This window comes from Argopecten irradians, chromosome 4, assembly GCF_041381155.1.
Source record: "Argopecten irradians isolate NY chromosome 4, Ai_NY, whole genome shotgun sequence".
NCBI classification, from domain to species: domain Eukaryota; kingdom Metazoa; phylum Mollusca; class Bivalvia; order Pectinida; family Pectinidae; genus Argopecten; species Argopecten irradians.
The window spans coordinates 3,614,797-3,675,744 of NC_091137.1; the positions used below are offsets into that span (position 1 = coordinate 3,614,797).

The 60,948-nt window shown below is 37.2% G+C and overlaps 3 protein-coding genes across 6 annotated transcripts; 2 read left to right on the forward strand and 1 right to left on the reverse strand.

The window, feature by feature from the left end:
* Positions 1-14,068: 14,068 nt before the first annotated feature.
* On the reverse strand, positions 14,069-31,672 carry LOC138320393 (geranylgeranyl transferase type-2 subunit beta-like). Of its 3 annotated transcripts, none has more exons than XM_069263331.1 (10): positions 31,523-31,672; positions 29,702-29,809; positions 29,119-29,316; positions 27,038-27,143; positions 26,566-26,618; positions 26,034-26,256; positions 25,700-25,788; positions 23,192-23,266; positions 22,647-22,757; positions 14,069-18,611 (listed from the first exon to the last, which is right to left on the reverse strand). In XM_069263331.1, exons 1-10 carry the CDS (start codon positions 31,523-31,525, stop codon positions 18,570-18,572), a joined length of 1,008 nt encoding a protein of 335 aa, XP_069119432.1. In that variant the 5' UTR covers positions 31,526-31,672; the 3' UTR covers positions 14,069-18,569. The 3 variants fall into 3 exon arrangements, with proteins under 3 accessions (XP_069119432.1, XP_069119431.1, XP_069119433.1); XM_069263330.1 differs by having other exon boundaries at positions 14,069-22,537; XM_069263332.1 differs by having other exon boundaries at positions 14,069-22,757.
* Positions 31,673-31,681: 9 nt separating this feature from the next.
* On the forward strand, positions 31,682-47,958 carry LOC138320392 (monocarboxylate transporter 12-like). Its single transcript, XM_069263329.1, has 7 exons — positions 31,682-31,935; positions 33,728-34,050; positions 35,260-35,376; positions 40,691-40,834; positions 42,243-42,510; positions 42,840-43,519; positions 43,862-47,958. The coding sequence occupies exons 2-7, from the start codon at positions 33,795-33,797 to the stop codon at positions 43,987-43,989; spliced, it is 1,593 nt and encodes a 530-aa protein (XP_069119430.1). The 5' UTR covers positions 31,682-31,935; positions 33,728-33,794; the 3' UTR covers positions 43,990-47,958.
* A 3,759-nt stretch (positions 47,959-51,717) lies between these two features.
* On the forward strand, positions 51,718-57,447 carry LOC138322376 (monocarboxylate transporter 13-like). 2 transcript variants are annotated; one of them, XM_069266414.1, is made up of 7 exons: positions 51,718-51,806; positions 52,398-52,776; positions 53,252-53,368; positions 54,051-54,194; positions 54,482-54,749; positions 55,131-55,735; positions 56,088-57,447. In XM_069266414.1, the coding sequence occupies exons 2-7, from the start codon at positions 52,404-52,406 to the stop codon at positions 56,216-56,218; spliced, it is 1,638 nt and encodes a 545-aa protein (XP_069122515.1). In that variant the 5' UTR covers positions 51,718-51,806; positions 52,398-52,403; the 3' UTR covers positions 56,219-57,447. The 2 variants fall into 2 exon arrangements, with proteins under 2 accessions (XP_069122515.1, XP_069122516.1); XM_069266415.1 differs by having other exon boundaries at positions 51,718-52,776.
* Positions 57,448-60,948: the final 3,501 nt, after the last annotated feature.

Here is a 60,948-nt window from a genome sequence, read left to right on the forward strand (position 1 = left end):
ATAGATGATGTGATTGATATAAGAGGAAGGAGGACAATGAGGATGATAGATGATGTGATTGATAAGGAAGGAAGAGTGGAGGATACATGATGTGGGATAAGAGGAAGGAGAGGATGACCAGGATGAAGATGATGTGATTGATAAGAGGGAAGGAGGACAATGAGGATATGATAGATGATGTGATTGATGAAGAGGAAGGAGGAGGACAATTGAGGATGATATTAGATGATGTGATTGATAAGAGGAAGGAAGATGACAGTGAGGATGATAGATGATGTGATTGGATAAGAGAAGGAAGAGGACAATGATGGGATGATAGATGATGTGATTGATAAGAGGAAGGAAGATGACAATGAGGATGAATAGATGATGCGATTGAATAAGAGGAAGGAGAGAATTGGACAATGAGAGATGATAGATGATGTGATTGGAGTAAAGAGGAAGGAAGATGACAGTGAGGATGATGAGATGATGTGATTGATAAGAGGAGAGAAGAGGACAGGATGAGGATGTGATAGATGATTGTGATTGATAAAGAGGAAGGAGAATGACAGTGAGGATGATAGTTGATGTGGATTGATAAGAGGAAGGGGAGGACAAATGATAGATGATGATAGATGATGAGGAGGACAATGATATGATAGATGAGGATTGGATAAGAGGAGGAGTGACAATGAGGATTGATGAATGAGTGATGATGATGATGGGATAAGAGGAAGGAGATGACAATGAGGATGATAGATGATGTGATTGATAAGAGGAAGGAGGAGGACAATGAGGGATGATAGATGATGTGATTGATAAGAGGTAAGAGGAAGGAGGACATGAGGATGATAGATGATGTGATTGATAAGAGAAGAAGGAGGACATTTGAGGATGATAGATGATGTGATTGATAAGAGGAGGAAGAGGAGGACAATGAGGATGATAGATGATGTGATTGATAAGAGGAAGGAGGATGACAATGAGGATGATAGATGATGTGATTGATAAGAGGAAGGAGGAGGGACAATGAGGAGTGATAGATGATGTGATTGATAAGAGGAAGGAGGACAATGAGGATGATAGATGATGTGATTGATAAGTGGGTAAGGGGAGGGGACAATGAGGATGATAGATGATGTGATTGATAAGAGGAAGGAGGACAATGAGGATGATAGATGATGTGATTGATAAGAGGAAGGAGGGACAATGAGGATGATAGATGATGTGATTGATAAGAGGAAGGAGGAGGACAATGAGGATGATAGATGATGTGATTGATAAGAGGAAGGAGAATGGGACATGTAATGAGGATGATAGATGATGTGATTGATAAGAGGAAGGAGGAGGACAATGAGGATGATAGATGATGTGATTGATAAGAGGAAGAGATGACAGTGAGGATGATAGATGATGTGATTGATAAGAGGAAGGAGGACAATGAGGATGATAGATGATGTGATTGATAAGAGGAAGGAAGAGGACAGTGAGGATGATAGATGATGTGATTGATAAGAGGAAGGAGGACAATGAGGATGAAGATGATGTGATTTGATAAAGAGAAGGAGGAGGACAATGAGGATATAGATGATGTGATTGATAAGAGGAAGGAGGACAATGAGGATGATAGATGATGTGATTGATAAGAAGAAGGAGGAGGACAATGAGGATGATAGATGATGTGATTGATAAGAGGAAGGAGGACAATGAGGAGATAGATGATGTGATTGATAAGAGGAAGGAGGAGACAATGAGGATGATAGATGATGTGATTGATAAGAGGAAGGAGGACAATGAGGATGATAGATGATGTGATTGATAAGAGGAAGGAAGAGGACAATGAGATGATAGATGATGTGATTGATAAGAGGAAGGAGGTGGACAATGAGGATGATAGATGATGTTGATTGATAAGAGGAAGGAGGATGGACAATGAGGATGATAGATGATGTGATTGATAAGAGGAAGGAGGACGTTGTGATTGATAAATGAAGGAGGATGATCGAGATGATGTGATTGATAAGAGGAAGGAGGACACAATGAGGATGATAGATGATGTGATTGATAAGAGGAAGGAGGACAATGAGGATGATAGATGATGTGATTGATAAGAGGAAGGAAGATGACAATGAGGATGATAGATGATGTGATTGATAAGAGGAAGGAGGAGGACAATGAGGATGATAGATGATGTGATTGATAAGAGGAAGAAGGAGGACAATGAGGATGATAGATGATGTGATTGATAAGAGGAAGGAGGAGACAATGAGGATGATAGATGATGTGATTGATAAGAGGAAGTGAGGATGGGGAGACAATGAGATGATAGATGATGTGATGATAAGAGGAAGGAGGGACAATGAGGATGATAGATGATGTGATTGATAAGAGGAAGGGAGGACAATGAGGATGATAGATGATGTGATTGATAAGAGGAAGGAGGACAATGAGGATGATAGATGATGTGATTGATAAGAGGAAAGAGAATGACAGTGAGGATGATAGATGATGTGATTGATAGAGGAATGAGAATGACAGTGGGATGATAGATGATGTGATTGATAAGAGGAAGGAGGACAATGAGGATGATAGATGATGTGATTGATAAGAGGAAGGAGTACACAGTGAGGATGATAGATGATGTGATTGATAAGAGGAAGGAAGGACAATGAGGATGATAGATGATGTGATTGATAAGGAGGAAGGAGGATGAGGATGACAGATGAGGATGATGAGATAGATGATGTGATGATGATAAGAGGAAAGGAGGAGGACAATGAGGATGATAGATGATGTGATTGATAGAGGAAAGGAGGAACAAGTGAGGATGATAGATGATGTGATTGATAAGAGGAAGGAGGACAATGAATGATAGATGATGTGATTGTATAAGAGGAAATTTGAATGACAGTGAGGATGGATGATGTGATGATAAAGAGGAAGGAGGACAATGAGGATGATAGATGATGTGATTGATATGAGGAAGGAGATGACATGAGGATGATAGATGATGTGATTGATAAGAGGAAGGAGATGACAGTGAGGATGATAGATGATGTGATTGATAAGAGGAAAGGAGGAGGACAATGAGGATGATAGATGATGTGATTGATAAGAGGAAGGAGGACAATGAGGATGATAGATGATGTGATTGATAAGAGGAAAGGAGGACAATGAGGATGATAGATGATGTGATTGATAAATGGAGGATGATTAGATGATGTGAATTGATGAGGATGATGATAGATGAATGTGATTGATAAGAGGAAGGAGGCCAGATGAGGATGATAGATGATGTGATTGATAGAGGAAGGAGGACAATGAGGATGATAGATGATGTGATTGATAAGAGGAAGGAGGAGGACAATGAGGATGATAGATGATGTGATTGATAAGAGGAAGGAGGACAATGAGGATGATAGATGATGTGATTGATAAGAGGAAGGAGGACAATGAGGATGATAGATGATGGTGATTGATAAGGAGGAAGGAGGACAATGAGGATGATAGATGATTGTGATTGGATAAGAGGAAGGAGGACAATGGACAATGAGGATGATAGATGATGTGATTGATAAGAGGAGGAAGGAGGACAATGAGGATGATAGATGATGTGATTGATAAGAGGAAGGAGGACAATGAGATGATAGATGATGTGATTGATAAGAGGAAGGAGGACAATGAGGATGATAGATGATGTGATGATAAGAGGAAGGAGGAGGACAATGAGGATGATAGATGATGTGATTGATAAGAGGAAGGAGATGACAATGAGGATGATAGATGATGTGATTGATAAGAGGGAGGAGGAGGACAATGATGGATGATTGGATGATGATGATTGATGATAAGAGGAAGGAGGAGGACAATGAGGATGATAGATGATGTGATTGATAAGAGGAAGGAGGAGGACAATGAGGATGATAGATGATGTGATTGATAAGAGGAAGGAAGAGGACAATGAGGATGATAGATGATGTGATTGATAAGAGAAGGGAGGAGGACAATGAGGATGATAGATGATGTGATTGATAAGTGGAAGGGAGAAGAGGACAATGAGGATGATAGATGATGTGATTGATAAAGGAGGAAGGATGAGGATGATAGATGATGGATGATAAGAGGAAGGAGGAGGACAATGAGGATGATAGATGATGTGATTGATAAGAGGAAGGAGGATGACAATGAGGATGATAGATGATGTGATTGATAAGAGGAAGGAAGATGACAGTGAGGATGATAGATGATGTGATTGATAAGAGGAAGGAGGAGGACAATGAGGATGATAGATGATGTGATTGATAAGAGGAAGGAAGATGACATGAGGATGATAGATGATGTGATTGATAAGAGGAAGGAGGAGGACAATGAGGATGATAGATGATGTGATTGATAAGAGGAAGGAAGATGACAGTGAGGATGATAGATGATGTGATTGATAAGAGGAAGGAGATGACAGTGAGGATGATAGATGATGTGATTGATAAGAGGAAGAGGAGGACAGTGATGAGGTGATAGATGATGGATGGAGGCATGGGATGATAGATGATGGATTGGAAGGAGGAGGACAATGAGGATGATAGATGATGTGATTGATAAGAGGAAGGAGGATGGATGAGGATGATAGATGATGTGATTGATAAGAGGAAGGAGGATGACAGTGAGGATGATAGATGATGTGATTGATAAGAGGAAGGAGGATGACAATGAGGATGATAGATGATGTGATTGATAAGAGGAAGGAGGAGGACAGTGAGGATGATAGTGATGATGTGATTGATAAGAGGAAGATAAGGTGGAGGGACAATGAGGATGATAGATGATGTGATTGATAAGAGGAAGGAGGACAATGAGGGATGATAGATGATGTGATTGATAAGAGGAAGGAGGAGGACAATGAGGATGATAGATGATGTGATTGATAAGAGGATAGGATGTGATTGATGAAGAGAAGGAGGATGAGGATGATAGATGATGTGATTGATAAGAGGAAGGAGGAGGACAATGAGGATGATAGATGATGTGATTGATAAGAGGAAGGAAGGAGGACATTGAGGATGATAGATGATGTGATTGATAAGAGGAAGGAGATGGACAATGAGGATGATAGATGATGTGATTGATAAGAGGAAGGAGGACAATGAGGATGATAGATGATGTGATTGATAAGAGGAAAGGAGGACAATGAGGATGATAGATGATGTGATTGATAAGAGGAAAGAGAATGACATGAGGATGATAGATGATGAGGATTGATAAGAGGAAGGAGGACAATGAGGATGATAGATGATGTGATTGATAAGAGGAAGGAAGGAGGACAATGAGGATGATAGATGATGTGATTGATAAGAGGAAGGAGATGACAGTGAGGATGATAGATGATGTGATTGATAAGAGGAAGGAGGAGGACAATGAGGATGATAGATGATGTGATTGATAAGAGGAAGGAGATGACAATGAGGATGATAGATGATGTGATTGATAAGAGAAGGAGGAGGACAATGAGGATGATAGATGATGTGATTGATAAGAGGAAGGAGGAAGGACAATGAGGATGATGGATGATGTGATTGATAATGAGATGATGAGGATGATAGATGATGTGATTGATAAGAGGAAGGAGGAGGACAATGAGGATGATAGATGATGTGATTGATAAGAGGAAGGAGGATGACAATGAGGATGATAGATGATGTGATTGATAAGAGGAAGGAGGAGGACAATGAGGATGATAGATGATGTGATTGATAAGAGGAAGGAGGACAATGAGGATGATAGATGATGTGATTGATAAGAGGAAGGAGAGACAATGAGGATGATAGATGATGTGATTGATAAGAGGAAGGAGGAGGACAATGAGGATGATAGATGATGTGATTGATAAGAGGAAGGACAATGACAGTGAGGATGATAGATGATGTGATTGATAAGAGGAAGGAGGAGGACAATGAGGATGATAGATGATGTGATTGATAAGAGGAAGGAGGACAATGAGGATGATAGATGATGTGATTGATAAGAGGAAGGAGAGGACATGAGGATGATAGATGATGTGATTGATAAGAGGAAGGAGGACAATGAGGATGATAGATGATGTGATTGATAAGAGGAAGGAGGACAATGAGGATGATAGATGATGTGATTGATAAGAGAAGGAGGAGACAATGAGGATGATAGATGATGTGATTGATAAGAGGAAGGAGGACAATGAGGATGATAGATGATGTGATTGATAAGAGAGAAGGAGGACAATGAGGATGATAGATGATGTGATTGATAAGAGGAAGGAGGACAATGAGGATGATAGATGATGTGATTGATAAGAGGAAGGAGGACAATGAGAGGATGATAGATGATGTGATTGATAGAGGATAGAGGAAGGAGGACAATGAGGATGATAGATGATGTGATTGATAAGAGGAAGGAGGACAATGAGGATGATAGATGATGTGATTGATAAGAGGAAGGAGGAGGACAATGAGGATGATAGATGATGTGATTGATAAGAGGAAGGAGAGACAATGAGGATGATAGATGATGTGATTGATAAGAGGAAGGAGGACAATGAGGATGATAGATGATGTGATTGATAAGAGGAAGGAGGAGGACAATGAGGATGATAGATGATGTGATTGATAAGAGGAAGGAGGGACAATGAGGATGATAGATGATGTGATTGATAAGAGGAAGGAGGACAATGAGGATGATAGATGATGTGATTGATAAGAGGAAAGGAGGACAATGAGGATGATAGATGATGTGATTGATAAGAGGAAGAGGAGGACAATGAGGATGATAGATGATGTGATTGATAAGAGGAAGAAGATGACAGTGAGGATGATAGATGATGTGATTGATAGAGGAAGGAGGAGGACAATGAGGATGATAGATGATGTGATTGATAAGAGGAAGGAGGACAATGAGGATGATAGATGATGTGATTGATAAGAGGAAGGAGGAGGACAATGAGGATGATAGATGATGTGATTGATAAGAGGAAGGAGGAGGACAATGAGGATGATAGATGATGTGATTGATAAGAGGAAGGAGGAGGACAATGAGGATGATAGATGATGTGATTGATAAGAGGAAGGAGGACATGAGGATGATAGATGATGTGATTGATAAGAGAAGGAGGAGGACAATGAGGATGATAGATGATGTGATTGATAAGAGGAAGGAGGACAATGAGGATGATAGATGATGTGATTGATAAGAGGAAGGAAGGACAATGAGGATGATAGATGATGTGATTGATAAGAGGAAGGAGGAGACAATGAGGATGATAGATGATGTGATTGATAAGAGGAAGGAGGACAATGAGGATGATAGATGATGTGATTGATAAGAGGAAGGAGGACAATGAGGATGATAGATGATGTGATTGATAAGAGGAAAGAGAATGACATGAGGATGATAGATGATGTGATTGATAAGAGGAAAGGAGGAGATGACAATGATGATGATGAGGATGATGTGATTGATAAGAGGAAGGAGGACAATGAGGATGATAGATGATGTGATTGATAAGAGGAAGGAGGACAATGAGGATGATAGATGATGTGATTGATAAGAGGAAGGAGGAGGACAATGAGGATGATAGATGATGTGATTGATAAGAGGAAGGAGGGACAATGAGGATGATAGATGATGTGATTGATAAGAGGAAGGAGGAGGACAATGAGGATGATAGATGATGTGATTGATAAGAGGAAGGAGGACAATGAGGATGATAGATGATGTGATTGATAAGAGAAGGAGGAGGACAATGAGGATGATAGATGATGTGATTGATAAGAGGAAGGAGGACAATGAGGATGATAGATGATGTGATTGATAAGAGGAAGGAGGAGGACAATGAGGATGATAGATGATGTGATTGATAAGAGGAAGGAGGACAATGAGGATGATAGATGATGTGATTGATAAGAGGAAGGAGGAGGACAATGAGGATGATAGATGATGTGATTGATAAGAGGAAAGGAGATGATAGATGACAATGAGGATGATAGATGATGTGATTGATAAGAGGAAGGAGGAGGACAATGAGGATGATAGATGATGTGATTGATAAGAGAGGAAGGAGGACAATGAGGATGATAGATGATGTGATTGATAAGAGGAAGGAGGAGGACAATGAGGATGATAGATGATGTGATTGATAAGAGGAAGGAGGAGGACAATGAGGATGATAGATGATGTGATTGATAAGAGGAAGGAGGACAGTGAGGATGATAGATGATGTGATTGATAAGAGGAAGGAGGAGGACAATGAGGATGATAGATGATGTGATTGATAAGAGGAAGGAGGAGGACAATGAGGATGATAGATGATGTGATTGATAAGAGGAAGGAAGGAGGACAATGAGGATGATAGATGATGTGATTGATAAGAGGAAGGAAGGACAATGAGGATGATAGATGATGTGATTGATAAGAGGAAGGAGATGACAGTGAGGATGATAGATGATGTGATTGATAGAGAGGAGGAAGGACAGTGAGGATGATAGATGATGTGATTGATAAGAGGAAGGAAGATGACAGTGAGGATGATAGATGATGTGATTGATAAGAGGAAGGAAGGGGAGGACAATGAGGATGATAGATGATGTGATTGATAAGAGGAAGGAGGACACAGTGAGGATGATAGATGATGTGATTGATAAGAGGAAGGAAGAGGACAAGTGAGGATGATAGATGATGTGATTGATAAGAGGAAGGAGGACAATGAGGATGATAGATGATGTGATTGATAAGAGGAAGGAAGATGACAGTGATGATGATAGATGATGTGATGATAAGAGGAAGGAGGAGGACAGTGAGGATGATAGATGATGTGATTGATAAGAGGAAGGAGGACAGTGAGGATGATAGATGATGTGATTGATAAGAGGAAGGAAGATGACAGTGAGGATGATAGATGATGTGATTGATAAGAGGAAGGAGATGACAATGAGGATGATAGATGATGTGATTGATAAGAGGAAGGAGGGACAATGAGGATGATAGATGATGTGATTGATAAGAGGAAGGAGGACAATGAGGATGATAGATGATGTGATTGATAAGAGGGAAGGAGGACAATGAGGATGATAGATGATGTGATTGATAAGAGGAAGGAGGAGGACAGTGAGGATGATAGATGATGTGATTGATAAGAGGAAGGAAGATGACAGTGAGGATGATAGATGATGTGATTGATAAGAGGAAGGAGGAGGACAATGAGGATGATAGATGATGTGATTGATAAGAGGAAGGAAGATGACAGTGAGGATGATAGATGATGTGATTGATAAGAGGAAGGAGGAGGACAATGAGGATGATAGATGATGTGATTGATAAGAGGAAGGAAGATGACAGTGAGGATGATAGATGATGTGATTGATAAGAGGAAGGAGGACAATGAGGATGATAGATGATGTGATTGATAAGAGGGAAAGAGGAATGACAGTGAGGATGATGGATGATGTGATTGATAAGAGGAAGGAGGACAATGAGGATGATAGATGATGTGATTGATAAGAGGAAGGAGGACAATGAGGATGATAGATGATGTGATTGATAAGAGGAAGGAGGACAATGAGGATGATAGATGATGTGATTGATAAGAGGAAGGAGGACAATGAGGATGATAGATGATGTGATTGATAAGAGGAAGGAGGAGGACAATGAGGATGATAGATGATGTGATTGATAAGAGGAAGAGAGGACAATGAGGATGATAGATGATGTGATTGATAAGAGGAAGGAAGATGACAGTGAGGATGATAGATGATGTGATTGATAAGAGGAAGGAGGAGGACAATGAGGATGATAGATGATGTGATTGATAAGAGGAAGGAGGACAATGAGGATGATAGATGATGTGATTGATAAGAGGAAGGAGGACAATGAGGATGATAGATGATGTGATTGATAAGAGGAAGGAGGAGGACAATGAGGATGATAGATGATGTGATTGATAAGAGGAAGGAGGACAATGAGGATGATAGATGATGTGATTGATAAGAGGAAGGAAGATGACATGAGGATGATAGATGATGTGATTGATAAGAGGAAGGAGGACAATGAGGATGATAGATGATGTGATTGATAAGAGGAAGGAGGACAATGAGGATGATAGATGATGTGATTGATAAGAGGAAGGAGGAGGACAATGAGGATGATAGATGATGTGATTGATAAGAGGAAGGAGGAGGACAATGAGGATGATAGATGATGTGATTGATAAGAGGAAGGAAGAGGACAGTGAGGATGATAGATGATGTGATTGATAAGAGGAAGGGGAGATGAGAGATAGTGAGGATGATGAGATGATAGATGATGTGATTGATAAGAGGAAGGAAGATGACAGTGAGGATGATAGATGATGTGATTGATAAGAGGAAGGAAGATGACAGTGAGGATGATAGATGATGTGATTGATAAGAGGAAGGAAGATGACAGTGAGGATGATAGATGATGTGATTGATAAGAGGAAGGAGGACAATGAGGATGATAGATGATGTGATTGATAAGAGGAAGGAAGATGACAGTGAGGATGATAGATGATGTGATTGATAAGAGGAAGGAGGGGACAATGAGGATGATAGATGATGTGATTGATAAGAGGAAGGAGGAGGACAATGAGGATGATAGATGATGTGATTGATAAGAGGAAGGAAGATGACAGTGAGGATGATAGATGATGTGATTGATAAGAGGAAGGAGGACAATGAGGATGATAGATGATGTGATTGATAAGAGGAAGGAGGAGGACAATGAGGATGATAGATGATGTGATTGATAAGAGGAAGGAAGATGACAGTGAGGATGATAGATGATGTGATTGATAAGAGGAAGGAAGATGACAGTGAGGATGATAGATGATGTGATTGATAAGGAGGAGACATGAGGAGATGATGATGTGATTGATAAGAGAGGATGATGAGGATGATGATGATGATTGATAAGAGGAAGGAGGAGGACAATGAGGATGATAGATGATGTGATTGATAAGAGGAAGGAGGAGGACAATGAGGATGATAGATGATGTGATTGATAAGAGGAAGGAGGAGGACAATGAGGATGATAGATGATGTGATTGATAAGAGGAAGGAAGATGACAGTGAGGATGATAGATGATGTGATTGATTAGATAAGAGGAAGAAGGAGGACAATGAGGATGATAGATGATGTGATTGATAAGAGGAAGGAGATGACAGTGAGGATGATAGATGATGTGATTGATAAGAGGAAGGAAGATGACAGTGAGGATGATAGATGATGTGATTGATAAGAGGAAGAAGGAGGACATTGAGGATGATAGATGATGTGATTGATAAGAGGAAGGAGGACAATGAGGATGATAGATGATGTGATTGATAAGAGGAAGGAGGAGGACAATGAGGATGATAGATGATGTGATTGATAAGAGGAAGAAGGATGACAATGAGGATGATAGATGATGTGATTGATAAGAGGAAGGAGGACAATGAGGATGATAGATGATGTGATTGATAAGAGGAAGGAGGAGGACAATGAGGATGATAGATGATGTGATTGATAAGAGGAAGAAGGAGGACAATGAGGATGATAGATGATGTGATTGATAAGAGGAAGAAGGAGGACATTGAGGATGATAGATGATGTGATTGATAAGAGGAAGGAGGAGGACAATGAGGATGATAGATGATGTGATTGATAAGAGGAAGGAGGAGGACAATGAGGATGATAGATGATGTGATTGATAAGAGGAAGGAAGATGACAGTGAGGATGATAGATGATGTGATTGATAAGAGGAAGAAGGAGGACATTGAGGATGATAGATGATGTGATTGATAAGAGGAAGGAGGACAATGAGGATGATAGATGATGTGATTGATAAGAGGAAGGAGGAGGACAATGAGGATGATAGATGATGTGATTGATAAGAGGAAGGAGGATGACATTGAGGATGATAGATGATGTGATTGATAAGAGGAAGGAGGACAATGAGGATGATAGATGATGTGATTGATAAGAGGAAGAAGGAGGACATTGAGGATGATAGATGATGCGATTGATAAGAGGAAGGAGGACAATGAGGATGATAGATGATGCGATTGATAAGAGGAAGGAGGACATTGAGGATGATAGATGATGTGATTGATAAGAGGAAGGAAGATGACAGTGAGGATGATAGATGATGTGATTGATAAGAGGAAGGAGGACAATGAGGATGATAGATGATGTGATTGATAAGAGGAAGAAGGAGGACATTGAGGATGATAGATGATGTGATTGATAAGAGGAAGGAGGACAATGAGGATGATAGATGATGCGATTGATAAGAGGAAGGAGGAGGACAATGAGGATGATAGATGATGTGATTGATAAGAGGAAGAAGGAGGACATTGAGGATGATAGATGATGCGATTGATAAGAGGAAGGAGGACAATGAGGATGATAGATGATGTGATTGATAAGAGGAAGGAGGAGGACAATGAGGATGATAGATGATGTGATTGATAAGAGGAAGGAGGAGGACAATGAGGATGATAGATGATGTGATTGATAAGAGGAAGGAGGAGGACAATGAGGATGATAGATGATGTGATTGATAAGAGGAAGGAGGACAATGAGGATGATAGATGATGTGATTGATAATAGGAAGGAGGACAATGAGGATGATAGATGATGTGATTGATAAGAGGAAGAAGGAGGACATTGAGGATGATAGATGATGTGATTGATAAGAGGAAGGAGGACAATGAGGATGATAGATGATGTGATTGATAAGAGGAAGGAGGAGGACAATGAGGATGATAGATGATGTGATTGATAATAGGAAGGAGGACAATGAGGATGATAGATGATGTGATTGATAAGAGGAAGGAGGAGGACAATGAGGATGATAGATGATGTGATTGATAAGAGGAAGGAGGACAATGAGGATGATAGATGATGTGATTGATAAGAGGAAGGAGGACAATGAGGATGATAGATGATGTGATTGATAAGAGGAAGGAGGACAATGAGGATGATAGATGATGTGATTGATAAGAGGAAGGAGGAGGACATTGAGGATGATAGATGATGTGATTGATAAGAGGAAGGAGGAGATGACAGTGAGGATGATAGATGATGTGATTGATAAGAGGAAGGAGGACAATGAGGATGATAGATGATGTGATTGATAAGAGGAAGGAAGATGACAGTGAGGATGATAGATGATGTGATTGATAAGAGGAAGGGGGGAGACAATACATAATATTGTTTCTTTATATTTTGATGATGTTGCTATTGAAATAATAATCAACAGTTATAAATTCTAATAATGTGTGTGTTTAATCTGCATCTGCTGTACAGTGGACGGGTCGATTGATGAGACTGAATTCCTCACTGTCTGGCATGACAAGAACCTGGGCACACAGGAGAGTGGTATGACACTATTCCACCACGCCGATACAGACCGTAATGACGTACTTTCTCTCACACCAGACATGAGCAGAGTATTCTATTACTTTGACAGAAATCGTAAGTCATATTTCTTTGTTATTTAAGCAAAATTTTATCATCTTTTAATTTCATTGGAATATTAAAGAAAGCTTGTTTGCAAATTATGTCAATTGGCGTCTTTCTGTCATAATCCGGTGAAATTAAAAAGAAATAGTTGGGTTTCCGCGCTATTGTCTGTTTCTTCTTAATGGAGTTATAAAGAAAAAGAATCGGCAAGTCAGAAAGTCGGATTGAGTATGAAAACAAAGAAAACTAATTATTAGGTGTTAATCTCGCCCACAAGTTGGCTTCCTATCTGTTCACATGTTTCTATTAAATATTAATTCTTACTCTGATTCTACTGCACATGTATTATTGACAAATGTTTAATAGCCTAAGCTCTGCTTTCGTCTGTTTTAGTGATACAAGAGTGACAATAATCTGCAGTAAAAACCTAATGGATTTAATAAATCTTTTTTTTTTTTATTTCAGAGGATAATAAAGTAAGCCAGGCTGAATTTGTAACAGTCTGGGTAGAAATGTCCTTGTAACAACCGTCATCTCTAAGAAAACAGACCACACCCTTGTGTAAATCTCAATCGCCAAAATGAAAACAATAAAAAAGAATCCCAAAGCAAGACTCGTTTATTATTTCATGTCTTTATATGATAATTTACATATGTATGTTAATACAGATAATTTTCAAATTAAAAAGAATACATGTAGATAGAACTGCCATATTAAAAACGTAATTATTTTAAATAAAAAATAAGGAAGATAGCTTTAGCATGGAAACCCGTGTGTAATGGCATCAGCAATGTAAATTTGATGAGTAAATCTAGTAACGATGTCAGGGAACATGGGTTATTTGTCCAAATCAAACAATGTTCCTTCCTGGTTCACCTGTAATTGGACATTGATCATATCTGGCCAGAAACATGTTAGTATATACATATAGATTGGAAACTCTTTCTTTGCTGTTTCTTCAGAAAAGTATTGCAAACCATGAGGCCGTCAAAATCGTTTAAAGCCACCGATAAAGATATCCTGTACAGTATAATGCTTAACAAGCCTTTGCACAAGCACAGATTTTATGCACTTCAATAGTTCTTGTTTTTTATGCTCTTTATATATTTAGATAAAAACATTTGTAAGAAATCATTTCATAGTTACTATTCATTGTAAAATGTTAAATCAAATAACAGACCACTTAGACGTAAATATGAATTTTGGCAGTAGTCAAAATTCATTTTGGGCTGTAATTCATCCGTGTAAAATTAAAACTTCTCAAATTGTTGGTAACATGTTGAAAGCTCTTCTTGATTATATATATTCGTGTGTATGAAAATTACGACACACAACTTTAAGTAAAATTAAACATGTTACTTTTACATAATTATATGTTATATAATAGTCTCCCGTTTCAATTTTATTACAGTGTACTTGAACTTCAAAATTGCTTATAACTTCAGTTAAATAATTTGTTTAAAACCATTTTCATATAGAATAGATACAAGGTAAATTAAACCATCTTTAATTTAATCTTCAGATAATAGAGTTACAAACAAGACTTATTTCTCTCAATAAATTCCATATCTTTATTTCGTCTTAATAACATTTCACAACTATGGCGAAAAACGTGTAACTCACGTGATTATCAATACTACATGGCTTTTCCAACATGATTCCGAAGATATTATTTAATGTAACAGTTATGGTATCAAATAAATTATAATTTAAGTTGTGGGGTCTATGACTTGTGCTATCTTTGTCATAGAAAAGCACAGATTCCAAGTGTTCTACATCCGTCTATAAGTTTTAAAACTACCCATATCTACTGCCTTTTGTAAAGTTCATATTTGTAAAGTTATCAAATACTATTTTATTTGATTGATCTGACTATCATCTATATGCATCCAAATACACACATTATATGATATACAACAGTTTGTTAGACTGAGCATTACATGGAAGTAGCTAAGAGTATAATTATTTATAGAAATGACTGGGTACACACATAGTATGGAGAATGTAAATTATGATTTACTACTTTCCGTATCCACTGTAATTAGCGCACAGGGCGCTTAAAGATGCTCCACCGCTGACAAAGGGTATTTTTTCACAATCAAAAATAGGAGCAGACGATTTAGTTCTTTTCTTCAGTTACAAAAGTTACTTACTTAACACCATTACCACCGTTGAAAAGTTTGAGCTTTTAATTTTACTTCAAGTTAAAAAGAACAAAAATTAATTGCATCCAGAAAAAAGTCCGTGGTACAACATCCTATATGGACTGATGTACTGATTACGCATGTACCAAAAGCGAAATAAAATATTTTATATTATTTTTTGTGTTAATTAGAAATATATATACACGAATAAACACCAATTATTATTCAAAAGATGAATATCATTTATGCTCTGTCGGCGGTGGAGCATCTTTAAATAATTGTAACAAAGGAAGCCAAAATGTAAGCTGTGCACGAAAAAAAATCAATCATATTTTTTAATCTTTTTGTATTCATGATATATTACTCTGTTATAGTAAACATGCATACATGTAGATGACTTTAATCCTTTGAGACACGTTATATTATCATGTCATGATTCAAATGTAAAAGACATGTCGCAAATTCGAAATATGGGATACAATGCTGACGTTTGAGGCATCACATGTTGTTAAACAGTGTTCATTGGAATGGGGCGTTTAAGGGAGGGATGCTTATAGGGGAGGGGGCGCTAATTACAGCAAATACAGTATCTACTGAATAGCATAGGGGAGGGGCGCTAATTACGGTATATACAGTATATACTGAATAGTATAGGGGAGGGGACGCTAATTACAGCAAATACAGTATCTACTGAATAGCATAGGGGAGGGGCGCTAATTACGGCAAATACAGTATATACTGAATAACATAGGGGAGGGGCGCTAATTACAGCAAATACAGTATATACTGAATAGTATAGGGGAGGGGGCGCTAATTACGCCAAATACAGTATATACTGAATAGTATAGGGGAGGGGCGCTAATTACAGCAAATACAGTATATACTGAATAGTATAGGGGAGGGGACGCTAATTACGGCAAATACAGTATATACTGAATAACATAGGGAAGGGGTGCTAATTACAGCAAATACAGTATCTACTGAATAGTATAGGGGAGGGGGCGCTAATTACGGCAAATACAGTATATACTGAATAACATAGGGGAGAGGCGCTAATTACAGCAAATACAGTATATACTGAATAACATAGGGGAGGGGCGCTAATTACAGCAAATACAGTATATACTGAATAGTATAGGGGAGGGGTGCTAATTACGCCAAATACAGTATATACTGAATAGTATAGGGGAGGGGCGCTTATTACAGCAAATACAGCATATACTGAATAGTATAGGGGAGGGGCGCTAATTACGGCAAATACAGTATATACTGAATAACATAGGGAAGGGGTGCTAATTACAGCAAATACAGTATCTACTGAATAGTATAGGGGAGGGGGCGCTAATTACGGCAAATACAGTATATACTGAATAACATAGGGGAGAGGCGCTAATTACAGCAACTACAGTATATACTGAATAGTATAGGGGAAGGGGCGCTAATTACGGCAAATACAGTATATACTGAATAGTATAGGGGAGGGGGCGCTAATTACGGCAAATACAGTATATACTGAATAACATAGGGGAGGGGTGCTAATTACAGCAAATACAGTATATACTGAATAGTATAGGGGAGGGGGGCTTATTACAGCAAATACAGTATATACTGAATAGTATAGGGGAGGGGCGCTAATTACGGCAAATACAGTATATACTGAATAACATAGGGGAGGGGCGCTAATTACAGCAAATACAGTATATACTGAATAGCATAGGAGAGGGGCGCTAATTACGGCAAATACAGTATATACTGAATAGTATAGGGGAGGGGCGCTAATTACAGCAAATACAGTATATACTGAATAGAATTGAGGGGGGGGGAGCTAATTATAGCAAATACAAATTGTACGGTATATACTGAATATCATTTTGGAGAGGTGCTTATTACAGCAAATACGGTATATACTGAATAGCATAGGGGAGGGGCGCTAATTACAGCAAATACAATATATACTGAATAGCATAGGGGAGGGGCGCTAATTACAGCAAATACGATATATACTGAATAGCATAGGGGAGGGGCGCTAATTACAGCAAATTTAATATATACTGAATAGCATAGGGGAGGGGCGCTAATTACAGCAAATATGATATATACTGAATTGCATAACAGTTACTATAATTATTAAGTTATGTTGTATAAATTATATTGTAGTACATAATACCCACAATGAGGAAGTATAAACATTGAGTAATAAATGCGTAGACTATTAAAATGTTTGAAAACTCAGAAAAAGATTAACTTAATTCATTCAATTATAACTTAATCTCACAATCAATCAACCCGATACAGATAAAACATTTACATCCTCCTTTATCCATTCTGTATTTGCATACTACAGAGTTATCTGCCCTTGTGGTATGCATTGATTATGAGTCATGACGTCATATTTTATAACAGAGAAAATGATGTGAGATTCGCTTCCAAAATAATGTCGTCACAATGGATACCTACCCGCAAGTATCGACGGAACAGTACACACAACAGAATTGTCAGAACTTCACATGATTTTATATGGAATGTTGTGTTTCATGACAATATGATTTCTGCATTCATTTACCAGACACTATATTTAGACACACTAGTCATACATCGCATTAACTGGCAATGTTGAAATAACCCATAATTATACATAATCTCTCTACGACATCAGAAGAGCAATTGATCAACCTTTAAATGGTAGTTTTCTAGTCTAATAGGATTTTATCAAGCCCTCTGTGTAATACTTATAAAAACACTATACAAGCCATAGAAATACATTATACATTGTATAGACTAATAAAAGCTAACACAGGTTTATGGTAAATTTCTACATCTCACATTCTAATCCTATCACATTATGTTACTCAATCACATACAACATGTACTTATTTCACAACTCTCAGGTTCACCACATAAATATTAAAGTTTAATCAAAAGATGGAAGCAATGAGTCTCCAACACAGCCAGCAAGATCATAACAGCCCTAGTCTGATCCCCACACGTTGTATGACATCCTGAAACACATATGTCATGATCATAATAGTTCTAGTCTGATCCCCACATGTTATATGACGTCCTGAAACACATATGTCATGATCATAACAGTTCTAGTCTGATACCCACACGTTATATGACGTCCTGAAACAGATATGTCATGATCATAACAGTTCTAGTCTGATACCCACACGTTATATGACGTCCTGAAACAGATATGTCATGATCATAATAGTTATAGTCCGATACCCACACGTTGTATGACATCCTAAAACACATATGTCATGATCATAACAGCCCTAGTCTGATCCCCACACGTTGTATGACGTCCTGAAACACATATGTCATGATCATAACAGTTCTAGTCTGATCCCCACATGTTATATGACGTCCTGAAACAGATATGTCATGATCATAATAGTTCTAGTCCGATACCCACACGTTGTATGACATCCTAAAACACATATGTCATGATCATAACAGCCCTAGTCTGATCCCCACACGTTGTATGACGTCCTGAAACACATATGTCATGATCATAACAGTTCTAGTCTGATACCCACACGTTATATGACGTCCTGAAACACATATGTCATGATCATAACAGTTCTAGTCTGATACCCACACGTTATATGACGTCCTGAAACGCATAAATATGTCATGATCATAACAGTTTGAGTCTGATCCCCAAACGTTATATGACGTCCTGAAACAGATATGTCATGATCATAACAGTTCGAGTCTGATCCCCACACATTGTATGACGTCCTGAAACACATATGTCATGATCATAACAGTTCTAGTCTGATCCCCACACGTTGTATGACGTCCTGAAACAGATACGTCATGATCATAACAGTTCTAGTCTGATCCCCACACGTTGTATGACGTCCTAAAACACATATGTCATGATCATAACAGTTCTAGTCCGATACCCACACGTTATATGACATCCTAAAACACATATGTCATGATCATAAAAGTTTGAGTCTGATCCTCACACGTTATATGACATCCTAAAACACATAATATGTCATGATCATAACAGTTCTAGTCTGATCCCCACACGTGGTATGACGTCCTGAAACACATAATATGTCATGATCATAAAAGTTTGGGTCTGATCCCCACACGTTGTATGACATCCTAAAACACATATGTCATGATCATAAAAGTTTGAGTCTGATCCCCACACGTTATATGACATCCTAAAACAGATATGTCATGATCATAACAGTTCTAGTATGATCCCCACACGTTATATGACGTCCTGAAACACATAAATATGTCATGATCATAACAGTTCTAGTCTGATCCCCACACGTTGTATGACGTCCTAAAACACATATGTCATGATCATAACAGTTCTAGTCTGATCCCCACACGTTGTATGACGTCCTGAAACAGATATGCCATGATCATAACAGTTCTAGTCTGATCCCCACACGTTGTATGACGTCCTGAAACACATATGTCATGATCATAACAGTTCTAGTCTGATACCCACACGTTATATGACGTCCTGAAACAGATATGTCATGATCATAACAGTTCTAGTCTGATCTCCACACGTTATATGACGTCCTGAAACACATATGTCATGATCATAACAGTTCTAGTCTGATCCCCACACGTTATATGACGTCCTGAAACACATACGTCATGATCATAACAGTTCTAATCTGATACCCACACGTTATATGACGTCCTGAAACAGATACGTCATGATCATAACAGTTCCAGTCTGATTGCCCAAACGTTATATGACATCCTGAAACAGATACGTCATGATCATAACAGTTCCAGTCTGATCCCCAAACGTTATATGACGTCCTGAAACACATATGTCATGATCATAACAGTTCTAGTCTGATCCCCACACGTGGTATGACATCCTAAAACACATATGTCATGATCATAACAGTTCTAGTCTGATACCCACACGTTATATGACGTCCTGAAACACATATGTCATGATCATAACAGTTCCAGTCTGATCCCCAAACGTTATATGACATCCTGAAACAGATACGTCATGATCATAACAGTTCTAGTCTGATACCCACACGTTATATGACGTCCTGAAACACATATGTCATGATCATAACAGTTCCAGTCTGATCCCCAAACGTTATATGACATCCTGAAACAGATACGTCATGATCATAACAGTTCTAGTCTGATACCCACACGTTATATGACGTCCTGAAACACATATGTCATGATCATAACAGTTCTAGTCTGATCCCCACACGTGGTATGACATCCTAAAACAGATATGTCATGATCATAACAGTTCTAGTCTGATACCCACACGTTATATGACGTCCTGAAACACATATGTCATGATCATAACAGTTCCAGTCTGATCCCCAAACGTTATATGACATCCTGAAACAGATACGTCATGATCATAACAGTTCTAGTCTGATACCCACACGTTATATGACGTCCTGAAACACATATGTCATGATCATAACAGTTCTAGTCTGATCCCCACACGTTATATGACGTCCTGAAACAGATACGTCATGATCATAACAGTTCCAGTCTGATCCCCCACACGCTATATGACATCCTGAAACAGATACGTCATGATCATAACAGTTCTAGTCTGATACCCACACGTTATATGACGTCCTGAAACACATATGTCATGATCATAACAGTTCTAGTCTGATCCCCACACGTGGTATGACATCCTAAAACAGATATGTCATGATCATAACAGTTCTAATCTGATACCCACACGTTATATGACGTCCTGAAACAGATATGTCATGATCATAACAGTTCTAGTCTGATCCCCACACGTTATATGACGTCCTGAAACAGATACGTCATGATCATAACAGTTCCAGTCTGATCCCCCACACGCTATATGACATCCTGAAACAGATACGTCATGATCATAACAGTTCTAGTCTGATACCCACACGTTATATGACGTCCTGAAACACATATGTCATGATCATAACAGTTCTAGTCTGATCCCCACACGTGGTATGACATCCTAAAACAGATATGTCATGATCATAACAGTTCTAATCTGATACCCACACGTTATATGACGTCCTGAAACAGATATGTCATGATCATAACAGTTCTAGTCTGATTCCCACACGTTATATGACGTCCTGAAACAGATACGTCATGATCATAACAGTTCTAGTCTGATCCCCAAACGTTATATGACGTCCTGAAACAGATGCGTCATGATCATAACAGTTCTAGTCTGATCCCCACACGTTGTATGACGTCCTGAGACAGATACGTCATGATCGTAACAGTTCGAGTCTGATCCCCACACGTTATATGACATCCTAAAACACATATGTCATGATCATAACAGTTCTAGTCTGATCCCCACACATTGTATGACGTCCTAAAACACATAATATGTCATGATCATAACAGTTCTAGTCTGATCCCCACACGTGGTATGACGTCCTGAAACAGATATGTCATGATCAAAACAGTTCATGTCTGATACCCACATGTTATATGACATCCTAAAACACATATGTCATGATCATAACAGTTCTAGTCTGATCCCCACACGTTGTATGACATCCTAAAACACATATGTCATGATCATAACAGTTCGAGTCTGATCCCCACACGTTGTATGACATCCTAAAACACATATGTCATGATCATAACAGTTCTAGTCTGATCCCCACACGTGGTATGACATCCTAAAACACATATGTCATGATCATAACAGTTCTAGTCTGATACCCACACGTTGTATGACATCCTAAAACACATATGTAATTACCATAACAGTTCTAGTCTGATACCCACACGTTGTATGACATCCTGAGACAGATATGTCATGATCATAACAGTTCTAGTCTGATCCCCACACGTTATATGACGTCCTGAAACACATACGTCATGATCATAACAGTTCTAGTCTGATCCCCACACGTTGTATGACATCCTAAAACACATATGTAATGACCATAACAGTTCTAGTCTGATACCCACACGTTATATGACGTCCTGAAACACATATGTCATGATCATAACAGTTCTAGTCCGATACCCACACGTTGTATGACGTCCTCCGGTAAACAGTATACAGGATTCACCCGTTTGATGTTATCATTGCCGAGTAATGACAGGCCACATACGCCAAACAAGGTGTGGAACGGGTCAACCTACAACAGATCAAACCCATAGCTTACTGTCACACATACAGCATACTGCTTCATCTGGCTGGTATCATTCAGAGCAACTACTTATTTCAATAAGAACATTATCCAATACTGTAAGCATCCTTGTTTTAGAACAATTCAATTTTAGCAAAAATATTCTAAAAAGAGTAGAGCAGTGATGAAATTGATATTCATAACAATGGTTACACTAGCCAAATACAGGATATTCACTTAGCATGGTACCATTTTCAGAAAAAATATCCTAATGTGAAAATATCATAACCATGTTTTACTGTACATGTTATCACTTCATGGATACATTTCATATTTTTTACTCTTTAAAATTTATCTTAAAATCCTTCATTCTGCTGAAAAAACTCCTAGAAAAGCATCCAGTATGTTTATAACACCAATTTAATGCTGAATATGTCACTCACAATATCTCCGGGTCTGTCAGATATTCCTCCTGTTTCATCATCTTGACAAGCTAAAATAAATTTTTCTAGTTTTTCCTGAAACATATGATACATTTCTGTATGATGAACCATATTCATACCACTACATATAGCAGGTGGTAAACCATAACTAATGCATGTTTCACTATGACATATGATAGAATCACAACTCATGCTTGTCTCACTTTGACACCCACTTGTATCACAACTCATGCTTGTCTCACTATGACACCCATTCGTATCACAACTCATGCTTGTCTCACTTTGACACCCACTCATATCACAACTAATGCTTGTCTCACTATGACACCCACTAGTATCACAACTCATGCTTGTCTCACTATGACACCCACTCGTATCACAACTCATGCTTGTCTCACTATGACACCCATTCGTATCACAACTCATGCTTGTCTCACTTTGACACCCACTCATATCACAACTAATGTTTGTCTCACTATGACACCCATTCGTATCACAACTCGTGCTTGTCTCACTATGACACCCACTCGTATCACAACTCATGCATGTCTCACTATGACACCCACTTGTATCACAACTCATGCATGTCTCACTAAAACACCCACTCGTATCACAACTCATGCTTGTGTCACTATGACACCCACTTGTATCACAACTCATGCTTGTCTCACTATGACACCAACTCTTATCAAAACTCATGCTTGTCTCACTATGACACCCACTCGTATCACAACTCATGCTTGTCTTGCTATGACACCCATTCGTATCAGAACTCATGCTTGTCTCACTATGACACCCACTCGTATCACAACTCATGCATGTCTCACTATGACACCCACTCGTATCACAACTCATGCTTATCTTGCTATGACACCCATTCGTATCAGAACTCATGCTTGTCTCACTATGACACCCACTCGTATCACAACTCATGCATGTCTCACTATGACACCCACTCGTATCACAACTCATGCTTGTCTCACTATGACACCCATTCGTATCAGAACTCATGCTTGTCTCACCATGACACCCACTCGTATCACAACTCATGCATGTCTCACTATGACACCCATTCGTATCAGAACTCATGCATGTCTCACTATGACACCCACTCGTATCACAACTCATGCATGTCTCACTATGACACCCACTCATATCACAACAATGCTTGTCTCACTATGACACCCATTCGTATCAGAACTCATGCATGTCTCACTATGACACCCACTCGTATCACAACTCATGCATGTCTCACTATGACACCCATTCGTATCACAACTCATGCATGTGTCACTATGACACCCACTTGTATCACAACTCATGCTTGTCTCACCATGACACCCACTCGTATCACAACTCATGCTTGTTTTGCTATGACACCCATTCGTATCAGAACTCATGCATGTCTCACTATGACACCCACTCGTATCACAACTCATGCATGTCTCACTATGACACCCACTCATATCACAACTCATGCATGTGTCACTATGACACCCATTCGTATCAGAACTCATGCATGTCTCACTATGACACCCCACTCGTATCACAACTCATGCATGTGTCACTATGACACCCACTCGTATCACAACTCATGCTTGTCTTGCTATGACACCCATTCGTATCAGAACTCATGCATGTCTCACTATGACACCCATTCGTATCACAACTCATGCATGTGTCACTATGACACCCATTCGTATCACAACTCATGCATGTGTCACTATGACACCCACTCGTATCACAACTCATGCTTGTCTTGCTATGACACCCATTCGTATCAGAACTCATGCATGTGTCACTATGACACCCACTCGTATCACAACTCATGCATGTGTCACTATGACACCCACTCATATCACAACTCATGCTTGTCTCACTATGACACCCACTCGTATCACAACTCATGCATGTCTCACTATGACACCCATTCGTATCAGAACTCATGCATGTGTCACTATGACACCCACTCATATCACAACTCATGCTTGTCTCACTATGACACCCACTCGTATCACAACTCATGCATGTCTCACTATGACACCCACTCATATCACAACTCATGCTTGTCTCACTATGACACCCACTCGTATCACAACTCATGCATGTCTCACTATGACACCCATTCGTATCAGAACTCATGCATGTGTCACTATGACACCCACTCGTACACAACTCATGCATGTCTCACTATGACACTCATTCGTATCACAACTCATGCTTGTGTCACTATGACACCCACTCGTATCACAACTCATGCATGTCTCACTATGACACCCATTCGTATCACAACTCATGCATGTCTCACTATGACACCCACTCGTATCACAACTCATGCTTGAATCACTGAATGAAGCTTTAACCATCATACAACTTTTATGCCTGGCAGATATACTTTTCTTCAGAAGTTTATCTTAATGACAGTAGCTGACATTTTGAAAAGTTTTGTAAAAAAAAATATACAAAATACAGCTACTATGTCAGAATCACAAACATACAGCTAGGTACCTTATCAATCCAGTGGATTTTCCCGATGATTTTGAGAGAAGCCAACACCCACCATGAATAACATACATCGGGAAGCTTCTCAGGCCGACCTTAAAACAATAAAGATAAACTCTTTTACATTTTACAATTTACACATTAGCTGATCAAGTAGCCAGTAGATGTTCTTGTAGGACACACCAATGCCTGAATGCTAAAACCATATGATCCAGAATGTACATAATTTGAATGTCACAGAACAAGGGTAAGACTACATGCTCTTCATTTAATGATAAAGAACATAAACAGTTTGTAACAGTTTTGTGTTGACTAAAAGTGACAGCTGTATTGTACTTACCATTAAGTCCCCCTGAGGGAAGCTGGCGCTCACACAGCCACCAGCCGAGGAGGTCAGCATTGATTAGGTGAAGGTGACCAGTGACGGCCAGAGTGCCTACACAGCAATAAATCTGACCAGCGTGGGACTCACTGCCCGGACGACAACCAAACCCGCCATCAAAGTTCATACAGGTCACTACAAACTCCACAGTGGTATCCACATCTATAGCATCAAGTCGGCCCTGTAAACAAAAACATGGAACAAAAAGTTGATCATTTAAACAAAAATAAAGCTGTAGAAAAACAATTCTACCTATTAAACAACAATAAAAAAGACATGCTAAAATATATCATAGAATCAAATTTTATCTTTATCTTTTTAATTCTTATTAGAATTTTTTGTCTCTTGTAGCAAGAAACATCTCAAAGAAAAACATTTTACAAAATCTACTTAAAGCATGAGTGAGAATGTACAAAACATATAAATTGTGTAGGTATACAGCTTTGTCTAAATGCAGATAAACAGTACTTTATTAGCTGTACTTCCTTACCAATAGAGATAGACAAGCTACGGCACAAAAGGAAAACCTTGTATCAACCTCACCTACAACACAAAGTTATTAATATTAAAGTGATAATTCAGTACTACATACAATACATTAATTAACATCACCTTGATGAATATTCTGTGTTTTGTTTTTGCACTAATTCAAAGCTTGATTAGCAGTTAAAATGGTCATAAATGTGCTATGACTTGCTGTCAGCCCAATTAGCATTTATGGATTACAAAATTGTATACTCTTGGTAATAACCTTATCAATTTCAGAAGATAAATAATTACTAATGAAAGTACTTTTTAGAATAATAGATATAGTATACATATGACACCAAACAAATACATTAATGACTTCTCAAATTTATGTTTTCTAGTATGCATATATCGTTAGAACATATTTAGGCTTAATGTTGTGTCAAGAAAGTATCATTACCGGTAAGCCATGTACTTCATTTCCTTGCCCTTACCCCATTTGTCACCATAGAAACTGCCGTCATCCTGTTGCAATGACTGCACATATTCCACAACCTTCTCCACATTCACCATGTCAATCGCATCATACAGGGTCAGGATCTAGAATGTTGTAACAATTCCATTGATTCAAGAAAAGGACAGGTGGTTATTTAGATAAAGATATCAATTCAGTAACAATATTCCATTTATTGGTAATGTATACAAAGTTTTTGGAGTCATGGCTACCCATGCAATAAAGCCTCTTGACATCACAACATCAACAAAATTACTACAGTCGAGACTGTCTTATGTGACTTTCCAAGGGACCATCACAAAAAAGTCACATAAGACAGGGAGTCACTTAAGGCAGTCCAAGTTCATCCGCAACATCACTGTACAAAAATCTGTCTTTAATTGTCTGTAAATTTATTCTTCATTATAAATATATCAATTACTTGATTTAAAAAAAACCTCAAAATTAATAATAGATTTTTTTTAAATGATTTAAAAAAAAAATTTTTAATTAAAAATCATTTAGATCTAGTTATAAATTACAAGCAGGCATACATTGATGCTTGGTTTTAAACTTTGTTCAAGAAAAAAATTCTATCTGGAGGGGGTTCAATTTTGGGTTAAAAATCTCATTTTTTTTGCAATTAAAAAAAATTGTATTTCAGGCTTGAAAAAAAAATACAAAAATCACACTTGTCAGAAAACAACCATTGCAAAACAATCGCAGATGTTGTGTAAATTAAAAAACATTACTGTACAGTAGAGGTACCATTTTAAAACCTGGGCTTTATTTTGATGAATTTTACAAATCTACCGTAGTCTACACTGCTACCAAATGGCGGCCATTACAGAAGCCCAAGTCGTGTGCATTTGTTTTTACTAGACTTTTTGGTGTAATGAGAAACTTTTGAAGAAAATATAGGGTTTCTGACTATGGGATGGCAGTTATAATGACTGTTTACTCATATCAAAGAACGAAATTATGTTTGGTCGTAAATGCCATGTACAAAACAAGAAGAGAGTAACCCACGCCAAGCCATAGGATGATACGGTAGGCAAAATAAAACATGCCGATTTATTTAATGTGTTCCGTTATTAATTGTCAATGTTTGCCATTGTTTAGTATTGAGAGATATTTGAATGATATCTAGCCTTTTTAATAGTTTATAAGGCAAAATTTTGTGGAAAAAAACGATCTTTCATGATCCGTCAAAACTGGTTACACAGTAATGTACTCTTATCGTAGTCAACAGTCGATGTTTAGTTCGATGTTCACACCTCTTTATCTATCATAATTATGGCCTCAGGCGAATGAAAAGTCGCTCAAGACAGACTTTTTATGATGTTTGGGTTGTAAAAACATGGTCGCTTGTCACGTAAGACAGGGAGTCGCTGAAAACAGCCCATTATATAGCAAAATACGTTGGGGGGTCTCAAGTAAGGTCACATAAGACAGGGAGTCGCTACATACAGGGGGTCGCTCAGAAAGTCTCGACTGTATTTTCTAGGTAAAATTTTAACTATTCTTTTCAGAAACTAGGCTGGATTTGCTTTAAAAGATACAAACAACAGGACTTGAGTTGAAAATATCGTACAATTTTCATGCATGGAAAATTTACTTGCAGTCACATTTTTTTCAAATTTATTTCAAAATGGCGGAAAATTATGGTAGTAAAATTGCAATAAAATGTTGAGGCATGAAAGAAAAATACTATTTCATACGTGGATATGAAGGATAGGGTTATTCTATCCTCAGGATCACAAAATGTTGTAAAACCCGAGGCAAGCCTCACATAGGAAGGAGTCTTATAGTATGTGTACATGAGGTGGTGATATGACTTACCTATATTGCACTGAGTTTAAATACAGATGGTGGAGGGTCATGACTTACCTATATTGCACTGAGTTTAAATACAGATGGTGGAGGGTCATGACTTACCTATATTGCACTGAGTTTAAATACAGATGGTGGAGGGTCATGACTTACCTATATTGCACTGAGTTTAAATACAGATGGTGGAGGGTCATGACTTACCTATATTGCACTGAGTTTAAATACAGATGGTGGAGGGTCATGACTTACTTGTATTGCACTGAGTGTATACAGAAGGTGGGGGTCATGGCCAATACTGGCACTGATACCACCACATTCATGCTGACATTGTTGTATAAACTGGAGAACTTGGTCCTTGTCCATGCGGTCAAGCTGCCCCATCAGATCCATCACAGTCAGGCCCCAGTACATGCCACTCATTCGTAGATATTCCGTAATGCAGTACTCCTATAAACAATGTTAGTGGGATCATTTGGATTAAGTTAGCAATTTGTAAGATATACAGTACCTACGGGTATTATTATTATATTTGATAACAAGAGGATTAATTTGAACATGTGAAATCATTAAATACTGATTATTCAAGTGTTTCCTACAATACAAAATTGATCAACGAAAGGGTGCTACATGATTTCATTTAAAATTACAGCATGCACTGTTAATAACTTATTTAGTATACATGTATTCTATTCTTGCATATATGTACACATGCCACATGGTACATATGTCCTTGATATAAGAGAAATGTGACCATGCTGCCATTTGAAAAAGACAAGGATGAATTAATTATCAAGAAAACATGCACGGCTATACACATATTGTAGTTACTTACATAATCATCTTTCTTTGTTCCATATGCAGCAATGTAATCACGGTGTTTCTGCAGAAGTAAACTTTTCTGAGCACTGTCTGGTATCACAACATCTTTAATTGGTGTACCCTTGCAACATAAAAGACATCCATGCATATATATAGGGTATATGTATATCTTTACACTTGTTAGTATACAGAAAAGAGTATAAGAAGTACATCTATATATACTGTATATACTTTTGAGATAGTATCATCTTTTATTTTAAGTAAAACGAATAATTAAAAGATTTTTCTTTTAAGTAAGATTAAAGAGCTCGAGATTACCATCTATTGGCATTTCGTTTATAATATTCACATGTATCTACAATTGTAGCAAAAGCTACCAGGAATATTTGCTGGCCAAATTTTCCCAACTTCCTGTTGATTATTAAAGTGTAGCGAGATTGGACTGGTTTGATCAAGTGTACACCATGCAGGTAGCTCAGCGGTAGAACATTCGGCTTGTGTTTAGATGTTCCGGGTTCGAATCTCAGTCTGGAAGCTATATTTTCTTCTCTCCTATTACAAATATGGCGCTCAACAAAAAAGATGGTGGCCAGTACAAAAATGTATATGGGTCTTGTATGTCTTTTAGGGCGAAGACTTTGAAAAAGGAGAGAGGTGTTCAGTGGTAGAGCATTCAGCTAGTGTTTGGAGGTGCCAGCTAGGTTCGAATCCTAGTCTGGCTGCTACATTTTCTCCTCTCTGATTATATAGGTAAGAGTGTAGCAGGTTTTAATTGTACATAGTGATATGGTTGCCTTATTATCTTCGTACTAGAGGGATCTTCCCTTTAGCTCAGTCGGTAGAGCGACGGACCATTAAGTCCAGTGTCGCGGGTTATAGCCCAGCTGATGGCACACTATACGTTCGTCCTGTTACATTTGGTGCCATAGGCCACTCCAAGTGAAAGCTATACAAGATTAAGAGGCTTCATTCATCATACATTGGAGACAGAACCTGGGTTGGTCTGTGTTCAGGGGCGAACATGTTTGAATGTGGGGAATAGTGTTGCAGGTTTTAATTGTACATAGTGATACGATCGGCTTCTATATCGTAGCTTCGCGCTAGGGTGGGTTTTCCATTAGCTCAGTCGGTAGAGCAGCGGACCAGTAAGTCCGTGGTCACGGGTTCGAGCCCGGCTGGCGGCACACTACTCTCGCCCTGATACAATAGGTTAGCGGCTTTACGATTTTAAGTTTACTGGTTAAAGACTCCACAAGTGTACAAGATATCTTTGCAAAGAACAAATACAATGATTTGTATTGTCCTGATACAGGGTAAGATGGTTGATACACTTGACAAGTTATATCACAGGAGTTTGACGTTCTGTCAATAATATATAGTATACATATATAAAAATATACCCCTATATACCATTTATATAGTATATAGGGGTATTTTTTTTATATATGTATACTATATATTATTGACAGAACGTAAAACTCCTGTGGTTATATGTTTCTCATCAGTTTCTCATCAGTCCAACATCATTGCGAAGCCACAAAAGGCTTGTAAAGATGTATAGTGATATTTACAATAATGGTAAAATATTTAAAGTGATTGCTTAAAATCCTTAATAGTATGTGTTAGGTTTATGTATAATATACTGTCTTTCCTAGGTTGATGGTAAAAATTTCATGGCTTGGTTTTTCCAGTGCTTGTTTAGTATATTTTTGAAAATATTCAGGTTCAAATTATGTATTTTCCCTGTTCTTCGTTACTCGTAAATTACGGTAATTTGTCTATTTGGATTAATAATCCAACATAACAAAGAAAGAATTCGATTTTGTTTACTTACCATGTTTCCTTTTAAATATCCACGTTAACAGAGATAACTAATAACAATTTTACGTATCTAACTTCATAATGTGCGTGTCTTTTTCTGTCTGTCAACATTGAATCCGGAAATATTAAGGACGTATGTAAAATTAGGAACGGAAAATTACCAAATATCCGGATACATGATGACCAGTGTAACGGTATGATAAAGAAAAGGATGGAAAATCACTCCAAATTTTAATTATAAAAATGAAAATAATTCACGTCATGTTCCTGGGGGAAATTCACGGAAAATGAGCCATAAGTTTAGGAAGTATACTGCAGGCATTGATTGTCCTTGAAGACAGCTGATCCGTGTGGGGTCCTGTTGGTGCATGTGCCATGTGTGTGTGCTGGAGTGACCTCGTAGGCCTTGCATGGGGATATTTACAGGTAAATGATAATAAACACGTGATCATAATTTCTGTTGTAGGGGATTTAATTGAAAGATTGCCGTTTACTAAACATTCATATTTTTCATATAATTGAATTTGTAATTTTATTCTTGTTTTGCTGATTAAATATACAAGTAGCAATATTTGATATTCAAGGGAAGCAAATAAAACTCATTTTGGCTTAACTCAAACTACGGTATTTGATCCAATAAGCGCCCGTCCCTATAAGCGCACCTTTCACTTTTGAGACCTCACTGATCAGGGCTGAAACTGACAAAACTATGTATGTTTCTAATTAATATCTTTTGTAAATTGATTAATGGTTTACATTGTACATGTATGATTTTGGAAAATGTTAGCATGCAAGCCTAAATTTGTACTACAAGTGAGCGCCCCTTTATTTTTCAATTTGTTAACCGCCCTAAGCGATTATGGGATCATATACAGTAAACAAAAATGTCTATTTACTTAAAATATGTAGCCTTATATATAGTGCTTATCGAGGAAAACAAATAAAATGTTGAATAGAACATGCTTAATACTGCATGGCTATTGCAAAAAGTAAAGTTTTTTTATTTACATTCTAATTTTAAAGATGCTCCACCGCTGACAAATGGTATTTTTTCACTTTCAAAAACAGGGGCAGACGATTTAGTATTTTTCTTCAGTTACAAAAGTTACTTACTTTACACCATTACCACCATTGAAAAGTTTGAGCTTCTAATTTTATTTCAAGTTAAAAATATGAATAATAATTAATTGCATCCCGAAAAAAATCCGTGGCACTATATCCTATATGGAATGAAGTACTGATTGCAGATGCACCAGAGGCAAAATAAATTATTTTGTGTCATCTTTTTGTGTTAATTAGGCATATATATACACGATTTAACACCAATTATTGTTCAAATGATGAATATCATTTATGCTCTGTCGGCGGTGGAGCATCTTTAAATAAGTATAGACATCTACGTGTATATATATTAAAGGGGATCAGACTGCATGTTGCATGCACATGTACTGTGTAGTCGACAAGATAGAATTGATGAGATAAAATTATACATGTAAGGTAATGTATACCCCTATAGTGTAGATCTTTTAACTGAATTACATGTATGTTTATATTGATACAGTACAATGATTTGAACTAGATATTTTGTGTGTTTTTCATAAACAAGCTTGGTACACTCATAAATGGTCTGTAAAAATATCAATCAAACCGAAAATTCTCCAAATTGTTATTTTGTCATAAATTTTCCAAAAGTTAATAGGAAAAGCCCTGGTGTTGATTAGTTAATATATGTTCATACAGTTGTGTAAAAGGAAAGGACACAGTGCATCCACTACAGTTGAGTTGTATATTGTTTACTGATTTGCTAGACATTGGCATTCAATGTTTACATGGAAGCAATTTGAAAAATGAGCAAAGATTTTTGTTTTTGTTAACAGCATTGTTGGTTTTACAGTGAATGATACTTCTAGCGACTCTGACCTGATGTAGTTGTTAAAACATTTTTTTTAATGTAATGTTTGAATGTATTAAAACCTAAAACAAAGTCACGGATATGCTATCTGTATATTCACAGCTGTCTCTCTTCGGTACAATGAATTTTGATGAAATTTTCCAACAACATGAATATATTGGTATTTATGTACAAAGTACATATTGTAAACTGATGTAATGTGTGCTGTAATTGCGAGGACCTTACAAAGATAAAATGTATGTATACCAAGTGTCCTAGATATTGACCTATCAGACTAGGTGACAGAAACATTTACTCTGATAACAGGTGGAATAAAGCTTTGAACAGTCCCCCAGCAGATCACTTAACAAATAGGGATACAACTGCACTAGACATGGCAGAGCCTGCAAAGGCTTCAGATCCTTTAGTAACTGGAGAAGGACAGAACACAGACAAAGATGAATCAAGGAAAGCTGAATCTGGGGAAGCTGGTATGACCATGGAAGTGGCTGGAGAAGCTGGGGAAGTGGATTTATCCGAGGAATCTGAAGAGTCAAAAGTAAAAGTGGAAGAGGAGGAAAACCTAGCCCCAGATGGAGGCTTTGGGTGGTGGATTGTGATAGGCAGTTTCTTGGTACATCTCTTTATAGGTATGTTTTCTCAAAATAAGTGTCTAAAGATTCTCCCTGTAATATGACTGCATGAAGGCAAGGCCTTAAAGGGGCGCAGCCAGATGTTTTAACATGAATCATATACGGCATAGGAAGAGCGAAGCTCTACTTGTTTATTTTATTTTCTATTTCATGTAGAAGACATAACTTATAAAAGGACACACTTTAAACTATAAAAGTATATGACTCAAAGAAATGAACTCAAAGATTCAGATTTCTCTGTGTCAATTCAAGGCCTGGAGTGCCGCCTATGCGAATCCTATGATTTCGCGCCATTTGTTGACGTTATGTGACGTCATGATTCCTTGTGCTCATCTTCGCCTTGGTGGATATATTGACTGCATTCTATAGCTTTTAACTTTCAAAGTGTTAATTTTTATTATGTAAAAAATAATAAAAGATGTTTAATTACTCCTGTTATGAATTTGCATTAGTTAAATATATATTTACTGGGGAAAGCAGTACCGGAGCAACACACAACCTCCCCATATGTATGAAAAAATGGCGGCCGCAAACTGAAACTGTCCGTGTGTATGATTGAATTTTGAAGGTTGTGTTTTTTCTTATATTTTCGTGTATCTTACCTTAGAAGTGCTTTGAATTTCATGCCCGAAGCTGCGCCATTATTATATTTTCCTCAGTTTAATAAAACATAAACATATCTATAGTGGAAACACACAAGTGTATCTAGGCATTTTTTTCATTTATTACATTCATGTCTTTTTGTAAAGCAAACACCAACAATAATATAGAACTAAAACTACATGTAAATCAAATACAGTATCGTAGAATAACTTTCCTTTATTCAGAGTAATCAATAATGATTTGTTAACTTAAGATTACCTGTTCAACTTTTGTACTGCTTTCTAGTGGAGATTTTCAAATTGCTTCATTTAAAAGATGTTGATGAAACAGAAATCTGTAAATTTTTAATTTTATTTCAATTTTCTGAAAGAATCTTGACTGTTTCTACATTACTGCACATACATTAAGTATAATGATAAAAATTTATGTGCAAGTAGTGTCAAGTTGTGAAATATGAATATTTAATTTTGTCATTGAATGATTAATTTCTTAAAATAACAAATGTTCATGTGTCCATTTTCCTCATTTTCATTTTTTTATTCTTTGATTTGTCTATGTATGACCGGATCTTTTCTTAAAGGCAAATAATTATTTTCACTAAAGGTGGAATGGAGCGATCAGCTGGAATCATTTATTTAAAGTTTGAAGATAAATTTCAGCAGTCTGCTGCAGCCACAGCCTGGGCAACATCCCTCCCATCAGGTCTAAGGCTAACTCTTGGTAAGTAACCTCCCTCCCATCAGTTCTGACTCTTGGTAAGTAAACCTCCTTCCCATCAGGTCTGAGACTAACTCTTGGTAAGTCAACATCCCTCCCATCAGGTCTGACTCTTGGTAAGTAATCCTCCCTCCCATCAGGTCTGAGACTAACTCTTGGTAGGTAAACCTCCCTCCCATCAGGTCTGACTCTTGGTAAGTAATCCTCCCTCCCATCAGGTCTGAGACTAACTCTTGGTAAGTAAACCTCCCTCCCATCAGGTCTGAGACTGACTCTTGGTAAGTAAACCTCCCTCCCATCAGGTCTGAGACTTGGTAAGTAAATCTCCCTCCCATCAGGTCTGAGACTGACTCTTGGTAAGTAAACCTCCCTCCCATCAGGTCTGAGACTTGGTAAGTAAACCTCCCTCCCATGAGGTATGAGACTTGGTAAGTAAACCTCCCTCCCATCAGGTCTGACACTTGGTAAGTAATCTCCCTCCCATCAGGTCTGAGACTTGGTAAGTAAACATCCCTCCCATCAGGTCTGAGACTTGGTAAGTAAACCTACCTCCAATCTGGTCTGACACTTGGTAAATAAACCTCTCTCCCATGAGGTCTGACACTTGGTAAGTAAATCTCCCTCCCATCAGGTCTGACACTTGGTGAGTAATCCCCCTCCCATCAGGTCTGAGACTTGGTAAGTAAATCTCCCTCCCATCAGGTCTGACACTTGGTAAGTAAACCTCTCTCCAATCAGGTCTGAGACTTGGTAAGTAAACTTCTCTCCTGTCAGGACTGAGACTTTGTAAGTATACCTCCCTTCAATTAGGTCTAACATTTGGTAAGTAAACATCCCTCCCATGGGGTCTGACACTTGGTAAACAAACCTCCTTCCCATCAGGTCTGACACTTGGTAAGTAATTCTGCCTTCCATCAGGTCTCTGACATAGTAAGTTAACATCCCTCCAATCAGGTCTGACACTCGGTAAGTAAACCTCCCTCCAATCAGGTCTGACACTTGGTAAGTAAATCTCCCTCCCATCAGGTCTGACACTTGGTAAGTAAATCTTCCACCCATGAGGTCTGACACTTGGTAAGTAAATCTCCCTCCTATCAGGTCTGACACTTGGTAAGTAAATCTCCCTCACATCAGGTCTGACACTTGGTGAGTAAATTTCCCTACCATCAGGTCTGACACTTGGTAGGTAAACCTCCCTCCCATCAGGTCTGACACTTGGTGAGTAAATCTCCCTCTCATAAGGTCTGAGACTTGGTAAGTAATTCTGCCTTCCATCAGGTCTCTGACATAGTAAGTTAACGTCCCTCCCATCAGGTATGAGACTTGGTAAGTCAACTTCTTTCCCATCAGGTCTGACACTTGGTGAGTAAACCTCCCTTCGATCAGGTCTAAGACTTGGTAAGTAAACCTCCCTCCCATCAGGTCTGACACTTGGTAAATAACCTCCCTTCCATCAGGACTGACACTTGGTAAGTAAACCTCACTCCCATCAGGTCTGAAACTTGGTAGTAAACCTCCCTTCAATCAGGTCTGACACTTGGTAAGTAAACCTCCCTCCTATCAGGTCTGACACTTGGTCAGAAAACCTCCTTTCCATCAGGTCTGAAACGTGGTAAGTAAATCTCCCTTCCATCAGGTCTGACACTTGGTAAGTAAACCTCCTTCACATCAGGTCTGACACTTGGTAAGTAAACCTCCCTCCCATCAGGTCTGACACATGGTAAGTAAACCTCCCTTCCATCAGGCCAAAGACTTAGTAAGTAAACCTCCCTCCGATCAGGTCTGACACTTGATAAGTAAACCTCCCTCCCTTCAGGTCTGACACTTGGTAAGTAAACCTCCCTCCAATGAGGTCTGACACTTGGTAAGTAAACCTCCCTTCCATCTGGTCAAAGACATGGTAAGTAAACCTCCCTCCCATCAGGTCTGACACTTGGTAAGTAAACCTCCCTTCCATCAGGCCTGACACTTGGTAAGTAAACATCCCTCCCATCAGGTCTGACACTTGGTAAATAAACCTCCTTCCCATCAGGTCTGACACTTGGTAAGTAATTCTGCCTTCCATCAGGTCTCTGACATAGTAAGTTAACTTCCTTCCAATCAGGTCTGACACTCGGTAAGTAAACATCCCTCCAATCAGGTCTGACACTTGGTAAGTAAATCCCCCTCCTATCAGGTCTGACACTTGGTAAGTAAATCTCCCTCCCATCAGGTCTGACACTAGGTAAGTAAATCTCCCTCACATCAGGTCTGACACTTGGTGAGTAAATTTCCCTACCATCAGGTCTGAGACTTGGTAAGTAAACCTCCCTTCAATCAGGTCTGACACTTGGTAAGTAATTCTGCCTTCCATCAGGTCTCTGACATAGTAAGTTAACATCCCTCCCATCAGGTATGAGACTTGGTAAGTAAATCTCCCTTCCATCAGGTCTGACACTTGGTAAGTAAACCTCCCTCCTATCAGGTCTGACACTTGGTAAGTAAATCTCCCACCCATGAGGTCTGACACTTGGTAAGTAAATCTCCCTCCCATCAGGTCTGACACTAGGTAAGTAAATCTCCCTCACATCAGGTCTGACACTTGGTGAGTAAATTTCCCTACCATCAGGTCTGAGACTTGGTAAGTAAACCTCCCTTCAATCAGGTCTGACACTTGGTAAGTAATTCTGCCTTCCATCAGGTCTCTGACATAGTAAGTTAACATCCCTCCCATCAGGTCTGACACTTGGTGAGTAAATCTCCCTTCCATCAGGTCTGACACTTGGTAGTAAACCTCCCCTCCATCAGGTCTAAGACTTGGTAAGTAAACCTCCCTCCCATCAGGTCTAAGACTTGGTAAGTAAACCTCCCTCCCATCAGGTCTGACACTTGGTAAGTAAACCTCCCGTCCATCAGGTCTGAGACTTGGTAAGTAAACCTCCCTCCCATCAGGTCTGACACTTGGTAGTAAACCTCCCTTCCATCAGGTCTGACACTTGGTGAGTTAACCTTCCTTCCATCAGGTCTGACACTTGGTAAGTAAACCTCCCTCCTATCAGGTCTGACACTTGGTAAGTAAATCTCCCACCCATGAGGTCTGACACTTGGTAAGTAAATCTCCCTCCCATCAGGTCTGACACTAGGTAAGTAAATCTCCCTCACATCAGGTCTGACACTTGGTGAGTAAATTTCCCTACCATCAGGTCTGAGACTTGGTCAGAAAACCTCCCTTCCATCAGGTCTGACACTTGGTAAGTAAATCTCCCTTCCATCAGGTCTGACACTTGGTAAGTAAACTTCCCTCCCATCATGTCTGACACTTGGTAAGTAAACCTCCCTCCCATCAGGTCTGAACCTTGGTAAGTAAACCTCCCTTTCATTAGGTTAAAGACTTGGTAAGTAAACCTCCCTCCCATCAGGTCTGACACTTGGTAAGTAAACCTCCCTTCCATCAGGTCTGACACTTGGTAAGTAAACCTCCCTCCCATCAGGTCTGACACTTGGTAGGTAAACCTCCCTCCCATCAGGTCTGACACTTGGTAAGTAAACCTCCCTACCATCAGGTCTGACACTTGGTAAGTAAACCTCTCTCCCATCAGGTCTGACACTTGGTAGTAAACCTCCCTTCCATCATGTCTAAGACTTGGTAGGTAAACCTCCCTCCCATTCGGTCTGATTTTATAGAGAATTTTAAGTTTAAGGAATGTTAATGGAACTGAGCAACGCCTTTATTGGCGTCAAAGGTCAACGGGGGTTTACTAATGTAGACCGTCCGGTCTGTGTTGATCATGGAAAGTTAGTTTATTAATTTTTATTCAAATGGTAGGGGTCGCTTGACCACAAAAAGCTGCCAAATTGCAAGTAAACCTATGTCATGTCACCACATAACTTCAAACCAACTAATGTTCGCGTGTGGTTAAATTTCTCGTCAATAAAGAATGACGACATATGGTATTGTTTCTCTATTAAAAACATGAACATACGATTTTTTTAATTATAAAAGCCTCTTACCTAACATAATTGAAAAGTTTGAGATTCTCTAATTTTGCTTCAATAATAAACTTTATTTACTGAGGATGAACATGCTTAGCCAACGGCTAATCTACCGCATGGTCCTCAAGACAAAAATTTCAAAAATAATTAATTGCGTCCCGAAAAAAATTGATGGTACTGTGTTATATATGGAATGAAATAGTGATTGCGCATGTTCCAAAAACAAAACAACTTGTTTAGTATTATTGTTTGTCTTAATTTGAGAAAAAAACCACGATTAAATACCAATTATTGTTCAAATGATGCGTATCGTTTATGCTCCGTCGACGGTCTGGGGGCGCATTTTTAAAAATCGTCTTGAAAAAACGTGTAAGTTAAAAATCTAGTCGTCGCGAACAAGTAAGTTAAAGTATCTAAACATTAAAAAAAAACTCGAAATTAAGTCACTGTAAAGATAAGCTTGTTTATAGTGTGTAAATTTCAAAGCTTTTTATGTGTCATTTTATTTAGTTAGTGTAGCGGGATTGGATTGGGTCGATCACCGATGACCAGGTAGCTCAGACTGTAGAGCACTCGACTAGTGTTCAGAGGGTCCCTGGTTCGAATCTCGGTCTGGTTGCTACATTTTCTCTTCTATGTTACGTAATTGGCGCCCAACTAATTAACCCACGGTGATGGTTTTTGGAAGGGCCTTGATGTCTTCGAGGGTGAAGACTTCGAGAAAGGAGGGAGGAGTGTAGCGGGATTGGACTGGGTCGATCATCGGTGACCAAGTAGCTCAGACTGTAGAACACTCGGCTAGTGTTCAGAGGGTCCCTGGTTCGAATCTTGGTATGGCCGCTACATTTTCTCCTCTATGTTACGTAATTGGCGCCCAACTATATAACCCACGTTGATGGTTTTTGGAAGGGCCTCGTATGTCTTCGAGGGTGAAGACTTCAAGAAAGAAGGGAGGAGTGTAGCGGGATTGGACTGAGTCGATCATCGGTGACCAGGTAGCTCAGACAGTAGAGCCCTCGGCTTGTGTTCAGAGGGTCCCTGGTTCGAATTCCGGTCTGGCCACTACATTTTCTCCTCTATGTTACGTAATTGGCGCCCAACTAAATATAACCCACGGTGATGGTTTTTGGAAGGGCCTCGTATGTCTTCGAGGGTGAAGACTTCGAGAAAGGAGGGAGGAGTGTAGCGGGATTGGACTGGGTCGATCATCGGTGACCAGGTAGCTCAGACTGTAGAGCACTCGGCTAGTGTTCAGAGGGTCCCTGGTTCGAATCTCGGTCTGGCCGCTACATTTTCTCTTCTCCCGTTACAGTTTGAGTTGTAATTGTGATGTGTTATTTTGTAGGACCTGTGTGTAGTATGCTGTCAAATCGATATTCTCACCGATCAGTTGTGTGTACAGGAGGTGTGATTCTGTGTATTAGTATGATCATCACATCTTTCTCACCTTCCCTGTCCTTCACCTACGCCAGCTTTGGAGTCTTGGGTGGTCAGTATACGTACACATTTCAAATATTTATAATATGGATATAACAAATAATATTTTGAATTATTAAAATCCTATTTTGTTGATGAATGGACACAAAATCCTTGTTTCTTGATTTATATCAATTACATTGTATATGTCATCGAATGGGTTAGAAATGTTTATATGTTTTCATGAGTGTGGAAAATTAGTAAACAATTAAAAAAAAGTATCATTATTTGAGATGTCATATATCTGTTATTTGTCTAAAGTGAGAAAACATCTATTTATTGCATGTTTACATCTCTTTTCTAGGTCATGACCAGACCTACTGTTACAAGTACAATGTACATAAACTCGTATGCTACTTTAATTACACACTTCAGGCACAAAAGAAGACATTTAAAGTAAAATAATCAAATGCAACATTATGTAAGCTCCAACAATTGAAAATAAACAAATAATTGAAAAGATGCACGTATTATTACATTTTAAAGATGCTCCACCGCTGACCAATGGTGTTTTGTCACTATCTAAAACAGGAGCAGACGATTTAGTAATTTTCATCGGTTACAAAAAATACTTACTTTACACCATTATCACCATTGAAAAGGTCGAGCTTCTAATTTTACTTCAAGTTAAACATATGAAAAATAATTATTTGCATCCCGAAAAAAATCCGTGGCACTATATCCTATATGGAATGAAGTACTGATTGCGCATGCACCAAAGGCAAAATAAATTATTTTATATTATTTTCTGTGTTAATTAGACATATATAAACAAGATTAAACACCAATTATTGTTCAAACGATGAATATCATTTATGCTCTGTCGGCGGTGGAGCATCTTTAAGTTTGATATTTCAAAAAAGGTATTCCCGCCAAAACACAGTTAATGTTGTGTTCTGATTGGTCAATATTGAGTGAAAATATCATAACTGCTAAAAATATACTATGTCGTATTATTTTCATTTCCATCCGCAACCCATTCAAATCGGTATTTGAATTCCACACATGTACAAATGTACTATGATATCAAATATAGATGAATTGTACACCTATGTAAGTATGAAGTATAACAAACGAAAAAACAACCATACAATATAAATGCTTATTCGATGTTTGTTTAGGATCGTTCAGAATATTTATTTTTGAATAACAATATTGCATTTTGGAGTCGTTCCATTGTCATAAATAACAGGAAAACCTTGAATTATGATGCTGCCTTCGATACCGGTAATGAGAAAGACTGTTGTTGAACGATAAACCCGTATATTATGTAGTTATACTCTACTGCTTTTGGACCTATGGACAATACTTCTAGATCTTGTATAAAAACGAAAGATCATCGAAATGTATTACTGAAATGTCGGATGTGTTAGGTATCGTAGATATAACATTCTTACATTATATTGTGATATTACTTACAGGGTTAGGCAGACTTCTGGCGTACGCTCCAGCTGTAGTCATTGTGGGAGAGTACTTTAACAAAAGACGAGGACTTGCTGTCGGGATTGCCACGTCTGGTGTCGGCTTCGGCTCTTTTCTATTCCCTACCCTCATTGAGACTATTTTCACATTCTATGGTTTCTTTGGAGCTTTCCTTATCCTAGGAGCAATCATACTGAACATCTCGGTGTGTGGGGGACTGTTTAGGCCACTCTGGCTTAATGTGAAGATGAAGGTACACGAAGAAAGGTACGTGGCATTTTTTAGCTGAATTGCTCGGCATCTTTTACAAATTAGAACTAGAATTTTACATGACAGTATTTTGTTGTATTTCTTTACATTACATGCTAAATGTTGTGCGTGTCCTGATAAAGAGATAAGTTATTGTTTACATTATTTTAATTACTTCTCTGTTTGCAACTTCAACTTAGTCGTTAGTCGACAAGTTGTTAAAACATCAAGAGTTACCTGGAACATCACTATTGATATTACTCATTTGGCCAATATCAAATTACATGATATTGTAAAAACATACCTTCAATAGATTGAATGCACCTCTCTTTATTTGTATCAAACAGGCGAAAAAGTCGAACTGGAGCAGCCTCAGACGCAGAAAAATCAGCTTTATGTGACAACAGAAGGGGTACAGAAAGTGAAAGAATGCAAACACTTGAACAGGAACCAAATTCAGATGTAGTTTATAGACCAGAAACAAAGACATCAAAAATAAAGAAAATATTTTCCTGTGTTTCATCTAATAATAGAAGGAAGCCAAAGACTAAATTGCTGGAGCTTTCCTTAATGAAAGATTTGCGATTTGCGTCCTTTTGCGCCGCCATTTTGCTGTTTACTATATCATTTCAGGCGGCTTTTGTTTTCATTCCTGCTTACGCTAAGTCTAAAGGTATATCTGAACTCCATGCTTCGTACCTGGTCTCCATCGCTGGCTTCTGTGATGGTACTAGTCGTATTGTGTCAGGGGTTTTACTTGACATGAAAAGCGTGAAGGAATACAGGATTTATATCTACAACGCTGTGCTTTTCCTTGTGGGATTTGTGTCCATTGCCGTACCCCACCTTGATACCTTTGCGGAGCTTGCTATACTTTGTGCCATATATGGACTATTAGTCGGGGCATACATCTGTCAGAAGTCTGTGGTCATTGTTGATATCCTTGGTGTAAAGAAGCTTGTGAATTCCTTCGGATTGTTAATTTGTTTCCAAGGTATTGGAATGTTTCTGGGCCCTCCCATAGCAGGTGCGTGATTTTACAATGTATTGTGTGATGTGTAATGCATCTTACGCTTTAAAATCAGATTTGGTTTAGTTGAACTGATTTTAGGAAACAGCTGATACGTATGGAGTATCTATGAACTATTAAGAATCTATATCTAAAATAAATAAATAATCAAGTTTGAAATATTTCTGAAGAGATTATAATGTATTGATTGCAAATATACTGTGTTTCCAAAACATTTTTCCAATTTAGATTGTCATTATTTTTTGTGATAAATAATTGATGTACGAAAAAGAAGATTAATACAAATTCGATTACAGCTTAATACATGTAGTAAGCATATGTATTCATTTCCTGTTTCAGGTTTCTTTAAAGATGCCAATGGTACCTACGATACTGGGTTCTACTTCGGCGGGGCGTCCATGTTTGTTGGTGCTTGTGTCTTAGCAACAGCCAACGTCATTCATTACATCATGATGAAGAGAAGGTAGAATGAGTGGGCTATGTCCAAGTGTGTTCTTGTCAAATGATTATTTTTTTTACTATTTCATATTACATTTGTTTGTGTGATACTGCAGCTGTTAGTACATTCATGTTACCATTGTTTCTGTACTTGTTTTCGCGTTTTTATATTGTCCTTCGTGTACATCCGTCATAAATGACGATATCTACACTGAGTTAGTGATAAAATCACAATTGTTCTATTGAAATGTCATTCAGTATCACCGTACATGATAGTTTGAAAGTATTACTTTTGTATATATTACCGTGTTCAGCTATTATTACTTTTTTGGTCCGGTGCTTTTAGTAATGAGATATATTTTTGAGATATTGTCAAATATTTGATAAATAATTCTTTGTTTCACTTCCGTCACACCTCCGAATAATACGTCGATCATAGATATGTTACTTTGATAAAAATGTAGTATTGTGTCAATTAATAATGACATCCAGCTTTTATTAAAGGAATGATATACATTTGACATTTATATACTAATATTTTATTGCCATATGCATCGTTATGGCAATTTATTCGATTCTACAAGGACTATTTTTACAAAAGCAGCTTGATAACTTTTATTAAATTATTTTGAATGTATTATTCCATGACTATTTTACTACATTTAATAATGTAGCAGATGAACCAGTGCTGTAAAATGTTAATATGTACTTTATGAAATCTTGTTTTTATCAATAGTTTTTAGCATTATAGTGCTAATGTTTTAGTCTGTTATATTTGATTACACTTAAGCTTGTATATGATGAATGTAAAATAATCATTTCTCGTCATTCCATACCGGTTAATGGCCTGATTACGGTTACATATAATCAATAAAGTTTACTGTTATAACGTTTTGTTTGTATGGTTATCCATATGTTTTGTGAAAACCATATCATCAACGAAATTCATTTACGGGTACCACGTCTTGATGAGTAACAGTTATATTTTAACAAGTGAGGTGTTAACTTTTCTACCATTATATTATATCAAAATAGCAGGGTTTCCACCTCACGAGACAAGAAACAAGAAACAATAATCTATTAATTACATGTTTACGTCTTAATTCTAGGCCAAAACTGATACCAGTACATGTATTTCGATCGGCCGCGATTTTCCCACTTATTTATTCAGTTTTTAACATAGGACACGCATTTCGAGGAAAAATAAAGTCCAAGATAATCTAATGGAACACATTTATGCTCCAACAATTAAAACAATTAAAAAAGAAAAAGCAATAGGGAAATATGCACTTAATGTTATATTTTTTATTTGATATTTGAAAAAATGGTTTTCCCACCGAAGCGATATTTTCACTGTAAATGCTGTGTTATTGTGAAAAATATCACATATATAAAACCATAAAACCTTATATTTTACTCTGAAAAAATGTAATAAAATGTGCTAATATGACCTTTCTATCACGAATTCATTATGCTACCACCTGCTACACCTGCAATGCGTGGAATACCTGTTTTATCGGATAGTAGAATATACATTTACATTTTTTATTTACATTTGACATGTACACAATTTTAAGATATGTAAACTGTCTAGTTGACATGCATATACAGATACCAACAGGAGGTTTTATATAAGATTTATCATCAATTATTGTATAAGTGATAGACATCAAACATCTCGGTTATTTCAATGCTTATGGTTTCAGTTGTATATGTAGCGCTCGTTTGAACATCATGACTAAACTTCCCTTTGGCCTCCGCTCGCTGAAGGGTTTGTTTCGTTCCGCTTTTAAATTATTAGTTGATACTTGTTTCTTTTGAATGTCTCGCATTTTCTTCTGTTGCACTATTTACTATGTTAAATCGCGACCGTGTTTATGTTGTATGTGTTTTGATAAAGGACTATACTATGTTGGAAAGTCAACAATCTGTTTTGGCTACACGGTGACGGTTACGTCTTAATCACAGAGAAAGTATAATAGAAGATAAAAAGGAATAACAATGTAATACTCATTACAAAATCATATTATGTATTTGATATGTTTGGTTTATTCTTTTATTGATCATAATAACAATTTACGTTCAGCATTTGAAATGACATTTTTGCAATAGTGCCTTTGCTACCATAATTATGTATTGTCCATACGATGCTTGGTTTATAAGCAAACATAAAACGGTTATGACACAAAATATGTAATGAGTCACACATTTCCTGTTCTTGCCTTTATCAAAATATTATATTTTATTGTGTTAAATACTTTGAATGCATATATTTGTTTACAAGCTTTTATTTTAGGATAATTTCAGAAGCATTTGATCGCAGACGAATTTTATATTAAGATAGCATTATTGTTATAGTCACTTGTTTAATGTTTTAATTGATCATGTTGTATTATATAATTAGATTTTGCAAGTTGTATTGGAACTAGATCAACAGTCACATCAAACTCAAGATATTGTGTTTAATTAAATGGAAGAAACCTTTGTGTGAGAGATGCGGAAATGCTACTTTTGAGTGAAAGCGAATACTGGTTGTCCATTGAAATCAGGGATATTCTCAAAATATATTTGAATAAAAATTCAAGTATTGACATTAATTATTGTAATACATATTGATCGATAGTTCGTTTATTGTATATTCAGTGTGTAAAAGTGAACTTACTGAATTAATAAAATCTGTTAAAGATGCTCCACCGCCGACAGAGTATAAGTGATACCCATTATTTGAACAATAATTGGTGTTAAATCGTGTATATATATATCTTTCATACCTACGGGTGTAATACTGGCTGTTCTAGGGCAATACACTCATGCCGCCTGAGGCTTCAATAAAGCCTCGTGAAATCACGGCGTCAACGAAATTTCTATTTCCTCGGTAAAATTTTAATATTTTTTTCACAATCCTGACTGTTTTTACTATAAAAGATGCAAACAACGGAATTTTTGTTGTTTCATGTATGAAAAATAGACTTTCAGCCGTGGATTTCTTCGAATTTATTTCAAAATGGCAAGATATTATAGTTGTAAAATTGCTATAAAACGTCGAGGTTTTACAACATTTTGTGACCCTCGGGTAGAATATCCCTATCCTTCATATCCACATATGAAAGAGTCTTATAGTCTAATCAACACAAGAAATATTTCAAATAATTCATTTTGTTCTCGGTGCATGCGAAATAAGTACTGCATTCCATATACATGCAGGATATACAATGTAGTGCCACAGATTTTTTTCGGGATGCAATTAATTTTTTTTTAAAGATGCTCCACCGCCGACAGAGCATAAATGATATTCATTATTTGAACAATAATTGGTGTTTTCTCGTGTGTATATACGTCTAATTAACACAAAACAATAATAAAAAAATAATTTATTTCGCCTTTGGTGCATGTGCAATCAGTACTTCATTCCATATAGGATATAGTGACACGGAATTTTTTCGGGATGCAATTAATTGTTTTTCATATTTTTAATTTGAAGTAAACTTAGAAGCTCAGACTTTTCAATGGTGGTAATAGTGTAAAGTAAGTAACTTTTGTAACCGAAGAAAAATTCTTAATCGTTTGCTCTTGTTTTTGATAGTGATAAAATACCATTTGCCGGCGGTGGAGCATCTTTAATATTTTCATCTTGAAGCAAAATTAGAAGCTTAAACTCAATTGTGGTAATGGTGTGATGTAAGTTACTTTGTAACTCAAGAAAAATACTAAATCGTCTGCTCCTGTTTTTTTGAAAGAGAAAAAAAAATACCATTTGTCAGCGGTGGAGCATCTTTAAATCCTAAAGTTTAGTACAGAAAACAGAGGTATGTACCTTAAACATACTTTTGTTGTATTTGGGAATGACGTGTATATAAACTATGTATAGAATACTGTGAATCAGCATGAATTCACCATTCTTAAATTCTGAAATAGAATTTATACTTTTTGGAAATATATTTAAACAGATGTGTTTTCTACAACTATATAATGAATAAATTGACCGTCCGCATTTGAAATAGTCTGTTTGCTTATCTTTTATATACATGTTCAATGCATTATACATCACGATGCCCACAGACATTCGATTTCATGTCTGATTTTGAATCACATTTTTTTCATAAAAGGATCTTCAAACGAGTAAATTATTGAATTCCTCGCAATTTAATTTATTTAGCGTCAACTGACAAAAGATGCAAGCCGATATATATGCCAATGGAGATTAATGGGATCAGAGAATTTAACACCTGTATAATAAAAGCGATGTGTTGGTACAGATATATTAATGGTATCGGACTACTGAACATCTGTAAAATAAAAGCGATGTGTTGGTACAGATATATTAATGGGATCAGAGAGAACTTAACATCTGTATAATAAAAGCGATGTGTTGGTACAGATATATTAATGGTATCGGACTACTGAACATCTGTAAAATAAAAGCGATGTGTTGGTACCGATATATTAATGAGATCAGAGAACTTAAGATCTGTATAATAAAAGCGATGTGTTGGTACAGATATATTAATGGTATCGGACTACTTAACATCTGTGTAATAAAAGCGATGTGTTGGTACAGATATATTAATGGGATCAGAGAGAACTTAAGATCTGTATAATAAAAGCGATGTGTTGGTACCGATATATTAATGGGATCAGAGAGAACTTAATATCTGTATAATAAAAGCGATGTGTTGGTACCGATATATTAATGGTATCGGACTACTTATAACATCTGTAAAATAAAAGCGATGTGTTGGTACAGATATATTAATGGGATCAGAGAGAATTTAAGATCTGTATAATAAAAGCGATGTGTTGGTACCGATATATTAATAAGATCAGAGAACTTAACATCTGTATAATAAAAGCGATGTGTTGGTACAGATATATTAATGGGATCAGACAGAACTTAAGATCTGTATAATAAAAGCGATGTGTTTGTACCGATATATTAATGGTATCGGATTACTTATAACATCTTTAAAATAAAAGCGATGTGTTGGTACCGATATATTAATGGTATCGGACTACTGAACATCTGTATACAATAAAAGCAATGTGTTGGTACAGATATATTAATGGTATCGGACTACTGAACATCTGTATAATAAAAGCGATGTGTTGGTACAGATATATTAATGGTATCGGACCACTTAACATCTGTATAATAAAAGCGATGTGTTGGTACAGATATATTAATGGTATCGGACTACTGAACATCTGTAAAATAAAAGCGATGTGTTGGTACAGATATATTAATGAGATCAGAGAACTTAACATCTGTATAATAAAAGCGATGTGTTGGTACAGATATATTAATGGTATCGGACTACTTATAACATCTGTTAAATAAAAGCGATGTGTTGGTACAGATATATTAATGGGATCAGAGAACTTAACATCTGTATAATAAAAGCGATGTGTTGGTACAGATATATTAATGGGATCAGAGAACTTAACATCTGTATAATAAAAGCGATATGTTGGTACAGATATATTAATGGTATCAGACTACTGAACATCTGTATAATAAAAGCGATGTGTTGGTACAGATATATTAATGGTATCGGACTACTGAACATCTGTGTAATAAAAGCGATGTGTTGGTACAGATATATTAATGGGATCAGAGAGAACTTAAGATCTGTATAATAAAAGCGATGTGTTGGTACCGATATATTAATGGGATCAGAGAGAACTTAATATCTGTATAATAAAAGCGATGTGTTGGTACCGATATATTAATGGTATCGGACTACTTATAACATCTGTAAAATAAAAGCGATGTGTTGGTACAGATATATTAATGGGATCAGAGAGAATTTAAGATCTGTATAATAAAAGCGATGTGTTGGTACCGATATATTAATAAGATCAGAGAACTTAACATCTGTATAATAAAAGCGATGTGTTGGTACAGATATATTAATGGGATCAGACAGAACTTAAGATCTGTATAATAAAAGCGATGTGTTTGTACCGATATATTAATGGTATCGGATTACTTATAACATCTTTAAAATAAAAGCGATGTGTTGGTACCGATATATTAATGGTATCGGACTACTGAACATCTGTATACAATAAAAGCAATGTGTTGGTACAGATATATTAATGATATCGGACTACTGAACATCTGTATAATAAAAGCGATGTGTTGGTACAGATATATTAATGGTATCGGACCACTTAACATCTGTATAATAAAAGCGATGTGTTGGTACAGATATATTAATGGTATCGGACTACTGAACATCTGTAAAATAAAAGCGATGTGTTGGTACAGATATATTAATGAGATCAGAGAACTTAACATCTGTATAATAAAAGCGATGTGTTGGTACAGATATATTAATGGTATCGGACTACTTATAACATCTGTTAAATAAAAGCGATGTGTTGGTACAGATATATTAATGGGATCAGAGAACTTAACATCTGTATAATAAAAGCGATGTGTTGGTACAGATATATTAATGGGATCAGAGAACTTAACATCTGTATAATAAAAGCGATATGTTGGTACAGATATATTAATGGTATCAGACTACTGAACATCTGTATAATAAAAGCGATGTGTTGGTACAGATATATTAATGGTATCGGACTACTGAACATCTGTATAATAAAAGCGATGTGTTGGTCTAGGGCACTGGATAATGTGTGCGCGGGACAATAACTTTCGCAATGTGCACGGTCAAATCAATTTCCGCGGAAACAATGGATACAATAACAAGCTGAATCCTAGCTTATTACTCGTAGAAATTGAAACCGTTATTAAACAACTACACAGTATCAACATAATCACAGGTACATGTAGTCGGTTGACGGAGTTGCTTTCTCCTGGAAACATAAACTATCTTACATGTTAAAAAAGGTAGGATGGATACACGCTCTAATATGTATCTGAGACATGGTGGTTCATAGAGAATATTACATGAGTGACTATGTCACATGAAATTTATCAAACGAGTTCAATAATTTGATTTATTTAACTAGTTTGATAAATTTGATAACATATAGTCACGAGTGTAAGATTCTATTTATCGCATAACTCTTATTGGTAGAAATCTAAGTAAAACTATAAATTTTGTCTCTGTAAAAACAGTATACAGTTGTTGACTAGGGTTGAGGGCAACAGAAGATTTGTTTAACTCGAAGACAAACTGTTGCCCGAGGCCGAAGGCCGAGGGCAACAGTTTGTGTGAGGGTCCAACAAATCATCTATTGCCCGAAAACCCAGTCGATAACTGTTTTGTTACACCCATTGACTCAAAATAATGCATTGACGTCACGAATTGTATGTGTGACGTCACTCCGGTCCAACAGCACATTTTAACAGTGGATTTTAACAGTTCTTTGGACCGCTCGACGGAGCAGTTCATTTATTGGCATTTTTGTCAATAGAGTTCACATAGAAACTAATTCATATGGGTATAACAATGGAAATCTGGTAGCGCAGTGACTACAGAGTGACGACTCTAATAAAGATTGTATGTAAAACAAGGAGGATCTGATGATATGTGTGATATGATCTACATTATGTAAATATCCATGGGTACATTCGTTCATGAATGTGTCTTAACCAGTATAACTTGGAAGTGTTTTATTCCGTTAGAAATAAACCGAACCGGTTAACATTCGCCTGATAGACTACACATATTTACTCAATTTTATCAACAAAGTAAATAAAGGCTGCTTTTGACCTACATATTGTATGAGTACGGTTCGGTTCATAAAATAATACGATAATCAGTAATGAAATTGCAGCGGATAGTATGATGATCCCAGTTGCCGTCTCGCACACACAAACAACAAGTTCTATGAAGCGAAACCAGGAACTGTATACGAGTTATGTGCACAGGTACAGCACGCCATATTAATCTGACATTTGTAAATATTGCCAACGCTAATAATTCAAAAGCGGATTTTATCAACATACCCTTTAAAGCACAGTATTGATTATAATAACTACCCCTGAGGGGCTTCACACGGTAATGCCTTCTAAAATGTGTACTTTAAATTCTTGCATTTATTCTCTGATTAAGATATATTACGTGAATGATATAAAGTTTTAGCCATTTTATTTACATATAAGCATTAGGTGTCATCTGAATGTGTTACATTCATATGCATCTGAGACTACGTGTGTATATTACCATCTGACCTGTGACCCTAGCTATAACTGTCAGTGATGCTAAATGAGCCTATGTGTATGGATATGTCTTTTGTGCATCTCTATGTCATCTTGCTGGACTTACATTTCGAATCGAGAGGCAATTTCGGTAGACTTGCAAGTGTTCGCGATTATAATGTATAGCTGTTATATACAGGCAAGGTACATTTACGGTTTTTGTGGACATTATCAATTTTTACATGTTCAAAAATTATTTCTGAAATAAAACGCATACGATATGTATGCAAATGTTATTTTAGAATTGTTAATGAGTTATAGGTGGTCATGGAAATCACGGACAGCAATGGTGACATGAATGACGAGGAGGACTCGGTAAACATAGCTAGCTCCAAGGACTCTGAACAATCGCGATTAATGAATGATGGCACTCTTGAAACCTGCGACTCGACGGTTGGGAATCACGTTTTAGTAACTACGGATATTGCCTCACCTAGTCATGATTATCTAAACAATGACGAAAATGAATTAGTCAATGACGTCCCATCCCCAGTGAAAGATGTAGAGGAGGAGGGAGAGGAAACAGAATGTGATGTTGGAGATGAAAGCATTGTCTTAGATGAGGACATTAACCCAGCCCCTGACGGTGGGTATGGCTGGTTGGTTGTGCTGGGCAGCATGCTGGTTCATCTAATTATAGGTGAGACACAGTCTAACAAATTATTGCTTGGGGTACAATAATGCAAAATACAAATCGTATAACCAGTGGAGAAATACTGTATCGCTTTCGCGGTTTTCTATAGGTGATAAATTCGCGGTGTGTACATTTCGCGATGTTGTACATTTCACGGCTTACCGATCCCTACCATGTATTGATTGATACGAAACTAGTGTTCTTAGTTACGTTAGAGGTGTTACCATTTTAAATTTTGCGAATTTAAATGAAAACACGAATATTGAAAAAATAAACCTCTTGCTAAATTAAACCGTTACACAATGTATAGAGTAGTAGCCGGAGTAATCATTTTAGCTTGAGAAATGTGATCGGCCTATTTCATTATGTTTGACCCATACTGATAAAACATCCTCTCCATTGGTTGTGTTAAGATTTGGAGAACATGTGAAACAGTGAAATCCTCTGACAATTTCTTACCAATATCTCATGTGTGTTTCAGGTGGATTTGAGAGATCGTCCGGTATCCTATATTTAAAATTGATTGAGAAGTTCCAACAATCTGCAGTCGCTACTGCGTGGGTACTCTCCCTTTCAGCAGGTTTACGATTGAGTCTGGGTAAGCGTTGTCGAACGATTTGTCTCGGACAACACACAGATTGTTCTTTTTTCTACTTTTGACTTATCAATTTACAATCAGTAGTTGTTTTATGATAAATTGTTTTCATAGATATGCCAGTTTCCTATCAATTTAGGTCGATGACATTTAAAACAAAAGTCAACATTCGACGTTGGAGAAAGAGTACGCGTCAAAATTAATAAAAGGGCATTTTGTTATTCTGTAAAGACTAATTGAGAAACAAAACCAAACAGCAACAACAGCAACAAATGACAAATAAGCATGTAGACAGACAACAAAATAACATCGACACAGCACCAATCGATCACTGTGATAGTTAAACATAAACAGCTGTATTATAAGACACCTGCTACTTGATATTGTGACATACAACTCATGCTGATTTCACTAAGTATGGTATATGTTCACTAAGTATGGTATATGTTCACATGTTCACTAAGTATGGTATATGTTCACTAAGTATGGTATATGTTCACATGTTCACTAAGTATGGTATATGTTCACTAAGTATGGTATATGTTCACATGTTCACTAAGTATGGTATATGTTCACTAAGTATGGTATGTGTTCACTAAGTATGGTATATGTTCACTAAGTATGGTATATGTTCACTAAGTATGGTATATGTTCACTAAGTATGGTATATGCTCCATTCGTTTAGGTCCGCTGAGTAGCATCATGAGTAACCGGTTCACACACCGCTCTGTCGTGATTGGTGGATCTGTCATTGTCTTCGTCAGCATGATCGCCACGGCTCTCTCCCCAAATCTCACATTCATTTACTTCAGTTTTGGAATCGTTGGGGGTAAATATTATTGGAAATCACAATTTCTTACAGGAATAAATAGTTTTATTTGACAATTTCAAAACAATAAAAATGTATACACAAGCAACCAGTTTGATAACAGGACGTTCATGTGAAAAATGCAATATTGTTGATTAAATATCGAGTAATTCCAATAGACCATGTCAACATACGTAATTCCTAATGTGTCTTAAAGTTTAAGTGTAGTTATTTCATTTTTTTTTTCGAAAAATGTAGCTTTGTTTACGTTTTCCTATAAACACACGATGTTGTTCACGTTTTTACAGGAGTTGGACGGTTGTTTACCTATGCCCCCGCTGTCATTATAGTGGGAGAATATTTCAACAAGAAGCGAGGACTTGCTGTCGGTCTGTCCACATCCGGGGTAGGCTTTGGCTCCTTTCTTTTCCCCACCATGATCGAAACCTTTTTCACCTTTTATGGTTATTTTGGCTCCTTCCTTCTGATTGGCGCTGTCATGCTTCATCTAGCTGTTTGCGGATGCCTCTTCAGACCTCTATGGCTTCATATTCAAATGACTGAGCACCGAACAAGGTATAAAACTGTTGTTAAAATTTCGTGTCAACCAAACAGTTCGCTCTGATAAATGTACTTAATACTTACAATATTTCTCTGGTAATGTCTCGGAAAAGTGCTGATTTTAAATTTGTTTGAATTATAAGATGAGATTACCGCTATATGACACGAGGGGGAGCTGAGAACCTTTAATCTTAAACATAATTTCTATATTTTTCATCGACAGACAATTGTTAATTACTGGTTCAATTTGGTTGTTCCCCTACTGGCAAAACATGGCAGTTATCTATCGCTATGAATGCAATATCAGGTTATCTATACAGATCGCATTAGGCTTTTGTTTGAATTAAGTTTGTGTACATTACGTAATATCGATTATTACTTTCTTTTCCATTTCAGACAAAGGCAATTAAAAGATAAAGAACTCGGAACAGAGCTATTAGAGCAAAATCCAAACGCCGAAGAACAAAAGACGCCCGGAAATAGATTAAAAGTTATTTCCCGTAAATCAAAAAACAAATCTAAGAAATTTCTGGACTTATCACTTTTGAAAGACTTCCGTTTTGTTTGTTTTTGTATTGCTATTATGTTATTTACTCTATCCTTCCAGATTGCATTTGTATTTATACCTCCATACGCCAAATCTAAAGGCATGACTGATCTCCAGGCATCTTACGCGGTATCCATAGCCGGAATTTGTGATGGCATAGGTCGGATAGTTTCAGGAATTGTTTTAGACTTAAAGCACGTGAAACCGTACCGAGTGTATATATACAATACTGTGATGTTCTTCATTGGACTGACATCATTTGTAGTACCAAACCTGGATACGTTTGGTATCCTGGCAGCCGTGTGTGCTGTTTACGGTTTATTTGTGGGGACATATATGTCACAGAAGTCTGTTATTATCGTAGATATCCTCGGAGTGAAACACCTAGTCAGCTCCTTTGGATTACTGATATGTTTCCAGGGAATCGGGATGTTTCTCGGCCCGCCTATTGCAGGTTGGTTTTGGAGTTATGGTGTATGGTTGTATATGTAATTCAACTTTTACTAGAGGACAATACTTTAGATTCCAAAAGAAAGACAATAATTATGTGTTGGTAATACTTAAGCAAGAAGTAAATTGATAATTCTTTTTTTGTAGCTAGCTGATGATATAAAAAGGAGTTTTACGTTTCGTAATGTAATTTATAAGAAAATGCCAAAATAATGCGGTTTAAGACTTTGATAATATAGCTACGTTTTTTTAAAGAGAACAGCAAGTAAGTTGTATTGTCACAGGTACCATAGTGTTGCATACACCCGAACAAGCACTTTTATCGTCATTGATACCTTTATGGTTTCTTTTATTAGGTATTATGAAGGACATGTCGGGCCATTATGATGGTGGATTTTACCTGGGAGGATCATCTATGATAGCTGGTGGTTTAATATTGGCAACTGCAAATCTGCACCATTACTTAAGGCAATTGCAGAAGGATTAATGAAAGCTTAATGTTTAGGGCACTCTGAAGATATGCATGTATAGCCCATTTTTCACTTTTTTTATGATATATAACCGTTTAATGATATACATCGTAGATTTATCTACACTAGTGAAAATATACGGTTGTACAATATCTATTTCGAGTCACGTTGTAGCGTTGGTTTTTAAACATTATGTGATATGTTAGTCGTGATAATAACTAAAATAAGTATGTGAAACGTATTTAGCACTGTTGTACGAAACATCGTAATACTCATACATATGTCGGATATAATGATACTGGAATTAATTTTTAAAAAATTAGATGAAACTAGGGCAACATTTTTACAAAAATATAACATTAGACGTTCGATTAGATCTCAAGGAAAACAGATATTAACATTAAAGCTGAAATATTGGGAGGTAAGAAGCATCCTTATGCAAAATGTGCTACCAGCTTCCATGTCTGATGTTACAGTAAATTGTCTCTAGTATGACAGGTCATGTATATAACAGACCACAAATATAACCCATACAATACATACAACACACAACTTATACTATACATACAACACACACAATACGAGCAACCGACAACACATACAACACACACACAACACACACAATACGAGCAACCGACAACACATACAACATACACACAACACATAAAACAACAACTTATACTATACATACAACACACACAATACGAGCAACCGACAACACATACAACACACACACAACACATAAAACAACAACTTATACTATACATACAACACACACAATACGAGCAACCGACAACACATACAACACACACACAACACATACAACAACTTATACTATACATACAACACACACAACACGAGCAACCGACAACACATACAACACACACAACACACACAACACACACACAATACGAGCAACCGACAACACATACAACACACACAACACATAAAACAACAACTTATACTATACATACAACACACACAACACGAGCAACCGACAACACATACAACACACACACAACACACACAATACGAGCACCGACAACACATACAACATACACACAACACATAAAACAACAACTTATACTATACATACAACACACACAATACGAGCAACCGACAACACATACAACACACACACAACACATAAAACAACAACTTATACTATACATACAACACACACAACACGAGCAACCGACAACACATACAACACACACACAACACATACAACAACTTATACTATACATACAACACACACAACACGAGCAACCGACAACACATACAACACACACAACACACACACAATACGAGCAACCGACAACACATACAACACACACACAACACATAAAACAACAACTTATACTATACATACAACACACACAACACGAGCAACCGACAACACATACAACACACACACAACGTAAACACAATACGAGCAACCGACAACACATACAACATACACACAACACATAAAACAACAACTTATACTATACATACAACACACACAATACGAGCAACCGACAACACATACAACACACACACAACACATACAACAACTTATACTATACATACAACACACACAATACGAGCAACCGACAACACATACAACACACACACAACACATAAAACAACAACTTATACTATACATACAACACACACAATACGAGCAACCGACAACACATACAACACACACACAACACATACAACAACTTATACTATACATACAACACACACAACACGAGCAACCGACAACACATACAACACACACAACACACACAACACACTCACAATACGAGCAACCGACAACACATTCAACACACACACAACACATAAAACAACAACTTATACTATACATACAACACACACAACACGAGCAACCGACAACACATACAACACACACACAACACACACAATACGAGCAACCGACAACACATACAACATACACACAACACATAAAACAACAACTTATACTATACATACAACACACACAATACGAGCAACCGACAACACATACAACACACACACAACACATAAAACAACAACTTATACTATACATACAACACACACAACACGAGCAACCGACAACACATACAACACACACACAACACATACAACAACTTATACTATACATACAACACACACAACACGAGCAACCGACAACACACACAACAAACACACAACACACACAACACATACAACACATACAACACACACACAACACATACAACACACACACAACACATACAACACACACACAACACATACAACACATACAACACACACACAACACATACAACACACAACTTATACTATATTTTCAATACACACAACACGAGCAATCGACAACAAACACACAAATCATAAAACACACACACAACAAATACAACAAACACATACAACACACAACTTATACTATACTTTCAATACACACAACACGAGCAACCGACAACACACACAACAAACACACAAACCATAAAAAACACACACAACAAATACAACACACACATACAACACACAACTTATACTATACTTACAATACACAAACACTCACCTGAGACGAAGTCTCAAGTGACCTATTCTATCATCGTGCGTCGTGAGTTCGACGTAAACAATTTACATTTTCGACATCTTCTCCAAAACTGTTTAAGCAAATTCCATGAAATTTTTCTCAAACTTTCAAAGGCATTAAGCCAATCAAAATTGTGAGTTATACGGTACCCACCCCCAGCGGTCTGTAGGAGGGGCAAAAAGAGGTCAAAATGGCTACAATATCCAAAATTGTCTTCTCCACTCACAGATGTGGTAGAATCAAATATTCTTCACTGATTGAAAGATATCAAGGCTCTCGACTAAATTTGTAAATTCCATGGTCCTGGGGTCTCAGATTTTCCCCTGGGGTAGGGTCAAATTTATCATAGTTTATATAGGAAACACATTTATGAGTATTATTTGTTCAATTTTCTTAGGAAATGAATCAAACTTAGAATTCGTAGCCTAACATAGCATCTTTAAAACATCACATCCTAGGTTCTGACTGACCCCCAGGGGCCAGAGGGGCGTGACCAAAAGGGGTCAAAACGGCTACAATTTCAAAAACTTCTTTACCACTCGCAGATATGGTAGAATCAAATACTCTTCATAGATTGAAAGGTCTCAAGGTCCTCTACCAAAATTGTGAAATTCATGGCTCTGGAGTCATAGATTTTGCCCTAGGGAGGGGGTCAAATTTTCTCTTGTTTTATAGGAAAACACATTTATGAGTAATATTTGCTCAATTTTAGAATAAAAGAGTCAAATTTCTTCAGAATTATTAGTCTAAGATAGCATTTTAACTTAATATCCATATAGGTTCTGGCTGACCCCAAGGGGCGACCGGGCAAGAAAAGGTCAAAATGGCTAAAATTTCAAAAATCTTTCAAATTCACAGATTTGATGGAACCGAATACTCTTCATATATTGAAGGGTCGTAAGGCCCTCTCTAAAATTTGTGAATTTCTCGGGTTTGAGATTACCACCCGGGGAGGGTTCAAATGTATTATGTCTTATATAGGGAAACACATTTTATGAGCTATATTTGCTAAATTTTCGTAGGAAATGTAACAGATGTAATGGAATCAAATACTCTTCATACAAAATGTAGATAAAAGGTTCAATTGATACCATCACTTACGGACTATACGAGCCTAATGGGCCAATACAAAGTGCTAATATGTCTGTTTCATTCTGTATCCGAATCCATGTGACCGCTAAGGCCATTGGACCTCTTGTTAGGATTAAGTAAGATAAGAGAGGAGTTATCGTTCGTTCGTTGCTTGACAATGAGCACATCCCACCTGCGTTAAGCATGGTGTAGTGTGTCAAACACTTGACCCATATGTTATTGACTTTGCTTTAGTTATGCAATTTAATGCTCTACCTCTTGATATGAATGATGAAATAATAAAACAAATTGCGGTTACAAGCTGGCACGTGCTGCGGTCTACTAAGGGTGTGTGTTTTGTGTGGTTGATCTGACACAAAGCACTATACATACCAACTCAAAATAATCATCATCTTTCTCAAAAAGTTTGGGAGAACAAATATGTAATGAGCAATTATTATACTGCGGTTAAGCAAAAGGCCGCTTTGTAACATGATTCAAATTAGTATACCTTGTTGTAAATAACTAAAAGCTCTCTCGTAAGTTAGTTTCGAATATTGCCGTAATACGATCATCTGTTAGAACGCACCCGCCTCTTAAAATAAACTTTAATGTATATTGCCACGGCCATTTTCACGGTATGGGAGGAATGTGTTGGCATGTTATTTATTGACTTACCAAAACTCGTAACAAAATACCGTGGTCTTCGATAAAGTTCATCTTGCACGCACTTTTATTTCAAGAAATATGATGTTGATACTTGTTGTGGGCGTATTAAATAAAATACTACCGAATTAATCCCAAATAATACTTTTAGTAATTGTACAATGAAAACCTAGCACATGCCCTATTGTTAGAATTCATATAAACAAATACATTTTAGATGATAATAATTGGTTTTCATTGTTTCCAATAAGTAAGGGCATCTATTACCAAACGGAACTGTCGAATACTGTCTGTGTCATACAGCAGGCTGGCATTGATGACAAGCTTAGACCTGATATATGGACATGCTGCAGTGAGACTCTTCATTATGGTAATCTGCGTTCGTCATCAGACTAGTCGGTTTAACATAAAACACAGACTTCAATCTCTCAGCGAGACGCG

Excerpts from the sequence above, each read along its gene's own strand:
- LOC138320393 (XM_069263331.1), bottom strand. Across the intron at positions 29,317-29,701 it reads GAACAAAGAAAGATGATTAT|GAGTACTGCATTACGGAATA; the intron begins GTAAGTAACTAC and ends CATTGTTTATAG. Across the intron at positions 18,612-22,646 it reads CGGAGGACGTCATACAACGT|GATGTCATACAACGTGTGGG; the intron begins GTGGGTATCGGA and ends TATGTGTTTCAG.
- LOC138320392 (XM_069263329.1), top strand. The coding sequence starts at position 33,795 with ATGGCAGAGCCTGCAAAGGCTTCAGATCCTTTAGTAACTGGAGAAGGA. Across the intron at positions 34,051-35,259 it reads CTTGGTACATCTCTTTATAG|GTGGAATGGAGCGATCAGCT; the intron begins GTATGTTTTCTC and ends TTTTCACTAAAG. Across the intron at positions 42,511-42,839 it reads ATGAAGGTACACGAAGAAAG|GCGAAAAAGTCGAACTGGAG; the intron begins GTACGTGGCATT and ends TGTATCAAACAG.
- LOC138322376 (XM_069266415.1), top strand. The coding sequence starts at position 52,404 with ATGGAAATCACGGACAGCAATGGTGACATGAATGACGAGGAGGACTCG. Across the intron at positions 52,777-53,251 it reads GCTGGTTCATCTAATTATAG|GTGGATTTGAGAGATCGTCC; the intron begins GTGAGACACAGT and ends TGTGTGTTTCAG. Across the intron at positions 54,195-54,481 it reads CAGTTTTGGAATCGTTGGGG|GAGTTGGACGGTTGTTTACC; the intron begins GTAAATATTATT and ends ACGTTTTTACAG.